General features: G+C 43.6%; 4 protein-coding genes across 9 annotated transcripts in view; 1 reads left to right on the top strand and 3 right to left on the bottom strand.

Annotated features, from left to right (window-relative positions):
* The window catches only part of HPSE (heparanase), a 25,208-nt gene extending 6,713 nt beyond the window's left edge, over positions 1 to 18,495 (bottom strand). Inside the window, exons 1-8 of the mRNA XM_033161067.1 lie at positions 18,226 to 18,495; positions 9,768 to 9,913; positions 8,000 to 8,134; positions 4,366 to 4,536; positions 2,819 to 2,990; positions 2,153 to 2,200; positions 1,311 to 1,404; positions 1,088 to 1,194 (exon numbers count right to left, since the gene is read on the bottom strand). Coding sequence (XP_033016958.1) covers positions 1,088 to 1,194; positions 1,311 to 1,404; positions 2,153 to 2,200; positions 2,819 to 2,990; positions 4,366 to 4,536; positions 8,000 to 8,134; positions 9,768 to 9,913; positions 18,226 to 18,431 — 1,079 coding nt within the window. The 5' untranslated portion in view covers positions 18,432 to 18,495. The remainder of the gene's footprint in view (positions 1 to 1,087; positions 1,195 to 1,310; positions 1,405 to 2,152; positions 2,201 to 2,818; positions 2,991 to 4,365; positions 4,537 to 7,999; positions 8,135 to 9,767; positions 9,914 to 18,225) is intronic.
* A 7,274-nt stretch (positions 18,496 to 25,769) lies between these two features.
* HELQ (helicase, POLQ like) lies at positions 25,770 to 44,242 on the bottom strand. 4 transcript variants are annotated; one of them, XM_033160735.1, is made up of 18 exons: positions 43,817 to 44,241; positions 41,684 to 42,434; positions 41,219 to 41,397; positions 39,896 to 40,096; positions 39,402 to 39,474; positions 38,410 to 38,507; positions 37,768 to 37,866; positions 36,352 to 36,497; positions 35,721 to 35,960; positions 34,527 to 34,668; positions 33,054 to 33,158; positions 32,685 to 32,895; positions 30,608 to 30,765; positions 29,851 to 29,949; positions 29,216 to 29,389; positions 28,235 to 28,348; positions 26,677 to 26,811; positions 25,770 to 25,974 (listed from the first exon to the last, which is right to left on the bottom strand). In XM_033160735.1, the coding sequence occupies exons 1-18, from the start codon at positions 43,988 to 43,990 to the stop codon at positions 25,897 to 25,899; spliced, it is 3,177 nt and encodes a 1,058-aa protein (XP_033016626.1). In that variant the 5' UTR covers positions 43,991 to 44,241; the 3' UTR covers positions 25,770 to 25,896. The 4 variants fall into 4 exon arrangements, with proteins under 4 accessions (XP_033016626.1, XP_033016627.1, XP_033016629.1 ...); XM_033160736.1 differs by lacking the exon at positions 33,054 to 33,158 and having other exon boundaries at positions 43,817 to 44,242; XM_033160738.1 differs by lacking the exon at positions 41,684 to 42,434 and having other exon boundaries at positions 43,817 to 43,905.
* A 423-nt stretch (positions 44,243 to 44,665) lies between these two features.
* On the top strand, positions 44,666 to 50,390 carry MRPS18C (mitochondrial ribosomal protein S18C). The gene is made up of 6 exons (XM_033160739.1): positions 44,666 to 44,793; positions 46,242 to 46,303; positions 48,824 to 48,907; positions 49,815 to 49,872; positions 50,131 to 50,190; positions 50,273 to 50,390. Exons 1-6 carry the CDS (start codon positions 44,703 to 44,705, stop codon positions 50,347 to 50,349), a joined length of 432 nt encoding a protein of 143 aa, XP_033016630.1. The 5' UTR covers positions 44,666 to 44,702; the 3' UTR covers positions 50,350 to 50,390.
* Positions 50,391 to 50,788: 398 nt separating this feature from the next.
* Positions 50,789 to 63,739, bottom strand: ABRAXAS1 (abraxas 1, BRCA1 A complex subunit). 3 transcript variants are annotated; one of them, XM_033160732.1, is made up of 9 exons: positions 63,565 to 63,739; positions 62,168 to 62,258; positions 60,675 to 60,711; positions 58,099 to 58,165; positions 57,331 to 57,524; positions 55,271 to 55,390; positions 53,636 to 53,720; positions 52,868 to 52,979; positions 50,789 to 51,886 (listed from the first exon to the last, which is right to left on the bottom strand). In XM_033160732.1, exons 1-9 carry the CDS (start codon positions 63,664 to 63,666, stop codon positions 51,456 to 51,458), a joined length of 1,239 nt encoding a protein of 412 aa, XP_033016623.1. In that variant the 5' UTR covers positions 63,667 to 63,739; the 3' UTR covers positions 50,789 to 51,455. The 3 variants fall into 3 exon arrangements, with proteins under 3 accessions (XP_033016623.1, XP_033016624.1, XP_033016625.1); XM_033160733.1 differs by having other exon boundaries at positions 63,577 to 63,739; XM_033160734.1 differs by having other exon boundaries at positions 62,168 to 62,254; positions 63,577 to 63,674.
* Positions 63,740 to 69,995: the final 6,256 nt, after the last annotated feature.

Raw genomic sequence — 69,995 nt, 5'->3', positions numbered from 1 at the left:
AAAGTGCCTGTCCTTCAATACAGAATTTCACAACAGTATGCAGACGCACAACTCCCAAATTCCCTTAGTGTGGTTTTTTCCCCCCATAAGAGAAACATAACATATGATGAGATATCTAAGCAGACCAGCTTCTGTTACTGTCACCTTTCAAAACTTGCTCAGTTGCACAGAGTTCTTCAACATGCTGCGATCAGAGGTCCCTGGTAACACGAAAGATTGATTCCTCATACAGGAGGATGAATGGTCTCCACAGTAGGGGGGATTTGGGTTTGGTCTTAAATAAAACGAGCCCTTGTATCTAATTCATCTCCTTTCTGATCTGCCATATGGCAGGCATGGTGAGTTTCTAGAAGCCACCGGATGTTGCCAGTCGATGCCAACGTTAGGGCACCTCCAGAATGTCAGTGTTTCGTGGGTGAGATTCAAGCAAATGCTAGGAAACTTGGGCGAAAAGAAACTGACTTTTTGTGGCTAGGGAAGTGATTGGGAAATGCACGGAAAAGGAGTGGGCAAGGGGAAGAACCATGTAAACAAATCTGGATGGATTCAGGGTGAACGCTCAGGGTTGTACAGTACAGGCAACAACCGATTGGCATGTAATTGTGAACATACGTGTAGCACTGGACCTGGAAAAGACCCTAAAACATCACTAAAGGGTGGAGCGGGGGAGGGGCAGAATATTTTATGTGGTTCCCACTGATGTGTTGGGGGGGGTTGTGCGAGCAGATCAGGACATAAGAGGAGCCGGCTGGCTTAGACCACTGGCTCATCTGGTCTAGCATCGTGTTCTCACAGTGGCCAACCGATGCCTCTGGGGAGCCTCAAAGCAGAACCTGAGCACAAGAGCCCTCTTCTCCCCCTGTGGTTTCCAGCAACTGATACTCGGAAACATTACTGCCTCTAGTTATGGAGGCAGAACATAGCCATCACAGCTACTAGACATGGATAGCTTTATGGGCATCAATGGTCACAATAGCTTCTCCTGTTTGCTCAAAGGAAGGGCTTCTAGGGCATTGGTAGAGAACAAGATCCTGGTATTCCACAGAAGGAAAGCAGAGCTCATAGGAAGGTATATTATTGTACTTACATAAAACCAGCAAGATACGCATTGGACAGCTGAGGAGCACCCCCTCCGTAGGCTGAACTCGTTTCTCCCAGCCAAACTTTCTTGCCTGGGACAGTGTCATCAACAAGCTAGAGAATGTTGTTAAATCGAAGTATAGAAAGGTGAGTCAATACAGGGACTTGAGCCTGGGAGATCGGCAACTTTAAATCAGGAGGAATAGATGAGCTGTCCGGCCCCCGATTACCTGGAGTTCTTCTTGTACAGCTGTGATGAAAGTGTCCAGCACATCTGGGCTCAGGAAATCCTCTCTGGTAGCAGTTCTGCCATTCAAATAATAGCTGCGAAATCAAGACATTTGAGGTAAGTCTACCCATAAATTACACTGGTGCTGGAAAAGACTCTTGCATTGATACAAAAAGTCCTGCACAACTTGGGTCTAGGATATCTTAAGGCCCACCTAAGCTCTTCTATTACGGTCCAGTTACTGAGATCATCCAGAAGAGAGCTGTTAGTTGTCCATTATGTTACAGAAGCCCAAATTACCTCAACAAGAAATTTAATGTCACTGTGGAACACTCTCCTAGCAGAGAGGTGACAGGCACCCTTGCTTTTTGACTTTCAGGCATTTGTCATGGATGCTTTAGCTGAGATTCCTGCCAATTCTATGAATCTATTCTGGGATACCTTCTTGAGTAGCCAGTCATTTCAATGATTGTTCTGTACTGCTTTTAATTTTTTTAATGTTTTTATACACTAGCATGATATTTTGTGAGGGCAGCATATAGAAACAAACAAAAAAGAACTGGTTTTCCTCATGGTTTTCTTCATATTTTCTCAGCAGTTATCATCGACTTAACATTACTCTGAACTAGGCATATGTTAAGAAAAGCCCTGCTGGATCAGGCAAAACATCCATTTTGTTCAGCATCTTGCTCTCAAAATGACCGGACAGATACCCCCATGGACAGTTCCCCCAAAAAAGACCTGAGCACAACAGCACTGTTCCCTCCCCCAGTTTCTGGTAAATGTTTTGACACATGCTGCTGTAACGCTTAATGAGTTGCTGAATATGAACTCGGTACTTACTGATGCCATGTGACAGAATCAATTACTTTTCCTCCTGATTTCAGGAAGCTGCAAAACAACAAGGGTTAAAATTACCACCTCCTCTGCTTTTTCCTCAAATTCTAAGGGAGCTACAAAATTGTGGGGACTGTAATGCAGCAAAACAGACGTTGGAACATATAAATTTAGGAAGCTGCCTTAGAATGATTAGGTAGAGCCAGTGTGGTGTAGTGGTTAAGAGTGGTAGACTCGTAATCTGGTGAACCGGGTTCGCGTCCCCGCTCCTCCACATGCAGCTGCTGGGTGACCTTGGGCCAGTCACACTTCTCTGAAGTCTCTCAGCCCCACGAGAATGTTAGCCGCTTTGAGACTCCTTCGGGTAGTGAAAAGCGGGATATCAAATCCAAACTCTTCTTCTTCTTCTTCTTCTAGGTATACTCCGTATTATACTTATTAGATATCCAGCCCAGTATTGGGTCTGTGGTTTTGCTGCTCTGCTCTACTTGTCCATTTTGTCTCATAAACAACATTTTATCTAAACTGCAAAGAAATTTGCACCCTGCCCCCAGCCGGCAACAAACCACGGCTAAAGCCAACAATGGTTATTTGTTATGTTATGCAGTGGGGCAGAATATCGCATTGCTGATCTATCAAGTCAAATGATGCCGGTGTTTTTTTTATTTTTACCTCCTTAGCAACTTCTGAGTTTGCTTCCGAGGTTGACCTACATCAGGCCCGTAGAGCTTGGCATTTCTGTAGCTGCTGTAGCTGTCCAACAGCTGACGTAGTTGTATGAAGTCCTGTCCTAGCTGGGAGCCATCGATATAAATGCCAGACTTCTTCCTGAAGCTGTTGGGCTCTGTAGAAAGCGTAAACATCCTTAGATGACTCTCAAAGCTTTGTGACTCATTCAGAATTTGCACAGTGGCAGTAATCAACCAGAAGTACAGAATGTTAAATATCAGACTTTACTATTCCGAAGGAATACTTGGAACTAAAGATACGTGAGACTCAGTTTTATCTAAGGGGGAAGGCGGTATCTCAAATTACCTGGTGGTGGCAGCATCTAAACTGTGATGGATTTCCCCCCCTTTCTTTCACTGAATTGCTTTCCATTAAACCAGAGCTTTCCAAACTGTGTGCCGTGACACATTAGTGTGTTGGCTGCAGTTTGTCGTGCTAACACTCCTCCCAGGGCTAGAAATGGGTTAGTTTAACCTCCAGTTTGCTAGTAAAACTGAATTACAGTGTCGCAAAATGATGCCGAGACCATATACAGTGGTACCTCGGGTTAAGAACTTAATTCGTTCTGGAGGTCCGTCCTTAACCTGAAACTGTTCTTAACCTGAGGTACCACTTTAGCTAATGGGCCTCCCACTACCACTGCCATGCGATTTTTGTTCTCATCCTGAAGCAAAGTTCTTAACCCGAGATACTATTTCTGAGTTAGCGGAGTCTGTAACCTGAAGCGTCTGTAATCCGAGGTACCATTGTAGGTCTGAAAGACCTACGTCGGCTCCCAGTAGGTACCGTGCGTTTCTGAGCACAATTAAAAGTGTTGGTGCTGACCTTTAAAGCCCTAAACGGCCTCGGCCCAGTATACCTGAAGGAGCGTCTCCACCCCCATTGTTCTGCCCGGACACTGAGGTCCAGCGCCGAGGGCCTTCTGGCAGTTCCTCACTGCGAGAAGTGAAGCTGCAGGGAACCAGGCAGAGGGCCTTCTTGGTAGTGGTGCCCACGCTGTGAAACACCCTCCCATCAGATGTCAAGGAAATAAACGACTATCTGACTTTTAGAAGACATCTGAAGGCAGCCCTGTTTAGAAAAGTTTTTAATGTTTGATCTTTTCTCGCTTTTTTATTAATATTCTGTTGGGAGCCGCACAGAGTGGCTGGGGAAACCCAGCCAGATGGGCGGGGTATAAATAAGTAGATGATGATGATGATGATTATGCATGTCTAAAATGTGTATCACCAACATGAAATGTTTGGAAAGCTCTGCATTAAACATTCCAAAGTGATGTAACAATTTATTTTGTTGTTGCTGCTGTCTTCTGCCCTGAAGGCATCACTTCACAAAGCTGTGAGGGGTTCATAAAAGCACTGTGTTTTTTTAAAAAAATCCTTGACATGGCATGTGATTTTGCAGGGCTGAATTTAGGGAAGGGGGGCTTATGGGGTTTCTTTTCCCTCCCATATTCATTTGCACAAGAGCACACTCAGCTCTGCACCTACCATTCCCAAGTTCCCAGTCCATGTTGTAATTCTGGGATTCAGTATAATTCAAAATCAGCTGGGCGTTTGAGCTGTCCCACTGGTTGCCTTTCCTCAGCAAAGCGTTGAGTCCAAAGATCAGGTGCAGATTGGCGCAGCGTGCGAAGTCGTACAGTATATCCACTGTACTTCCTGTGAGCGGGGTGGGGTGGTAGGGAATAAGGACAAAGGGTCATGTCACAAGGAGGAAATCCCAGGAAAAAACTCCTCCCCACCGGAATCCTAGGTCAGAAAAATCATCTCACTGGAGAAGGTCCTCCAGCGAAGATGAATCACAGAATCATAAAAGTGTAGAGTTGGAAGGGACCCACAGTGCCTGTTTTTTATTTATTTTTAACGCACGAACCACGGTCACACATTTTTCTTATTCTCTAGTGTGGCCCACGTTCACACAGTCTGAAACAGCATATAACAAATGTGTGGACATCGGGGGTGGAAGCAGCAACTGCGAAGTTTGTTATATATAGTTGTAAAAAGAACATTAATGCATAGCATTTACATGTTGTAAAGTTTAATTGCAGTACAGAGTCCAGGGAAAAAAACATTTGTAATTTTCTGCTTGTTGTTCTTTTTTCTCTTAAAAAGATTTATCTTTTGTTACAGATTGGGGGAGACCCCCATAAACCCTACAAATTAATAAACGGTAGGATTTCTGATTATTTGGAGTATTGAAGGGAAGATTGCAGGCCGATGGGAAAATATAGGCTAAGCTTCCTTTCCAAGCCAGGGCTTCTCCTGGGATTGAGGCGTCAACATGACAAAAGGTGTTGATTCCTCTAAGAGGTATTATTGGGCCTGCACAGACAGAGGTTGCCACAGTGATGGGGTGTGTGTTTGAGATGTCAGGAAAAGAGTGTCTTTAGTAAGGTTTGCTGGGAAGAAGAAAAGAGAGAAAAAGACTGGGATCCATTTTGGGCTGGCTGGCTGAAGGCCGACTGGAGATACGCCTTTGACTCCAGGGCTGCTCTGCTGTGGGGAACAAGCCCTGCTTGAGATGACCACGCTATAAAATCCAGACTCCTTCCATGCAGGCTGAAGGTGTAAATAGGTGAATTAACCATATTTCTTAAAGCTAGGTTTGTCATTGCTTTTCTTTTCATTGATTTCACTTTCTTGGGTTCCATGATCACTGCAGATGGTGACAGCAGTCACGAAATTAGAAGACGCCTGCTTCTTGGGAGAAAAGCAATGACAAACCTAGACAGCATCTTAAAAAGCAAAGACATCACCTTGCCGACAAAGGTCCGTATAGTTAAAGCTATGGTTTTCCCAGTAGTAATGTACGGAAGTGAGAGCTGGACCATCAAGAAGGCTGATCGCCGAAGAATTGATGCTTTTGAATTATGGTGCTGGAGGAGACTCTTGAGAGTCCCATGGACTGCAAGAAGATCAAACCTATCCATTCTCAAAGAAATCAGCCCTGAGTGCTCACTAGAAGGACAGATCCTGAAGTTGAGGCTCCAGTACTTTGGCCACCTCATGAGAAGAGAAGACTCCCTGGAAAAGACCCTGATGTTGGGAAAGATGGAGGGCACAAGGAGAAGGGGACGACAGAGGATGAGATGGTTGGACAGTGTTCTCGAAGCTACTAACATGAGTTTGGCCAAACTGCGAGAGGCAGTGGAGGATAGGGCTGCCTGGCGTGCTCTGGTCCATGGGGTCACGAAGAGTCGGACACGACTGAACGACTGAACAACAACAACAACAACAACTTAAAGCTAAGGCAATCTCGACCATGTCTCAATTCTCCAAAGGAACACAGGCCCTGGGTGAGTGCCTGGAACCCCCTGGGTTCTTGCTACCACTTGGCAGAGAGTGGAGGTGGCACCCAACCCCTCTAACGATATTATATTGGTGGCAAAAGTGCTTTCTACACATCTTGTTCCTGGAGAGGCAAAGAGGACAGACTTGCCAGAGTGTCTGCCCACCTCTGGATTTTAATTGGTGGGCCTGGGAGAGATTCAGGACATTTTGTCCTCCATTAATTCCCACTGCAACAAATGACTCCCCCGTGGCTGGCAATCCAAGGTGTCACTTCCATTAGATTCAGAAGACACCTCTGGACCTTAAATTGAGGCTCATACAACAAAAAATAATATTTGGAATATACTGGACCCCATTATGGTTGTTTAAAAAAGGGCTATCTAAGGTATCTAACTGTTGGAGATGCAATAGGGATAATGGTTCTCTAAAACATATGTTTTTTCATGGTCCCATGTTGAAAGATTTTTGGCTGAAGGTAACTGAAACTATCAACAGAACTGTATGGAACAACCTTACATTTACAGAGCAAAATATCCTCTTGAAATGTATACCCAGCACATGGAACCTTACAAATGGACAATACGAGTGGACTCTCCATGCCCTTAGCACAGCAAAAAGACTGATACTGAGGAATTGGAAAAATAAAAATGCTGTTCCCTTCTACGATTGGATTGAAGACTTATACAAACTCACAACATATGAACAACTTGCGTACAAACGCAGACTTGCCATGGACAAATTCAATGATATTTGGAATCCATTCTTACAAATAGGCTAAGATCTATAGCCGAAGCACAATAACAACTTTGTAAAATATAGAGTTTTGGGTCGCCCCCCCCCTTTATTTTCCCTTCTACACGGGTTCTGTTTCTCGTTTTCTTTTTCTCTTTTATTTACGTCTCATCGTGTTTAGTGCACATATATTTATGTACTTTTTGAATTGCCAATAAAGATGTTAAAAAATAATTAAAAAGAAAAGATTCGGGAGTCACCTACCACAAATTAGCTGGTGCTGTACACAAAGCACCACAAGAAGGTGCCAAAGAGCAGCTATTTTGTGCTCAAGAAACAGGTTCTCCAGAAGCCTCCAGATCCAGCCTTTTCCTTACACTCAACAGCTACTCATTGTCTTAGCCCTGTTCTTGCAGTTTTTGTACCATCGTCGACTTGCATACATAGATGATGCCTCTTTTCGTCTCCATTAGGAGAGGGGCAAGAGGCAGAGGACCCGCCATAGCTGCAGGAGGGTATTCAGCAAGGGGGAACATGACAAGGAGGCCCTTTGGAGCTGCAGTTATGCCAGGAGTCACATGTAGCGGTACTCCCCTTGTCTATTAGTTTGCTTATCCCTAGGTAAAGGTAAAGGGACCCCTGACCATCAGGTCCAGTCGTGTCCGGCTCTGGGGTTGCAGCGCTCATCTCGCGTTACTGGCCGAGGGAGCCGGCGTACAGCTTCCGGGTCATGTGGCCAGCATGACTAAGCCGCTTCTGGCGAACCAGAGCAGCGCATGGAAACGCCGTTTACCTTCCCGCCGGAATGGTACCTATTTATCTACTTGCACTTTGACGTGCTTTCGAACTGCTAGGTGGGCAGGAGCTGGGACCGAGCAACGGGAGCTCACCCCGTCACGGGGATTCGAACCGCCGACCTTCTGATCAGCAAGCCCTAGGCTCTGTGGTTTAACCCACAGCGCCACCCGCGTCCCTCTTTGCTTGTCCCTACTGCAGGGTAATTAGCAGAGCTCATTAAGTTTCCAGACCCCCGTCATTTTCAGCCCACAGCGAAGAGAGAGACCTTCCAATTAGCGCGTGGTGATTGCAAGCGTCTTACGCGTAATGGTTGTGTTTTGGAGCCTCTTCCTGGATTCCTCCCAGAGGATGACCATTTCCTGGAAAGGCCACTGAGACTGCAGTTGGTCTATGACGTCCATAGGCGTGGATCTGAATCCACAGACATCTGCAGCATCTGTGGCAGCAGAGAGAGAAGGGAAGAGAGAGAAAGAGAACACACAACAGCCGTGAACGTTTCGTGGCGATGATCTCACCAGCAGGAGCAGGGAACCTTTCGAAGTCCAAGGGGCGTATTCCCTTATGAGGAACCTCCCAGACACCCCAGAGCTTGGTGTTGAAAACAGCAAGGTCACGGGCTCCATCCCTGTATGTCCCTCTTGCATATTCCTGCATTGCAGGGGGCTGGAATAATGACCCTCAGGGTCCCTTCCAACTTTACAGTTCTGCAATTGTATGAAATGCGATCTGCTTTCATTCATTATCCCGATCAAGTATTGTAACGCTGCAATAATATATAAAAAATTTAAAAAACCGATAGATCCATCAACTAAAATCTGACTCTAAACTCATCAAAACTTCTTTCAGTCTGCAGTCCTATCCAATATGGATTTTTCCAAATTCTTCGGGGCAAGACCATCCACTAGCAAAGAGTGTCGGTTGCCTGATAGTCTTGGAAAGAACCAGCAGCGCTATCAAGGATCGTGTTAATTTTGCTTTATCTCGTGTGCAGAGTGCCTGGGGGAGGCCCTTGCAAAAGACACCAAGAGGCCCCATGTAAGAATACAGCATTGTCAGCAACTCCCAGTGCCTGAAACTGGATGAAATTGACATTTACAGTTAGTATAATAGGACTGCTGACACCCGTCTATGAAAAGCCTGAGCAGAAGTTCTAGAACAGATGATATTTTCCCCCCACTTGGCCTCACAGATTGCTAGCACAGAGACAGAGGGAGCCTGGCATTTGTTGTTCCAGCTAACTCAGGGCAAGTTTTCCTGTGCTTAGCTTTCCTTGTGGAAAAGCTGCCTCCCTAATTTCCTAAAGCGAAAGGTGCCGGGAGTCAGGGTGACCTGAAAGCCAAGGCTGGCCTGAGGAGCTGAGGAAGTTGCCTTATACCTGGGTCAGACAAATGGTCCCTCTAGTTCATGGGTAGGCAAACTAAGACCCAGGGGCCAGATCCGGCCAATCGCCTTCTAAATCCAGCCTGCGGCCGGTCCAGGAATCAGCATGTTTTTTCATGAGTAGAATGTGTCCTTTTATTTAAAATGCATCTCTGGGTTATTTGTGGGGCCTGCCTGGTGTTTTTATATGAGCAGAATGTGTGCTTTTATTTAAAATGCATCTCTGGGTTATTTGTGGGACATAGGAATTTGTTCATTTCCCCCCTCCCCCCCCAAAAAATATAGTCCGGCCCCCCACAAGGTCTGAGGGACAGTGGACCGGCCCCCTGCTGAAAAAGTTTGCTGACCCCTGGTCTAGTTCAGTGTTGTCTACTCTGACTGGCAACAGCTCTCCAGGGTTTTAGGCACCTAGCTTTCCTAGATACCTCCCTCTTGTGTAGAGGCAATACCATTGAGACTGCATAATGATCCACACTTGGAAAAGGAATCTGCTTTTTGCATAGTGGATGGTGTCAACTAGTTTTTACGCTGAGTGTTCTTCATAATCCATCACTCTTTCCTCTCTGAAAATCAAAGGCATGCATAATTGCTTTTGCCACCCAATGCCAGTCTGCTCCGACTCTGTGCTTGGTTGACACTTGCTCATGTGTAAGTGTGCTTCAGCTTGCAACCTTTCGGCTCCAACCTACCTTGTTTAGCCAGCAAATTCTGGCAAATCTCTTCCTCTGCTGTTGGTTTCTCTTCGGGATCAAAGATCAAGAAGTCTGTCTTGGTGCCGCCAAATCTCAGGAAGCCAGGAGATAAACCTCTCGCCAACGTGCGCAGTTTCGTAGAGCTGGGAAAGTTAGAACGCAGAGAAATTGAAAGGAAACACCTTTTCATCCTGTTGGCTTTGATTCATCATCATCCATTCAGCTCATTCAGTTCATATGAGGCGCTTCTAGACTGTGGCAATTTTGGGGTGGGGTTCAATCACAACTTGGTAAATTAAGGCAGTGCAATTAAAGCTGATTTGGACCTTTCGTGAAACGAACCTGCTTCCCCAAACAATAAGAGTTTTTGTGGTAAGGAAAGAGATGGAAAAGCAAACTGGAAAGTGTAGGATAACACCTAGTTTGACGCAACATCATCTAACCTTCCCCCAAACAAATCAGAATAAATGCTCAGTACACAGGCTATCCAGAGGCGCCCTTATTCTCTGCTCAGTACTAGCTCCAGAAACTATGTGTGGTATCCAAGTATCAGCCTACCCTTCCACGGTCTTGGTGCTGCATGTGTAGAATTCAGCTGGGAGTAAGATGGGGTCAAAACTGGAATGAGCTGGCTCTGCTTGTCATTGGCTCTGGCGCCACCTGCTGTTGGCCTCCCCACCTTCTACCCTATCAATCGCCTATGGGACCAGTTTCCACTGTGTTTTAGAGAGGTGGGAGGGGGGATACACCTGGAGATCCCGTCTTAGATCTCCCCACGTTGTGTGTGGTTTGGTGCTGAGCAATCTCCTCCGGTCTGAAGAGTTTAATTGAACACGGCTGTTGGAGCAGAAAGCGAAGAGGAGGATTTCCTTTGCCAAGCCTGACACAGCAGCGGCCTGTGACTCATCATGTGTTCAACTTTCTTTCTCTTTTGCCTACATGCAATATTTATAACTCTCAATATAAAGACGGCATACAGAAATCTTAAAGAGTTTCAAAGCTTGCGCCAGCAGCACATAAAAGGCTCTCTTCAAAGCAAACTTGTTGTGTCTGTTTTAGAAAGGAAGAGCAGCAGAACGCAGACTAATTTCAAGCTCTCCTGCCTGCAGTATTTACTGACAATATATTTACTGACAATAAGCACCACTGCTAAAGATATTTCCTCTCCCCAGGGCTTAATCTGGATCAGGACTCAGCAGAATTCAGCTCCAGAATCTGTTTCCATCACCAGCGTCCAGAGTATCTGAAAGAATAACAACAAGCAATGCCTCTGGGCATGTGTAGAGTGCATTTCCCCTCACTGCCAGGTAACTGCAGCCTGGTCTACTCACTCGGGATTAAGAACCATGGTTTGCAGGACCTAGGCCTTTTATTTGAACTATATTAGAGATTCTCTAATACTTTGTCATATGGTAAAACTGTTACTGGACTGGACTAGATTAGCAGTGGTGGTGCATTGCCTCAGGTGAGACATCTCTTGATCCCTACACACAGGGAAAAAAATAGCATATCAAGGACAAAGTTATACAAGAACCCTTTTCCTAGTTTTCCCTATTCGGATGCTTGAATATTATGCTGAAAATGAATGAAATGCAGCTAAAATATTATGTTCGCTTTTCACATGGTCTAATCCTTCCCCTGCCCACCCCCCTAATATTATTAAGAGGGGCTCTTCAGAGAGCAGCTGGAAGTAGGGAGGCAGAAAAACGGTCCTCTTTTCCTTCCACTCTGCAGTTTTGTTTTGAAATCTTTGGCGCAGTACTGCGCCCAGAGCTCAGAAACTGCTTGCGCTAATGAAATTCCCTGCCGCAAAATGCGCCCAGAACAGCGGGAGTTTCGAACGCTGCTTGTAACATTATAAATGGGGGGGGGGGGGATTCTTTCTTTTGCCATCAGATTTGCGCCTCTCATCAGCTAAATGACAAATATGCAGCAGATCAGCAGCCACCAACAACTTCCTGGTTGGAGCTGATAAAATACCAGAGTTAAATAAAGGACTTGCTTGATACAAGCGATAACAAGTTTTTCTCTTACTCCACTTTTCTTCCGCTTTTGAGAGCCAAGGCTCAAAGGGCACCCGGCGAAAGAACATGGAAATTGTACAGGAAGAAATGCTAAGAGGCTGTGTAAAATTGAGGAACAAAGATATAAGGAGTGTGCAGATTCATTACATAATATGAAATACAGTTTGACATCTTTGGCATGTTTCTAGTCCTCAGGATGGTAAACGGGAGCATAATAATCTGTAGCCAGAAAAGGGGTGATCCCCATAGTCAATACTCAGAGTAGACCCATTAAAATCAAGGAGTTCAAGTTAGCCAAGTCCATTGATTGCAATGGGTATACTCTGAGTATTGACTCAGTTGGGTAGAACACAATACACGGATATTAGTGATTCTGCCAAAGTGGAAATAACAGACTTGGCATATGAATTCTCACAGTACTGTATTGAGCTGTATTGTGAGCTGAGATCCTGCAATTTGTACTCTGTTCCATGATCACTGCAGATGGTGACAGCAGTAACGAAATTAGAAGACACTTGCTTCTTGGGAGAAAAGCAATGACAAACCTAGACAGCATCTTAAAAAGCAAAGACATCACCTTGCCGACAAAGGTCCGTATAGTTAAAGCTATGGTTTTCCCAGTAGTAATATACGGAAGTGAGAGCTGGACCATAAAGAAGGCTGATCGCCGAAGAATTGATGCTTTTGAATTATGGTGCTGGAGGAGACTCTTGAGAGTCCCATGGACTGCAAGAAGATCAAACTTATCCATTCTGAAGGAAATCAGCCCTGGGTGCTCACTGGAAGGACTGATCCTGAAGCTGAGGCTCCAATACTTTGGCCACCTCATGAGAAGAGAAGACTCCCAAGAAAAGACCCTGATGTTGGGAAAGATGGAGGGCACAAGAAGAAGGGGACGACATAGGATGAGATGGTTGGACAGTGTTCTCGAAGCTACTAACATGAGTTTGGCCAAACTGCGAGAGGCAGTGAAGGATAGGCGTGCCTGGCGTGCTCTGGTCCATGGGGTCACAAAGAGTCAGACACGACTGAACGACTGAACAACAACAATTAAACTGCAGACATGTTAGCATATATTCTAGTTTTGTTTCTGTGTGGTTGGCTTTCATCAGGCTATGCATCCAAACCAGTAGCCACTGTTAGCACATGCTCAGAAGCTAATCGCTTTAACTCCTTCCTTTTGAATGAAAAAAACCCCTTTATTTACTTTCCAGAAGGGGAGCTGTGTTAAATCTCTTGCAGCAAAAACTAATAATAATAATAATAATAATAATAATAATAATAATAATAATAATAATTTATACCCCGCCCATCTGGCTGGGTTTCCCCAGCCACTCTGGGCATCTCCCAATAGAACATTAAAAACATGATAAAAGATCAAATATTAAAAACTTCCCTGAACAGGGCTGCCTTCAGATAGTTGTTTATTTCCTTGACATCTGATGGGAGGGCATTCCACAGGGCGGGCGCCAGTGCCATTTCCCCATCACATCTTTGACTGCAAGAATCCAATTATCATTTTTTTGAAGTGCATTTTTTTTTTGGTGCTACAGTGACAGAGTGCTTGAATCTACTTCAGTTGTGCAAACCTAAATTCTCAGCATGTGTTCTTGAATCCCTCCTGCAAAAGAGTAAGTGTCTGGAGGCACCCAGGCAGGTGCCACAACCCTCTTCTTCAATGTACATGAAATGTTAAAATGGGAATGTATTTGGAGAACAATACCTGGGTTCCCGTTGGAGGATCAATTGGCTTGGAAACGCCACGTCTTATCTGTGTTCAGCTAGCACAGCGGTGATCTATCCAGTGTGGCACAGTGGTTAAAATGTCTGACATTTGAGATATAGGATGAAACGCCCATTCAGCAACGAAGCTGAGTGGGTGACCTTGGGCCAGCTGTTATCTCTCAGTCTAGCCTACCCCACAGGGTTGTTGAGAGGAAAACCATGTATGCTGCACTCTTGAGTTCCATGAAGAAAAGCCAGGATAAAAAAAATAAAACAGAGTAAATAAATATCTGTGCTACCTCTGGCTCTTGTGAATCCTGCAGCCAGGAGATTTCTCTGGTGGTCACTGTGGCAATCCCACAGGGTCCCCGGATGTTTCACGACGCCTACTGATCCCTGTACCACCACTTTATTTCTTGCTGCCACCAACCAGGCCCTACCTGGTAAAATACTGAGTCCAGTCAAGGTTAAATTGTAACATAAAACTTCTGTTTATTTTGTTTTGTAGTTTAACAAGCATGTGGTTTCATAAACGTTCTCAGTTAATTACAATCATGGGGTGCCTATCCAGACCTATAACTTCCTCTCCCTGCTCTCACTCCCTAAACCACCTCTCTGCGTTTTACTTGTCTTCCTAGCTCCTAAGTGTTCCTGACTCTGCTTATTCTCCTACACTAACTCAACCTGCCCACAGACTCTTTCCCAACTCACTCCCACTCCAACCAACCACCCAAACCGCCAACAAACTCAAACTCAAACTCCCAACTGGACTCTTTCGCTCCTCCCAGAGCTGGTTTTATAGTCCCCTCTGACTCCACCCCCTCTGGGTTCTGATTGGGTAACCTGTTTTAACTATTTCTTCTCCAGCACTCATATGTTAACGTCACAGTCACCAGGAATGTTTTTTTAAAATAAAAATAAAAATCATGGCTTATTTGGTTTTGCATGTATGAAAACCTCCTATCGTATACTGCTCGTGGCTTGAAACTCTGATCTGGGAAATACAGTAGGGTTGCCATACCTCCAAAATTTCCCGGACATGGCCAGGATTTGGCCATCGGAAACAGTGTCCAGGCAGAAATCGCTTTAGTGTCTGGGGAAATCTGGACGTAGGGCAGTCCATGTCGGAAGTGTAAAATTTGGTGATGATGATGATGATGATGATTATTATTATTAAACTTGGTCTTTTCACTTTTTGAAATATGTCAACCCTAGAAAACAGTGCCTCTGCTCCAACCACCCCTTTACAATACCCAAATTGCACTGTATGAATTAACGTGCAAAATATATTGCACGTCAACTGAGGACTCTTCCTTTCGAGAGAAAAAAGGAGCGTGTGATCTTCCTTCTGAGTCTCCAACAATGACACTGGCACTCTGCAAGCCAATGGTGACATCGCCAACCCAAATCAGAGTCGGTTGAGCAAGTGGCCAGGCAGCCCCAAAATCCACACAGTGCTTTTAGCTGCTCCAAGGCTAACTACAGGAAGGTATATATGCTGCACTTAACAAAAACCAAAAGCACATGTCTAGAGGCATTTTAAAACTGCTGGAATCCGGCTATGTGCAGCAGAAAGAGATGTCGGCTATCTCAGCAGCACGGGAAACAGGATTCTCGCGGCATATCTCGCCAGCCAAAGCACCCGGAGCGAACCACAGGAAATGTCAAAGCGAAAATGGTCAGATAATTAAGAGTGCATTTGCACTCCTTAATCCCAAGGATGCCAACTCATTCATCCTTGCCATCCTACAGCCAGAGGGTAAAGTGGCAACCAGGAAAGGGAAAAAGTATCACAGGGTGAGTCTTATAAAGAAAAACAATGTGCCTATAAAAAGGCCATGGAAGGCAGCGGTCACATGTGCATGATAGAATCCTAGAGTTGGAAGGGACCCTGAGGATCATCTAGTCCAACCCCCTGCAATGCAGGAACATGCAGCTCTCCCATTCGGGGATCGAACCTGCAACCTTGGCGTTATCAGCACCCTGCTCTAACTGAGCTAGTTTAATCTGGGTTGTCCATTGCGTGTTTATTGTGTGTGTCCCCCAGGTAGCTCTGGGCAAAGCATACGGGTTCTTTCCCCTCCTCCCTATTTTATCCTCACAACAGCCCTTTGAGGTAGGTTAGGCTGAAAGACCGTGTGACTGGCTCAAGGTAACCAAGCGAGCTTCATGGTCGCCTAGTGTTCTTCCACGGTGCAAGCATATAACGTATTGGCCCAAATATAAGCCACACACGAATTTAAGCCGCATCTTTAAAATTGGAGGGGGGGGGAATACCCGAATATAAGCCGTTCCATTCCTCACTGCTCCAGGCTGCATACTGGGGGGGGGGGGGGGAGGTCGCGCTGCATTGCTGGCAGCCTTTCCCCTTCCTCGCTCTCTCCCGGCCTTGGGGGAGATGACAGGGGACTATGTGTGGGATGGGCGCTGCTTTGCCACGCTCCTGGCGCTGTTTGCCCCACACTCCTAGCTGCATACCATAGGGTTGTGAATATAAGGAATTTGGGGGGAAAGTGCGGTTTATATTCGGGCCAATACTGTAGTTCCCCTTCTGTTGTTTCGATAGATATTCATGTATGAAACGGCGATTATTTCTAAGCGGTTTTAGCAACTGTTGTGATGGCGATGATCACTGCAGATGGTGACAGCAGTCACGAAATTAGAAGACGCCTGCTTCTTGGGAGAAAAGCAATGACAAACCTAGACAGCATCTTAAAAAGCAAAGACATCACCTTGCCGACAAAGGTCCGTATAGTTAAAGCTATGGTTTTCCCAGTAGTAATGTACGGAAGTGAGAGCTGGACCATAAAGAAGGCTGATCGCCAAAGAATTGATGCTTTTGAATTATGGTGCTGGAGGAGACTCTTGAGAGTCCCATGGACTGCAAGAAGATCAAACCTATCCATTCTGAAGGAAATCGGCCCTGAGTGCTCACTAGAAGGACAGATCCTGAAGCTGAGGCTCCAGTACTTTGGCCACCTCATGAGAAGAGAAGACTCCCTGGAAAAGACCCTGATGTTGGGAAAAATGGAGGGCACAAGGAGAAGGGGACGACAGAGGATGAGATGGTTGGACAGTGTTCTCGAAGCTACTAACATGAGTTTGGCCAAACTGCGGGAGGCAGTGAAGGATAGGCGTGCCTGGCGTGCTCTGTTCCATGGGGTCACGAAGAGTCGGACACGACTGAACGACTGAACAACAACAAATTTATCTAGAGTGAGATCTTGCAAATGCACTCTGAGGTTACAATTTGCAATCCTAAACGCCATACATTTAGGATCAAGGTCCCAAGGCTACAGATTAAATATACAGCCCTGCCAACTCGAGGTGGCGAGGCAACTTCAGAGGCCCCTGTCACAGTTGGGTCAGGACAATGAGGGGCCCTTCTGAATCCATGGGGTCACATCCAGTACCCAACCTGGCTGACTGCTGGCACAAGGCCCGGAGATAGACCTCCAGGTTTTCACAGTCATTACTGGGACCTTTCTAAGAAATCCTTTGCTGCCACAGCGAGAAACTGGCAAGCATATACCCCATTGGAGGCAATGTTTGTAGGCAGGAGGAGAACCTGGAAAAACTCCCACTTCAACAGCACTTGAAATCTTGGCAATGTCTACATCTCTGTGCTTCAGTTGAAGGACCAGAGAGGAGGTGGACCGTCGTATTTAAGATGATGTATTGTTTAGACACTGCCATCAGTTTATATGGGATTTTACAGAGTTTCCTAAGTGGAAAGGCAAGTTTAGGTCCCTGCCTGCAAGGAGCTTATGTTCTGAATTTGACAGTGGGGTTAGACGACAGGGAGGGGAAAGATTGACAAAGACAGTGAAGGATGAAGGAGAACAAAGCAGCTGCACATATAGGTGAGATTCAGCCAATAATAATAATAATAATAATAATAATAATAATAATAATAATAATTTATTATTTGTACCCCGCCCATCTGGCTGGGTCTCCTCAGCCACTCTGGGCGGCTTCCACCAAACATTAAAATACATTTAAAATATCACAGTTTAAAAACTTCCCTAAACAGCCAAAGGTCTTACAGAAAAAAAATAAAGGGGGCATTCGGGAGATGGCATTGCATAGTCTATCATTGCCCATGGAGTACCCAGCACACCCATTTATTTATTTTACTTCTACTGTTGTCAGGGCTGTCTTTTCCCAGAATTGCTTACATTTTTACAGCGCTGCTGGCAGCTTTGCCACCAAGAAGGACCTTCTGTACCTCTGATTATATGCAGAGTGCCTTTTAACTCTGAGAAAAACAGCCCCCCTCTTCCTAACTAGGAATTACGGGCAAAACCTAGGGCAGAAAGTATGAGCTCCTGGCTAGCATGTTCAAACTTCTATAGCCCTTTAGTTAGAAGAAATTTGGACAAAGCATTGCGAAAAGGGAAGTTTCAGCTGCAGGCAGAAACCAAGCAAGAGATTTTCCAGCTTTGAGACAAGTTTTCACACACTCTCTCACACGCAAAACTTCAGGGGAAACCCAGCTTGGGACTTCCATTTTCACTCACGGACCCTGCACCGAGCTCCTGCATCTTCATCTGCTGCAAAGCAGGCAGCTGCTCGTCAGGTGCAGCTCCCCCCCTTTCCCCCCGTTGGTAAACAGCCTTCTCGTAAGGCGCAGCGGGCAAGATCCCGCACACCCCCCAAAAGGGGTGGGGGCGAAACCAGAAAACGGCGAGCCTGGCGTGACCTACCCCAGGAAGGTGATGAATCTGGGATCCGTGGCTAGGTTGGCATCGATGGTGAGAGACAGGAAAAACGGGCTGACCTCCCTGGCCGGCTGCTCGGGCAGCTGAAAGCTCAGCACGGCCGCCTCGCCTTGGCCGGGATCCGCCCAGGAGCCCCCGGTCAGCAGAGCCCGGCAGAGAAGCGCCAGGATAAGTCCCAGCAGCGGCAGCATCCTGCGTCCCAGCGCGCGCTTGGAGAGATCGGGAGAAAGGAGATCCTCGCCGGCGATTGCTCCTCCTCCTGCTATTTCTACTGCCACTGCCTGCCTGCCTCCCTCTGGGAGGTGGAAGAGGAGAAGGAGGAGGAAGGAGCGCGCATTTCTGCGTCCCAAGCGCTGTCCTGCCTCCTGTTGCGGCGTTTTGGGAAAGGCAAGAAACGATCCGCCCTCCGATTCGGTCACCCGGCGCGCAAAGACGCGCAGAGAGGACAGCCCAGATCAGGCGGGAGAGGCCGTCTTGGAGGTGGTTGGGAAAGAGTTCCCACGTTCAGGGGGATCTGGCATCAGCGCGCTCGCACACTCCAGCGAGGCCTTAAATGGCACGCCATCCCAGGGGACTGAGCTTGAGGATATAGGTGCTTGAGGATATAGGTGCCATGGCCATCCAGAGCAGAGTGCTTCTGGGCCTGTGCAAAGTGCAGCCCCCAGTAACAGACTGGCGGAGGTCTAGCTTCACGTGGTGGTGGTGGACACCTGCATACACACACACACACAGAGCCAGATTTACCACTCCCTTATAAAAAGTTGTTGGGCATTGCATGTTTGTTGAGGCATACTCTCAGGAAAACAGGTTTAGGATTGCTGCCTTTGGGAAGGATCAGATTTGGGGCCTGAGGGCAGCCTCAGGGTTGTGAAGATAAAAGAAGACCACCATGAATAATACCCTGAGCAATTTGGCAGGCTGGTGAGATTAGACACACACACACACACACACACAAAGATTTGCTGCCTCTGCTCATGTTGCTTGCCAGTCCTCCCAACCTCCTCCATCAATGCCCCACCCCAAGATTGTGATGAGGCACTGCAAACCTCCCAATGGGGGCTGTGTGATGACAGCCTTACGTTTTTATGAATATAGGAAGATAAACATACAGCGTAACAAAAACTGTCTTGGTGGACCATGATATGAACGCCAGATTTGCTGGCTCATGAGTTGTGCAGCTCCTTTCTTCATGGATAGGGTTCAAATGATGTTGGAGATAGAATTAATAGCCTTTGAAACAATCCTATTTATGTTTGCAATTGAATTTTCCCCATGTCTGTTCTCTTCTTCTTTCTCTCCTCCCCCATGTTTTGTCATTTGCTGCTTCGCACAAGCCACCTAGTTATTAGCAGCAGAGCGAGCATCAGATTTGAATGATAAGTCTACAAAGAAAAAGCCTGGGAGAGTGACAACCACAAAGAATGTGTGCATCATATTTTCCCTACACACTTCCTCCAAGGAGATGGTATATACCGTATACATGGCTTTCCCTCCTTCCCACTTCATCATCACAACAACCCTGCAAGGTAGGTCTGGCCGAATGGACACTGTCTGAACTCTCTGGCTGAAGAGGGGCTGGGGGTCACCCTATCCTAGTCCATGCTACTAACAACAACAGTGAGCGAGGAGGAAACATATTACAATCCAAACGGTTCCCCTTTTTTGCTGCAGATTATTCTAGTGACCTTTTCAAGAAAACAGGAACCCATACTTTTGCTCGCATGCATTCAAGTAAAACTTTTGTATGTATCTCCAGGAAATCCACACCCTGTTGACTGGAATACACCTTGCAAATCAGAGCAATTTACATATTTGAGAGCATGAAACAGACTCCTGCTTCTAGTTTAGCATCCTAATCTCAGTGTTTGACCCTATGCCGGAGGCAGAATACCTCTGAGTGCCAATTACTGACAGGCACAGGTTGGGGAGAGTGCTGTTGTGCTCAGGCGCTCTTTGCAGGCTTCCAATGGGCATCTCTTTGGCCACTGAGAGAACAGAGTACTGAACTAAGCGGTCCTTTGGCCTCTTATGTGCTTGTGCCTACGAGAAGCCTGAAAGCAGGACCTAAAAACAACAGCACCCTCCCCTATTGCTGTCCCCAGCAGCTGGCACTCAGAGGCATATCTTACCTGTGATAATTGAGGCAGAACATTGCCATTGCAGTTAGTAGCCATCAATAGTCGCCTCCACTCATAAATTTGCCCTATCATTTTTTAAAGCAACCCTGGTTGTCGGCCATCACGACATCTATCTGGGTAGCAAATTCCATAGTTTTAACCATGCACCGTGTTAAGAAGTAGTTCCTGAATAATGTCCAGATCAAGCCTAATGAGGAATGGTTGAGGGAGCTGATTATGTTTAGCCTGGAAAAGAGGAGCCCGGGAGGAGATAGGATAGCCATCTTCAAATACCTCAAGTGCTGTCACACTTGTTTTCTCCTGCTCTGGAGGCTAGGACAATTGAAACAGAATGATAAACCCATTCATCATACATATAAAAGGCAAAGTCCTATCACATCCCGGCCACAGAAAGAGGCAGGTCACACATGCCTAAAACCTTCTAAATTAAGGACCGGGGTCTGGATGCTCTGGTGGGCTGGATGAGGGTTAGTAAACAGAGTCTGAATTCTGAGCGAGTGGTTCCTAGGTCTGTGGAGTTGCTTGCACTCTCTCTAAACAAGTGCATAATTTGGAAGTGCCCCTGGATCCCGCTCTGCCACTGGAGGCAGGAGTGTCTTTGATGGCTAGCAGTGCCTTTTACTGCCTACAGCTGTTCCTGGATCAGGAGAGCTTGACCACAGTTGTCCATGTACTGTTAAGCTAAGGCTGGATTACTGCAATGTGTGCTACGTGGGGCTACCCTTGAGGTTGGTTTGCCTGGAGGATGCAGGTAGTTCGGCACATGACAGCTAGTTTTATTAAGGGTAGGAAGAGTAAACTAACCACCAGCATCTAACACCCGGCTGCCCCCCTGCTACCAGGCCACGCTTCAGCTTTTGGTACTGAATGCCTATAGAGTTTTGGACCAGGTGATTTAAGAGACCACCACACCCCTTACATAACCAGTAGGTCACTGTGTTCTGCAGGAGAGTTTGTCCTTCAAGTCCCCAAAATATCAGAAGCTGGCTGCCACAGCAAATCAGAACAGGGCTGTCAGTGTGGCCGTCTTGTTTTGTGGAATAGCATTCCTGTTGAGATAACAACAGGTGCCTACCCCCTATGTTTCCCAAAAACAACACTTTTTGTTTTGACAAGTTTTCCCTACTGGATGAAAGGTCTCTCGGCCTTGGATTTCCATTTGGCATTGTTTTAAAACTTATTCTCAGTTTCTTTTTGTACAGTCTTTTAGCTCTTCATGTCAGCAAATCACCTTGAGAGACCTATTTAAGTAAAGGGTGTTTTGCAAGTTGTCCCTCTCCGCAGAGGGGCATCTAACACCTTAATTATACATGATACCTTTTTACACTGGCTTTTGATGCTTGAGATGTATGTTTTTAGGACACGACTTATTTTTGTGAGCCTAAGCCCAAGTTGTTGTTTTTTTAAATAAATTTTTATTAAACAAATTTAGCAAAACAATTTATCAATCAATACAGTCAATTACATTTCCCCTGTTTCCCCCTCCTTCCCTCCCCCACCCCCAAGACTTCCCTCAGCTCCCCTCTCCGATTTGTTTATACATATTATCTTCTGCATGTTATAAATTTGTATATATTATTGCTTTTTCTATTATATGTTCTACTAAAATATTTGGCTGGCTTCATGGTTTTTCCCATAAGGCGAGTTTTGCGCACGCACACATCGTGATTTGCGATATATTGTCAAGTCTAAATCTAAATCAAACAAGTGTTGGAAATGTAAAGAGAAAAAAGGTTACTTTTTATCATATGTGGTGGTCTTGTAGTAAGGTTAAAACTTACCGGGAAATGATACACAATGAATTGAAAAGGATGTTTAAAATAAGCTATGTAAAAACAAACAAACAAACCAGAAGCTTTTCTTTTGGGAATTATAGGGACAGAACTACCTAAATTGTGTAGAAATTTATTTATGTAAGGGACTACAGCAGCAAGAATGCTACTCGCCCCAAAATGGAAAGAAGCAGAAGTCCCAGCAAAGGAAGAATGGATACAAAAACTTATGGAATATGCAGAAATGGCAAAATTTACTGGAAGAATAAGAAATCAAGATAACAAACTTTTTTAAAATAAAAGAATGGAAATGGTTTATTGAATATTTACAGATAAATTACAAACAGATAAAAACACTGGCAGGATTATTGTAACAACCTGCAGTCTCATAAGGATATATGTTTAAAGTAGATAATTAAATCAGCAAATTAAATGAATTTGGATATGCCAATGATATTTAAAAAAAATAAAAAATTAAGGAACCGCAAAAAGAGGGGGAAAGAAGTCAAACTTTGAAATGTTAAAATGATAGTAAAACTAATGAAATGTGTATATTTTAAAAGTATAAATGAAAACTTTTTAAAAAGAGTGTTTGGCACCTTCGCTACCTTTCAGCGAGTGCTGAGGATGCTGCTCTTTAACCTGGCCTGTGATATCACAGGTGTGTGTTTTCAGAATCCACCCTATTCCTGTGACAGCAATCTGTTTCAACTGTTTTACTACTGGATTTTAAAATTGTTGTAACCTGCCCTGGATCCTGCTGGTGAAGGGCGGATAATAAATTGAACGCTCACCATCCCTGACCATTAACTGTCCTGGCTGGGGCCAGCAGAAGTAGAGTTCAACAACATCTGGAGTTTGGCTTTCTTTGATCTAAGGCAGTGGTTCTCAACCTTGGGTCCCCAGATGTTGTTGGACTACAACTCCCATCATCCTTGACCACTAGTCTTGCTAGCTAGGGTTGATGGGAGTTGTAGGCCAAAAACATCTGGGGACCCAAGCTTGAGAACCACTGATCTAAGGCATCTATTGCTATTTTTGCTGCCAGGTCCAATTTGGCTCCTCAGAATATACTTTGGAGTTCTGGAAGTAGTGCAATAGGAATTTGAAAAAGCCCCCCGTTTTTGCATGTGTTTTCAGTGCAAAAAATTGCAATTTCTGCTCCAGGCACGTTGATAACACCAGCACATCTGTTCCGAAGAAAAGTCTATTTTCTAATTAGCTTTCGTGCCTCCCAAGACTTGTCATCAGGAATACAGGAAATCACAGTTTAAAGGCGGTGGTGGTTTCTGTTGTCTCCAGCACTGCTTACAGGAGTTTGACACACACAATCTGCATAAACAAGGAGTAACCTGCCAATGATTCAGCTGCTCCCAGGCAATCTCCACCCAGCAACAGGTTTTTCTACTTTAATCAACCACAGAGCCAAGTGGGGACAAAGTGACCAAGTAAATTGAAATGACACAGGCTATTGAAACATACATTCCAATAAATACTCTTCAATCTTTGCACACATCTCAAACCAATAATACTACTCTTCCAAGCTCACAGGAAGACCTCCTCCCTTTGCTATTATGATGCATGAAAATAACCCAAAGGCAAACATTTCAACAGAGTTCAATCTTCAAACCGAGGCTTGCTCAACAATTCGTGACCCTATGGACCAGAGCATGCCAAACACTCCTGTCTTCCACTGCCCCCGCAGTACGGTCACTCATGTTGGTAGCTTCGAGAACACTGTCCATCCATCTCGTCTTCTGTCATCCCCTTCTCCTTGTGCCCTCCATCTTTCCCAACATCAGGGTCTTTCCCAAGGAGTCTTCTCTTTTCATGAGGTGGCCGAAGTATTGGAGCCTCAGCTTCAGGACCAGTCCTTCCAGTGAGCACTCAGGGCTGATTTCCTTCAGAATGGATGTTTGATCTTCTTGCAGTCCATGGGACTCTCAAGAGTCTCCTCCAGCACCATAATTCAAATGCATCAATTCTTCGGCGATCAGCCTTCTTTATGGTCCAGCTCTCAGTTCCATACATCACTACTGGGAAAACCATAGCCTTAACTATACGGACCTTTGTCAGCAAAGTGATCTCTGCTTTTTAAGATGCTGTCTAGGTTTGTCATCGCTTTTCTCCCAAGAAGCAGGCGTCTTAATTTCGTCACTGCTGTCACCATCTGCTGTGATCATGGAGCCGAAGAAAGTAAAATCTCTCACTGCAAAGGTGGCAGGTTTTCCAGGTCTAGGGAAAACAGATTGCTGGACTAGATAGGTCTTTCAGTCTGATGCAGCTGGCTCCTCTTCGGTTTATATGTAAAGGACAGAGACAATCACCTAGATTTTTTAGGGTGGCATTGCCCCCAAAATGGCAGATTACAATTTGCAGCTCTCTACCGTGGAGCTTGTTACTTATGTTGACATTTGACCATCCAACTCGCTTTGGTCTCTGAACCTGCTATGTGCCTTAAGTGTCTGTACACAACTGGTTAGAGCTTGCAGTACTGCCATCAGTACATGGTAACTGGGCTTGGTTGTTTATAACACTAACTACTCTCACTCAGCTGCTTCCACTATGGCCTCCTCCTGTTGTAGAATATCCCACCCCAGCTGGTTCCCTCATGGACTCTGCAATGGGATCAGAGAAAGGAAGAGGCAATGAAAGTGGCAGATAAGCAACATCTCTGCACCCCAAGAAATGATGGAACACTTGAAGAAGCTTTCCTGTCCCCTCCTCTCTGGTCCCTTACCCCAAAGCAGTTTGCCTTGTGGAAATGGTTACAAAGGGTCCATAGGGTTTGTTCCCCAGTAAGTGGAAGCAGCAGTATGAAGGCTGTAGTATAGACACCAGAGTTCCATTTGTTACTACACTACAGCCAACACTGAAAGAGAGTGAAATATACATTCACCAACCTGTGAGATTTTTTGATGCCTGTTTTGGCATCTTGTCAATGTGCTATGGTGGGACACAGAGTCAGAGAATTACAGAACTGTAGAGCTGGAATAGGGTGAATTCTGAAAACACACATCTGAGATATCACAGGCCAGGTTAAAGAGGTGCATCCTCAGCACTCACTGAAAGATAGTGAAGATGTCAAGGGTCATCTAGTCCAACCTCCTGCAATGCAGAAATCCCTAGAACATGCCACAGGGACAGGTAGGTACAGCTCTATACATGTTTACGCAGAAGAACTCTCACTATATGCATAAGATTGCAACCCAATATACCAAAGTATAATATTTTAAAATAATAACTTTTATTATTCCAAAACCAATAAATCATCATTCATAATGATTTTGTAACCCAGGCATTAAAGAGGCATGTTTATTTGATAGTTTCTTCAGTGCTGGCAAATCATGATTAGGTCTATACATTTTTTATGTTTGGAGTAGCCCAAGAAATTGATCTTTGCTTCAGAACCACAACCCCTTTCTAATTTCCTAACGTGGCCTTACAGAGACAAAGCAAAAATGATTTTCAAAAAGAAAAGAAGCACTTTATAACAGAAATATGCAGATATCCATAATGATGATGCCACTAATGATAAATAAGAGGTCTGAAAGATGATAAATCAATTTCAGCTTTGCAGAAGAACATCAGTTTCATAATGCACTGAACAAGAAGTATAGAGAATTTTTTGGAGCTTTTATTAATAGTGAAATAAGCTCATGTACATGTATAGCAAACTACAAATAAATAGGGTAGAAAAATAATTGTTTGATTCTTGATTCACATGCTAGAGTGATTAAAAAACCTCAAGTAATGTCTGCTGGTATTCTCAGTAACTCTTCCACTTCTTCTTGTAATGCCTCGGCCTTTTCAGTCAGGAGCATCTGCATCCAAAAACAAACATGTAAAGTGAAATTAACCTGATATAAGAAACATTTCTGAATGCATTGGTGGGGGGTGGGGAGTTGACAGTTCTCGGGATGATGTGTATTTCATTCTCCTGTAGCAGAAAGAGACTCACAAAGACAAGACTAGTCTGATCCCTACAAAGGCTGTATCACACACTCACACATGCCAGTTTCCAACATGCTGGCACCTATTGGTAAAAAAAAAGAACCAAGGAAGGGGTTATGCAGATGAAAGGGCAGGCCTTGATTCTCAGTGGCTATGGTCTGCAGGAGCAAGGGCTAGACTTGGCCCTCATTCTTATGGCATCTCCAACTATATCTCTTTACTTTCTCCCATTTTAGTGAAAGCTTATTGTTCATAATGACTTAAGAAGAGCCTACTGGATCAGGCCAGTGACCCATCTAGTCCAGCATCCTGTTCTCACAGTGGCCAAAGAGATGCCTGTGGGGAAACCAGCAAGTAGGATCCAAGCACAAGAGCTTTCAGTCCTATGCAAAATGCCCCCCAATTTCTGGATAGAGAACTGCGTCACAAAATTCAGAGAAGTGCAAATTTAGAAGGATAATTGTGTCTCAGTTGGCATATTGGTTTGAAAATTTGCAGATTAGACCGTTCCCCATTCAGATTCACAATTTCCATCCCCATTCCTATCAATGCTTTTTACAAACTTTACTTGCCTTTGCAGATGAAACTATTTGCCTAGCTTGGCTTCTGGACAAGTGCTCAATAGTCTTCACCAGCACGTCTGGATTTGCATTAGCCAAGTGTGCTAAGGTTTTATACCCTGAGTTGTAGAGTTGCTTGGCTCGAGGCTGAGAAAGTGGACAAAAGGCTAATTAAAAAGAGAGGGGGCAACAAATCTATTCATCACCACCACCACACCTCTAGTCTCTACCAACCTGTCATATTTCTAGCTACCGTTTCTGACCACTAAATCTTTCATTAAAACAGCCCTTTTTGTATATTAGCTCTGTATATTGGTCGAGATCTTTCACCACCTCAACGCACACTAGCCTCAGTAAGATTTATTGGGCACTAGTATAAACACGGAAACAAACGTGTTTGTTTAAAATTTGAAAAATATTTATCCTGTTATTCCCATGTACAAATGCTTTATGGTTTGTATTTTCAGCACACATACATGTACTAAGAAGATATTTAAAATATTGCACCAGCCGCTAAGCTTTTAGCTTTTCAATCCAGCATTTTATGTGGGGTTGCATTATCACTCCTGTATAGAGATGATGCAGTAGGTCTATTTAACAGCAAAACTTACCGAGGAAAACTTTCAATTTTAGAAAGCTCAGTTCAGGGCCATCTTCAATCTGTCTAGTCAATTTCCATGAAAATACTTTCATAAAAAATGACACCAGAGAACTTTGGCCCCATTGGCCAAGTTCATTTTGTCCTGTGTCTTGTGCTGAATATGTGTTTGCTGTTCAGGGTGCTTTGTAACACACTCCACAATCATACTGCAATAGTACACAATTTACAATTCCAAGACACCCCTTTTACTTAATGCATTTATATACACCCTTTTAAATATTTGTCCCAGGGTGGTGTTGACAGCTGTGGGGCTACAATTAATGGTGCATAAAATAACTGAAAGAACACAGAGTTCGAATAACTTCCTCAGTGCAGCCTACAGCAAAAACCACAATCATTCACTGTGACATATCAAACAGCAGCAAAGATCTGTTCCTGTACTGACCCCTCCTAAAGGCACATCATCTCAAAAGCTAACATGGCAAAATGAGACTTGCTGGAGCAATGGGTCAGAAGCATAGGAATGCAAAGCAGGAAACTTCTGCTGCAGGAATTAATTTTTGCAGAGCTTGCAAATGTGCTGCTCTTTTGCTGGGTAGTAAAACCATGCTTCCCTGGAAAAGAGAAAGCTGTACCAATCTCAGATAGTAACAGTTACTTTGAAGGATTTTTTTTACAAACCATCTTTAAATTCTGCTTGGATTTGTTTGGTGAAAGAATACAGTTGTACCTTGATTTGCAACCGGAATCCATTCCGGAGCCCCAGCCACTAGCAGGTAAAGGACACAGGGTAAAGCATGAAGTGCGATTTAGGGGTTCTGCGCATGCATGAGCGGCAAACCCCGAAGTAACCCGTTCCAGTACTTCAAGGTTTGCCGCAGAACATTCGCCGGAATGGATGCTAGACAAGGCGGATGTTCGCGGAGGTATTAACGTACAGTTCTTCTGGTTTGTTAGGCATATACTAACCTCTAAAACTCCTGCCACCTCCATAAGAGGGATAAGCTCTGCCTTAACACAGTACATTAGTCTCTTGGTAAGTTCTGTCAGGAGAGCTTTATAAACCCAAAATTCATTCAGCTCCTGTAAAAATAAATTAAAACATAATTTAAAATGTTAGGAAATCCTCATCGTTCAGTCTGGACACTGAGGTCCAGCACCGAGGGCGTTCTGGCGGCTCCCTCGCTGTGAGAAGTGAGGTTACAGGGAACCAGGCAGAGGGCTTTCTCAGTAGTGGCGCCTGCCCTGTGGAATGCCCTCCCCTCAGATGTCAAGGAAATAAACAACTATCTGACTTTTAAAAGACATCTGAAGGTGACCCTGTTTAGGGAAGTTTTTAATGTTTGATGCTGTATTGTGTTTTTAATATTCGGTTGGAAGCCGCCCAGAGTGGCTGGGGAAACCCAGCCAGATGGGCGGGTTATAAATAAATTATTATTATTATAACTTTTGTCCGTCCATTTTGGTCAAAAAATTGTCTACCAAAATCCTGCCAAAATTCTGGAAGAGGAACCAATATGCCTAAGTTATTGTGATCTTTTAGCTGTGGATAATATAAAACAGTGGAAGGTCACTGGAACAGATTCCTTGGGTACCATCTTAAAATGCAATTAATCAACAGCAATAGAAGCAGCTAACAGCATGAAATCCTTTGCTTCTGGTTGACTAATTTCAATGTGGTTCTTTCTAAATGAATTTTTTAATTGAAACATGTATGAAAATACTGTCATAAAAGCACAATAAACTGGTTATTTATTCTTGGCTTGAGGATTCTCCACATGCAAGTTAAGTAAAACAGAATGTGGACTATTTTTAAGAAATGCAGCTTTGATCAGTTCTGGAATTTGAAAGGGAAGCTGCGTGGAACAATTTGGAAAATCTGAAGTAAAAGAAGTTTCTGAGCGACATTTCTGTGTTCCATCAATGAAGTATTCAGCTACTACACATTACCTCACAGAAATGTAGAACTGAGGAGGAGAACGAAGCAGCTGAATTAAGAAGGGTTTGAATGAATCCTCGTGATATGTTGAATTTCTCTGCCACCTCCCATACGTTGTTCACTTTTAACAAAGCATGAAGTACCAAGGACAAGTAGAGTCTACTGGCTGTGCCAATGTCCACATCCTAAAGGAATATGGAGTATAATTAGAAATTGAAGACACAACCCAATGGAAAAATTCTTCTTTCAATTTTTCTGAATCTTTCAATTTTTCTGAAATAGTGGAACAGTTACAGTTTTAAATTCATCCATTTCTGAGGCTATCTAAACCATGAAATGCAACGTAAAAGGCCACACAAGACAATTTCCAGCTAGGAATTTCAGAAATAAGTAGTCCCAAATAGGACAACAAATAAGCTTTAGTATGGCTCTAATATGCTGCTTTTCTGTCATTCATGTGCAACTAATTTCTGATCTACTGAATGTTAAGGTAATCAAAATTTTAATCCAATCATTTATGACCAACTACACAAATGACCAAAATCACAGAAGTTCCCCTGAATTCACAATTTTGATGGATACCACAATAATCCATTCCCACAGTTATCTTTAGACAGCTGAAATAACAAATATATCTTCCTCTTACCATTCTGACAGCTTGTCCAGAAGCCTTTTTGGTAATAAAGCTCTCCGGCACACCAACAAGGACTGCTACTTGTTGTTCTGCTGGACTTAGCTGACTGTACTAAAAAGCAGAATTAATCTCAGCTATAAAGGAAAGTTACATTCTGCAGAAAACACAGGGCATGCTCTGACCCTGGTGAGAGACATAGGAGAGTGGCACTGGACTCAACAGTACAGTGTTCTCCTCCCACCACCCAAACTTGGCATGAGTGCAGAGATTTGTGCACACTGAAACACCACAGGGAATCTCTGGGAATGAGAGGTCCCTCCATGAACCCTCCGAGTTCTCTTGTCTTGCCTGGGTGTAAGTTACTCAAATAATGCATGTGCTGGGCTATGAGAAGAAGAGTCCCGTGACGTTAATTTCTAAATGCAGTTACTGCACGTGAAATGAAAAACTTCAGACATGTAAGATAAAACACTCTTGAGGTATACTGCAAAAAATTCACTAGCTGCACCTGCCTTGTAACAAATGCAAAAAGAAAAAGAAAAACCCAGGAATTTAATTTTAAAAGGTCTGGATCCTGCATGTATCTGAGCATAATTTATTCCCTAGGCTATTTAAGACCCCTTGTGCACAAGGAACAACTTTAGCTTTTCCACAGAAGCTGACAAGAGAGCCTTGTGCTTGCTAAGCTCAGAAAAAGAGAGGAAAGAACCCAGGGACGCTATGTAAAGATATAACATTATTTTTCTTCTTGTTTTTTTTAAAAGGTTACCTGTCTAAAGTAGATCATCCAGTTTGGGCTACACTGCAAAACCATACTGTACGGTGTTGTCAGGTAGATTAAATGTAGGCAACTTTCAAGGATTAGTCCCTCAAGGCCTTTCTTCAAGTCTGCATAGAGCGTGTCACAGTACGCCAAATCGATAGAACCTAAGATATAATAAAAAGGTAGACATCATACAATGCCCCACATTCTAGAGATCTGATCTTCAGAATTTGGTGGGACATTTAGCATGCCAACATGTTGGAAGACTGAAATGCTTACTACCCTTTCCGGGTGGCAAACCACTTGCTCTTCTTAGCAGGAAGCGCTGTCACAACAAATTCCATATTTGATCCCCACAAACCAGGCCCAGCAAAGCTCTCCTTGATTCAAGGGGGCATCAGTTCTGTGGGGAAGTAGCCTTTCCTTATGTCTAGGACATTCCACACTCACCACTATCATGGTCACACTTGCAAGCATTGTAGTGGTTAAGAGCGGTAGACTCGTAATCTGGGGAACTGGGTTCGCGTCTCCGTTCTTCCACATGCAGGTGCTGGGTGACCTTGGGCTAGTCATGCTTCTTTGAAGTCTCTCAGCCTCACCCACTCACCTCACAGAGTGTTTGTTGTGGGGGAGGAAGGGAAAGGAGAATGTGAGCCGCTTTGAGACTCCTTCGGGTAGTGATAAAGCAGGATATCAAATCCAAACTCTTCTTCTTCTTCTTCCCATACGTATCTACAGTGGTACCCCGGGTTACGTCCTTAATTTGTTCTGGGTTACAGTACGTAACCCGAAAAGGACGTAACCCTAATTGGTTCTGTGCATGCGCAGACCGGGAAAAAATCGCTTCTGCGCAGACCGCAAAAACACTTCTGCGCATGCGCGAATCTCACGCGTTTTGGGTTGCGCTCCCGGGTTAGCGGAGTTCGTAACCCGAAAAATACGCAACCCAAAGCGTACGTAACCCGAGGTACGACTGTAATTGGCTGCTCTGTTTGAAAAGATTGCTGTGACAAAGGAAATCCCCTGTGTTACCACACGAAACAATCTGATCAAGAAAAGGCAACACGTGGGCTAATAATGTTCTGTTTGCTGTTTGTTGTTGTTTGTTGCTGCTGTGCTTACAGCACCACCTGGCTCCAGTTCATTCTCAAGCAAACTTTGATATAGATATTGAACTGTGGAAAGGCTTTCTGCCTCAACTTCAGTCTTTCTTTGTGATTACACACCATTCTAAGCATTCCTGTTGATGGAATATATTTGACTTCTATTAGTTCGTGACTTCTTGCACATATTATATGGCTTTTGTTTATGAATTAAGAAACAATTGATAGTGTTTCATAAATATTGCCAATGCATTATTAGCCCACGTGTTGCCTTTTGTTGATCCGACTGAAAAGATTGCTGAACAGAATGCTGGATGTGATAGGCTTTTAGTCTGATCCAGCAGGTTTTTATGTAGCTTACAAGCAGATTGATTTTATGGAGTACTGGGAAATTGCTGTTCCCTTGCAATACGCACTAGGAACATGTTTTACCTATTAACGTTTCCTTCCACCCCAATCTGACAGTCGGACAAGGTCTGAATGTGATTAATCTTCAAAAGGAGGACAATATTTGGGGGGCGCAGAAATGATGAGCTAAAGAGACACTGGATTAATTTTTATATGTCCATAGAAAAACAGTAGTTGAGCTGGGAACTGAGATCTATCTTGGCCAGCCCAAGCCATTTTGATGAGTGAGGTGAAAAATCAAATCAAATCAAATCAAATCCCTTTTCACTTCAGAAAAAGATACAGACAACCATTTTGCATGGGTGTGTGTGTGTCCATTTTTGGTCCCTGCATGCATCGGTGGAGTGCGCATAAGCCCACCCCACCCCATTCTGCCTTCTTCTGGGTCTCGTGCATCAGCAGATGCACACAAAATGGTTGCTACCTGTAGCTATAAATTAAAATTATGGAGGTTTCCTGCCCCTAATTGCAGTCAGAATCTGCTTCATGGGGGTAGCCACTTCATTCTGGCTGCTGGTAAGACTGGCCTTGCGTGACTGTATTTTAATAGATCCCAGAGAGAGGTTTTATACCTTTGTAAGTGGCTTGACCCAGCTTTGTGATCACTAGAATTTGTTCACCATCACAGCTTGTACTATCTTTTAGGAGTCCATTTTGTTTCAGCCATTGCAATACTTCTGTAGTTACATCCTGTAGGCTCTTTCCTTCAGGCAGAAGCTGTGGCTGGACACTAAACAAGGTTACATGCATGAACTGGAAAACCTCTTCAGGACTGTTTGCTATCTGTAGTGGAACACAACAGGACAAACGAGAGTATACTAAGACAAGCTAAACACCACTTAAAAAAAAAAGAGTTTGATGTTTCGTTATTCTACCTGTAACTTTACCTCCCCCATCACTCTTCTTAATACAATCAACTAGTTTTAAGGTTTCAGAATTACCTTTAATCCAACCAATGATAAGATTAAACTCCGGATACCCTTGTTGAATTCAAGCAGGAGATTGCTGTAACAGCTTTCCAGAGGGCTGTATACTAACTTTTGAACCTTAAAAAAAGAGCAACAGCTATGTGAATGCAAGTTATAAAATATGGCATATTTGTACCTAATCTTCCTAAAAGATTATCTTCTCCATTATGTCCCAACAAGATCTCCTCAAGATCTGCACTGCTTTAACCATTGCATTTGTGAATCAACTGCCCTGTTCTGTACTGCCTTACAAAACAAGTCACTTGCAGCTAGGAGTAGCATCTTCTCAGAAACTTCAGGTTTATGGAATGACCTCTTTCTCAGGGAGTGGCTGTGTACCAGTGACTACAGAATGTTCATCTATTAATGAAACCTTTGGGCAGTAACAGCTCTTGGCTCTTTACAACTCCTTTTGAGTTTTTATGATGTATGATAGCTTGCCCTGTCTTCTGCTGTCGCATTTGTATTTTTAAAAACGTTGTTTTACTCTGCTTGACTACAGCTTTAAAAGCAGGTTGTAATCTGTCTCGAGCTATTTTAGAAAGTTATAAAAGTTTTAAATAAAAACAAACAAAAAGGACAAAAAGCTGTTGTCAGGGGATGTTTCCTAGAACTACAGATCTATTCCTCTTCAAATTTACTGGGAGTACCAGTAGTTTTCAATGCTAGTCCTACTCAGAGTAGACACGTCAAAGTTAATGGACATGGTTAACTTGGGTTCAGTAATTTCAGTGAGCTTACTCAATGTAGGACTTAGCTGAATACAACGCTGAGCCTTTTTCAGTGGTGACTTAAGACTGCAATTTGGCATTTGTTTAACAGATAAGAAAGCAATTATTTCAGCTGTATATACCTTAACAATGCATATGTTTCATATTTTAAATATGTAGATTTTTCATATATCACCTTTTTGTTACAGAATGCTACCTACCCAAAGCTCATGCAGGCAGGCAGTTTATCTTATAAAACATTTTCTAAAATCAGTATGTTATGTTACTGGGTGGTCATGCTCTTTTATGATGGTATATCACTGGTTTTCAAGATGAGGTACTGGCCTTGATTAACATATAATACAGTGGTACCTCGGGTTACAGACACTTCAGGTTACAGACTCCGCTAACCCAGAAATAGTACCTCAGGTTAAGAACTTTGCTTCAGGATGAGAACAGAAACAGGCTGGCGGCGGCGGCAGCGGGAGACCCCATTAGCTAAAGTGGTACCTCAGGTTAAGAACAGTTTCAGGTTAAGAACGGACCTCTGGAACGAATTAAGTTCTTAACCCGAGGTACCACTGTAAAAGAAAAAGGCCCTTTAAATATACTTCCTAAAAGGATGATCAAATTATTTCAGAGCACGCTTACATTTAAAAATTTGACCATCACCCCATATTACACAATTGATTTATACTGCAAAGTGTGAAAATCAAATTTGTTTTGCTTAAGTTACCAGATTCCTGTCTTTCTCTTGCACGATAAGAATGCTTTCACCAGCTTTGTCAATACCGGCACGGCCAGCTCTGCCTATCATCTGTTTATACTGGTTTTTCTTCATGAATTCTGTTGCAACATATGGAGCTCTTAAAATGACCCTATGGAAACAATGAGAATGTGTTTTAATTATAGTATATAATGTTCAAAGCATTTGATTTTTTAAAAAGTAATTACTGAAATGAAGAAAACAAAATGCATCAGATTGTTGGAACCCCAACATTCCTCGGAATTGTTACAGTGCGTACAGTTAGACAAACTTTTATACCATAGCAACTTTTGACTTTGGAGCACCTTTTATTCCTGAAATATGCTCAAAAGACAAGTAGGAATCTGCCAACCACTGCATGCAACAGGGGACACAGTAACAGTTTCATTTATAGCCAAACACTAGACTTCTGCTATGTTCTCTGCCTGGTGCTACTGAATAATTAGACCAAAAGACAAGTATGCTACATCCAAGTAACTTGATTTAGATTTAATCATAGAATTTTGTAGTTGGAAGGGACCAAGAGGGTCACCTCGTCCAACCCCTTGCAATGCAGGATTTGCCCAACGTAGGGCTCAAATCCACAATTCGGAGATTAAGTCTGAGCTATCCTCAGAATTAATAAGTAGGCAGCAGCTGAGGAGCAAAGGAAACACCTGAACAGTTCCTTAAGGGACACTAAAATCCTCAAGACTAATCCTGCAAATTCCGTTCCTTCTTCATGGTTGCCAGAAGTGCTTCAAGAGTGAAATGAGACTGGAAAGGGAAGTTACTTGCTATCTCTAGTACTGGTCATATGTGAGCCCATGCAACAGGAACTAGAGAGCATCTTCACACCAGACCCTGAACTCAGGCCTAGTATGTACCAACAACAGATAAGGTGGTAAATCTGTTTCTGCTAATTACCACTTCAGACTTTTGTGTATGGGAGGAGGGAAGGGGGCTCAGAGGACAAAATATTATTCTATGTAAAAACATTTCCCTGCACGCAGGATGCTAGCATGCCAGGAAAAGGTGCCCGAGCTCTTGTTTTCTGGTCAGCTTCTGATGCCCTTACTGGACCCCTGCCTCTGGCTTCATGCTCCTGAGTGAAGGAAATGTTAAAATCTGTTCTACGCTCCACATGATAAAAACAGAAAGACGCGACATCGCTTAAAAATTAACCTTCGAGCTGGCAAGTTAACCCCAGCAGCAAGGGTGGAGGTGCAGGTAAGGAGACAGAGGATTCCTGAAGAGTAAGCCTCTTCTATTCGCTTCCTTTCTTCACTGGTAAGGCCACTATGGTGATAGGAGATTCCATACGGAATTGTTTGCTTCAGTACTGGGCAAAGTCTTCCACTGCAGATGTTTCTCAAATCTGTAAGAAGATTGCGTTTTTCTTTCTCCTTCAACTTTTTATAGTCTCTAGGAAAGAAAAGTACACTTAGATTATGCTTGCATACCAACCATCTTGGGAACTGTGTACATAAACTGCATGTGTCACACAGCGCTAAATTATTCCTAGTCTCTCCCTTTTTCAATCAACATCGCTGCCACAACACAGAATTATATGGTGCTTCAAAGGTTGTTATTCTGGACACAATAGTACCATCACACCCTGCAGTACTCAACAGTTTGCTCAAGCTGCAGATATAAATACTACAGTGTTATACATGATCCTGTTTGATCAGTGCATACCATTCTGATCACTCTGTTTGCAAAGTGAAGGAACAGGCCTCTGCATCAACATTAGTAAATTCCGAGGTTAATTGTAAACATGCCAATCAAGTAGGTATACTGCATGCAGGAAGCATACCTGTTCAAGTGCTTGCAAATCATTTCTGCTACATTTTCACAGTTCTTTTTAGTGGGACAGAAGACAAGGCAGGAGTACTGTGGAATAACTTCCGTCACCAGTGCAATAAGGTGATCAGGGTCAGTCTTCTGCAGATCAGTAGAATACTAAAAGGTAACACAAATTTGTTTCCGTTCTGGGTAACTTTGTTGTGCCTAAGTTAATCAAAATATTCATACAAAACTTCAATGTATTTGACGTTACAAACTTATTCATGACTGAAGCTTCCATTTTAAATTGTTGCTTTAAATGAAAAAAAATAAATACAAAAACAGCACCCATTTCTTTGTCATTTTAGTATCCCTCACCTAAGGATACTAGAATCAGGACCATACATTATCTGCTGGTAAAATACACACTTATATCAAACATTCTCTGTAAACAAAGTAAGCAATTCTATTATTATTATTATTATTAGTAGTAGTAGTAGTAGTAGTTGTATCTAGACTGAATTGCATTTTTAGAGCCAATTGTTTGCATCAGACACAAGGAAGAACATATATATATAAAAACATTATTTTTTTTGTCCAGTAGCACCTGAGAGTCACTTTTGTCCAGTAGCACAGCAGTCACGAAATTAGAAGACGCCTGCTTCTTGGGAGAAAAGCAATGACAAACCTAGACAGCATCTTAAAAAGCAAAGACATCACCTTGCCGACAAAGGTCCGTATAGTTAAAGCTATGGTTTTCCCAGTAGTAATGTACGGAAGTGAGAGCTGGACCATAAAGAAGGCTGATCGCCGAAGAATTGATGCTTTTGAATTATGGTGCTGGAGGAGACTCTTGAGAGTCCCATGAACTGCAAGAAGATCAAACCTATCCATTCTCAAAGAAATCAGCCCTGAGTGCTCACTAGAAGGACAGATCCTGAAGTTGAGGCTCCAGTACTTTGGCCACCTCATGAGAAGAGAAGACTCCCTGGAAAAGACCCTGATGTTGGGAAAGATGGAGGGCACAAGGAGAAGGGGACGACAGAGGATGAGATGGTTGGACAGTGTTCTCGAAGCTACTAACATGAGTTTGGCCAAACTGCGAGAGGCAGTGAAGGATAGGCGTGCCTGGCGTGCTCTGGTCCATGGGGTCACGAAGAGTCGGACACGACTGAACGACTGAACAACAACAAGCACCTGAGAGACCAACTACGGTAAGAAAAGCTTTCGTGTGCATGCACACTTCAGATACCTGGCACACGGAAGCTTATACCCAGCACAAACTTAGTTGGTCTCCAAGGTGCTACTGGACAATTTTTAATTTTTTAATATATATTCCGACTGTGTCAGACCAACACGACTACCTACCTGAAGGAAGAACATGTTGAAGCATATTACTTTAATCGGCTATTGGTTAAGAAAAACTTTGCATGCTTATTGACATTACCTTGAAATTAAGAAGACGTGAAAATCTAAAGCCATTTTCCTCTTTGTTGTCAACTTCATAGATAGTGTCTCGTATTTTTACATATTCTTTCAGTTCTACCTATATTTTTAAAAATGTACATAGAATAATCAGATTATTACTTCTATTGAGAAAAAGCGATCCTGTGGATGTAATGTGGAAGGCATTTGAAAAGAGAGACTTCCACACATTAAGAGGTTTTTTTTTAAAAAAAAATATATGCATTATTCTTTTTGCCTTTCCTAAAAATCACAAACAAATTTAAACACTTTCTTGAATTATGGTGTCTGTGGCTTTTACGTTTTGTAAGTTGTTTTCCTTATGACTTGTTTTACAAAGAGGAATCCGTAATCTCATCTTTGCCACAATAGTGATTAGAAGGTAACATATTTTGAAGAAATTTGACCATGTAAAACTAAACATTTTAAAGGCTAATAATGAATGCTATCTTCATTGTCAAATTAAATGCCTGGAAACAACAACAAATACCATTGTGCACCAAATTAATTGCCTAAAAAGCTCAGAAAGGAAAAATGCCTTCTCGTCCATACAGTTAGTTCAAAGTGGTCAATATGCAACATTTACCTCTAAGAAAGTCAACAAGTTCTCTAGTCAAATACATACTGGTCTGAAATTACTGGTGTAATATTCCGCTTTCAGGAATTGCTGCAGATCTCCAACGTTATTTAAAGTTGCACTCATTCCAATGATCTGAGTGGTTTCTATACAAAATATAGCAACATACTTTGAAATATTACCCTCAATGTATCATAGAATAGTAAATGAAAGTCATATAGTATCTCATACTGGAAATAGAACAAGACAACCACTTTCTTCTTTAGATAAATAGCAAGAGCAACATTAAGCTCATAATCACCCTTTTTGACCAACTGCACCAGATATTATTAAGACTGACACACGAAATGCAGCCCTGGACAACTCTACGCTGAGGTGGCAAAACTTCCCAAGTCTAAAAGTTACATAATAAAGTATTTGCATATCTGAGGCTGCAATGGTATTCACATTAACTGGGGAGTAATTTCAGTAGAAATCAGTGGGACTTGCTGCCAAAATAAGCAGACAAAACAGAGCTATCCCTATCATGAGGCAGAGTGAGGCAGCTGCCTCAGGTAGCAGTGGCTGTTCTTCCTAAGACCCATGGCTGTACCTTTCTGTTGAAGGACAGAGCTGTGCTTGCTACATAGTCTGTTGCCTCCCTTGCTCCCTCCATCCTAGGGCGTAGCTTGAAAAGGTGAACAAAACAAATCTCATTTAATTTGCATTTCTCTTCACCATCTTGAAATAATTTTAAACTTCATGTTGCCAGTGTTGTTTGATGTTTTATTTTGTATAGCTAACAGCTGCCAACTAACATGCTCTCTGAGTGGCTCACAAAAATTAAGAATAAAATACAAATAAAAAATACAAAACAATATAAGTGGAATATATTTTATGCTTCCTGGGGTCTGGGGGCTTGAGATGAAAAATAAGCATTTAAAACACTTTACATGTTGAAATATACTATTATACAGACAAATTATCTAAGTTTTTAGAAATGGCACAATTGATGTACCGGTAGCTTTTATTTGAGTTCAAGACGTGCAGAAATTACTTACTGCTTTTATAAATAATCTTTGCAAGAGTCATTTCTAGAACAGCCCCACGACTTCCTTCTCCAAGCATGTGCAACTTGAATTAAAAGAAAGGTGTAAGGAGATTATGAGAGTAGGAAAGCATCAGAACCCAATAACTTTATGAACGTTAAAATGGAGGTCATATTTCTTTGGCATATGTGCTGCATTTTGACCCACCTCCCTCTTTAAAGCTGTAGGCTTGGTTCTCCGGCATAGTGTAGGGACACCGATTAATGCCAGTCTTAAACACATTATTATATTTTGTGTTGGTTACAACTGGGACTCAATGCAAGTATGTGTAATATTACTAGTTACCAATAAAGAGTCTTGATATATTTCAACCGATTAGGGATTATTTAAAAAGCCAAGTGCCCATCAATATAAATAAGTAGCACAGTGCAACTTCTGCAAACAAGTTTGAATTTATATATAAATTAAAAGCATTTTAAAATAGTTTCAGGAGTTTTATAACAAACCTCATCAACCACAACTAGACCCAGGTCACCAATTCGCCCAGTTTCAATCAAGGAATTCACTAGGGTGTGCCCTCTTTCAATAGTGGCAATATACAGAGATTTCTTAAGCCTTCTTTTGATTGGAGGAATCCTTCCTCTACTTCCTGCATATTCTTCAACCAGAAAACCTAGTTCCATTCCAAAACCCGACAAACCAGCAACCTACCATATGCAAAAAATAAACAATAAAAACACAACTGAGAATTCTTTTTTTTTTAAATTATCAAAATTTTATACCAGTAACATGTTTGCAAGTAGCTTATAATAGAGACCAGCTGCTGCATGCAAGCTTTATTTCACAGCTATTTTTATAAGTGTTCAGTGGCACTGCATCTCAAAATAAATAAGTAAAATAAAAAGGTAAAGGGAACCCTGACCATTAGGTCCAGTCGCAGACGACTCTGGGGTTGCGGTGCTCATCTCGCTTTACTGGCCAAGGGAGCTGGTGTACAGCTTCCGGGTCATGTTGCCAGCATGACTAAGCCACTTCTGGCAAACCAGAGCAGCGCACGCGCACTCTGGGGTTGCGTGCTCATCTCGCTCTATAGGCAGAGGGAGCCGGTGTTTGTCCGCAGACAGCTTCCGGGTCATGTGGCCAGCATGACTAAGCCGCTTCTGGTGAACCAGAGCAGCGCACGGAAATGCCGTTTACCTTCCCGCCGGAGCAGTACCTATTTATCTACTTGCATTTTGATGTGCTTTTGAACTGCTAGGTGGGCAGGAGCTGGGGCCGAGCAACGGGAACTCACCCCGTCACGGGGATTCAAACCGCCAACCTTCTGATTGGCAAGCCCTAGGATCTGTGGTTCAGACCACGGCACCACCTGCGTCCCAATAAGTAAAATATCAACTGTCAAATAAATGCCTGCCCAGTGCTGTGCTAGTTTCCTCAGAAGCGAGTCCCACAGAATTCAGTAATTCCAGTTAAGGAGCACCTACCTGCATAAAAGAGCTTTAAAAGAGCTTCCTTTGATTATCTGCTCCCTAGGGCTCCCACACTTCATCTTTAGACTGATCAGATGCAGACCCCCGTCGTTTAACCACCAGCCAGTTACTTCCCCCTCTCCCACTCGTTTTGTTTATCACTAGCCTGATTAAGAGTACTGGAGAAAGCTTGCACACTATTTGGGGGCGTTTTTATTGGCCTGATCATCCTAATATGGATTTTGGAACTGCCAATTAAGTGTACACAGGGTTGCAGCCCATCACTTTCAGCAATCTATGCAAAAAAGTTGAAGTATACTACAAGGATGCATAAGGATAAAAAGCCTATTATTGCCACACCTTCTCCTGGACTATAGCCACGTATGGTAGGATCATTAAAACATCCATTTGTTTGCAGAGTAATTGTTGAAGAATTAAAATTTCCGCTACAAGTGTTTTTCCACCGCTGGTTGGCAAGGAGTATATTAAATTCTTTCTCTGCTGCAGGGATTCTAATGTTAAACAAGCATGCTGCCAGTCTGTAAAAATAAGAAGACAGGTGTTACCCTTCTATTTTATTCAGTGATTAAAGATCAAAATAAGAGTCTTTTGGAATTCTGCAAATTGTTCACTAAACAGGATCATTACTGATCAATTTGTTAGAGCATGGTGCAGATAATTTCAAGGTTACAGGTTCAATCCCCATATGGGACAACTGCATATTCCTGCATTGCAGGGGGTTGGACAAGATTATCCTCAGGGTCCCTTCCAACTCTATGATTAGCACAGAATTTAATACTACAACAAGCAGTACAGTGGTATTACCATAAAGTTTGTCAATTCCTCTGAACTCTGTTAGCAGCTCCTTGACCTTGGTTGGCAATCCATAAAAGGGACCAATGTCAACAAAGGAAGCACTGTGAGTTCTCTCAGCAACCCCAATCTCTTCAGATACAACAGCCTCTTTGAGTTGTTTGCTTTTAGACACCAGTGAAGCAGGAGCTCTAGCATTTTCAGTCATTGCACTTTTGAGATGATCTTTGAGACTCCTCCTCCTTGGTTCAGACAAAGAACTTGCAGATGGTTCACTATCTTTTTTAACATTTTCTGTATCATGACAATGAGGTACGTCTGAGATCTTATCAGGGCTTTGATTCCAGTGATAGGCTCGCTCTTTTACTTCTGCCACTTTGTGAGGATGAATCAAGCATTCCTCTGATTGTTTAAGAAATAAAAGCTGTGATGATGGCAGGTTTTCTAGACTATCACCATGAGGATCTAGACTGCTATCCTTCTGCTCTTTCATAGTGCTTAAAAAATCGAATTTTCTTCTGCTTCTGGAGTTGGTAGTTGATTCTGGAATTGGCAATATCTGTTCTATATTCTTAGCATTTTGTAGCTGAACATCTCCACATACAGGCTCCACAGCAGTATTGCAATCTAGGTTTTTAATATCCAGGACACCATCAGTGGACTTCATGCATCTTTCCTCTAGATCATGTACTTCAGCTAACAAAGAGTTGTTGCCAGAAAAGCTGTCATAGTCCCCAAACAATTCAACTTCACTGTCAACATACTGCAAGAAATAAAAATCTGAATGAGTTTTTATAATATTTAGCATTCACATAAGCACCTTAGAAAGTTTAATGCACTTCAGACACATTATTTCAAACCTTATGGCAATCTATTAGGGTAGAAGAGTAATATTATTCCTACTGTTCAGAAAGGGAGCTAAGACATAGTTTATCAAGGGCCATCTAATGAGGTTTTGGATGAGACAAGTTACCTGTATTCTTATTGTTAACAGAATTCTAAAGTGGGAAATTAAATGGTAAAGCTTTCCTTGTCTCATGCTTTAAAAGCCTCCTCTGATTAGCTTGCTTCAGGCTGTTGCTAGAAGAACATAAAAAATGATGACAGTTCTAAAGATTTACAGGACAATGAAATGAGAATCTGGTTCAAACACTGAAAAAAACCACCTAATATACACTAGTTTCTTCAAAAATAATGTTTAAATTAGATGGATTCCAATGGTAAAATCCACAGTACATGTTTGTTTCATCTGCCAAAAAGCCAATTAGCCTCCACAATCACTTGTCAAAATTTCTTTACAAGTCTCACAGACAGAGCTGGAAGGGCTTGGAAAACATTACTCTGGATTCCTATCTACATTGGAAGCTGCTCATATTGAATTGCAGTCCCTTGGCTTCACCTAACTCAGTATTACAACCGACAGGCAGTGGCCATCCAAGATTTCAGAAAGAAGCCCCTCCCAGCCCCACCTGGAGATGTCAAAAGATTGAAGTCTGCATGCAAAGCAGATGCTTTACCACTGAGCAATGACCCTTGCCCTTTGGGAAAACGTCGCAGAAAAGCAAACAGGAATACAACACAGCAGATCCACCTTCTCGGCTCTACTTCCCCTTGCCAAATCCCACCTGTGTCTCCCAGAGCCAAGGCGAGGGCCACCCCTTCCTGCTGCACTTCTGTGAAGGGCCACATGCACTGACAGAACATGAATTCATACTTGCAACCACAGTGCCGCTGAACCTAACAGGTGCATTGTGCTGGGTGGGAATTTTATCCCTGATGTCTTGAGTATACACCGGCGGAAGGTAGCAGGGAACATCTCCTTTTGCATGCAGGTGGTCCCAGGTTCAAATCCCAGGTAGGGCTTGGAAATACTGGAAAGCCACTGCTGGTGGGTGAAGGTAATACCGAGCGTGACAGGCAGGCAGATCCCTCTGCTCCTAAACCCACAGGGGAAGGGCTGCAGCTCAGTGCTGGGCAGCACCCGTTCTGCATGCACAAGGTCCCAGGTTCAAATCCCCCGCGGCAGCTCCAGGAAGGGCAAAGGCTTGCAACCCTGGAGATAAGCTGCCAGCCAGTGTAGGCAATACGGAGCCTGATGGATCTGTGGTCTGAGAGTGGGATGGGGCCCAGAGTCAGTGTGGGTACCTCATCCTCCGGTTCTCCCTCCGGTTCCCCGGTGCTCAGCTTCTTGGGAGCCGGCGGGGAGCGGGAGGAAGTCCGACCGCAGCTCCCCTTGCCGTCACCGGGCTCGGCTCCCGGCCGCTGCCTTTTCTGCCGCCGCTCCCGCGCCCTCCTCACAGCGACCCCGTCGCCCTCCATCGTGCAGCGGCATAGCCTAGCACCGGGCTCCCCCGCCAAGCCGACACCGGGCGGGCGGAGGAGGAAGAGAGCCGCTTCCCGTGAGGGGAAGCCGCGGCTCCATCGCCTCCCGTTTGCCTTCACCCCTCTGGACACAAATGGAACCGCCCAGCTCTCCTCACAGCCGCGTTCTAGCCCCTAGAAGGGCGATACCAACTGCTATAGAAAGACGGGGGAAAGGAAGAGAAATAGTTGACTCGAGGAGCTCCGCTTTCCCCCTCAACGGCTATTGTTCTTATACGACATGGCATTACGGCGGCCTTCCGCAGCACCGGTGCCCTCTTGGACTACAACTCCCATCACCCCCAGCGGAGGGCAGTTGCAATTTGAATCAGGGCAGTTGCAGTTTAAAATCCCCGATAGGCAAAGTATATGTATGTGTGATTAAATATGCATGTGCGGGGTGTTACGTCACTTCCCGTTCGAAAAAACTTAGGAAACGGAAATGTGGGTATAAGAAAACGACCCAATGACCGTTAAGGAGGCAACGCCGTGCGGCGATTGGACACCGTGTTTTGTTGACAGTTCGAACTGGGCGCCCTTGCGGCTTCTTCCTGGCACGGTGCATGCGCGGGGCCTAAAACGTGTCACGGGACAGGAAATGTACCGAGAGGGAAGGATTTAGGTGTTGCTCTCTGCGTTTTCCTCAGCGGAAGCTTGAAAGGCGGAAAAGATGGCGGTCTTAGCGATGGCAGCCAAGGGCTCAGGGCGGGTTTTCTGCCTCTTCGCTGGCGTAAGGAAGGGCGCTGTTTCCTCTAGTGCAGGTAAGAGACGGAAGGTCCTGCCCTAACCAGGGAGGGAGTTTGCTTCTTTCGCTAAGGCGTGGCCTGCCTTAGGGCCGGATTTATGTTTGATAAGGCCCTAAGCTACTGAAGGTAATGGGGCCCTTTATATGTCTAGCTGTCCTTTGTCAACAACAAATTGTCGCTGTTTTTTGTGTTGAATATAAGCTATATGGTAATTTATGGACCTAATAGGTATCTAAAGCCATTTGCATGTGTTACTAGGCAACCAGTCCATGCAGAATGTAGGCACCCTATATATAGAAATGAGCAAGCCATATTTTATGGAGCAGGCTAGCAGGCAGGGCCCATTACTTACATCATTTGAGCCTACACAATTCAAAACACTGTTGCTGTATGTAGGTTTTATTTTATTTGTTTTTTATCTTATATTTTGGAAATGTACATCCATTTTTTCCTTTAATTATTTTGGGGAGCCCCAAGAGAGTGGGGCCCCCGCTATAGCTTGTTTAGCTCATACATGAATCCGGCACTGGTCTGCCTTGTGCGGGCTGTGGGACGGATAATAGGAACACCTCAGAGCTTTAAGCTTGAATAAACAAATAAATGGGCGCAGTGTTTCTATGCATTGCGACGTAGTAATCTATGTACATTTATTGCTGCTTGTCATCAATAAGTGGGCACGGTTTTGAAGTGTTAAAATAACTGCTTCATCTGTCTCCAGAATAGCATGGGTGTATGTAGCTCGAGCTAGGCTTAAATCCCTTATCATTTACAGATGTATTTAGGAAGAGCAGCTCCTCAAGCAAACCCTGAACCACATTATATATTAACTCTGTAATTCTGTTCATTACTGCATTTGTAGATGTCCAAGGGTTTACATAATCCCATTGTGAGACCAGATGTCCAGATTTACATATGCATGCATTGGCTCAAGGGCTGAAGCGGCCCAGCTTTTTATGTTTATCAGTGTTGTATTTCAGAGTTCTGAACCTAGTGTAACTGAGGCTGATTTCACTAGAATCTGCACTTGGATTTGGCTTGGCCTGAAATATTTCCCTTGTGCGTGTTGGACCTTACAAAAGCCTTTAGAGAGCCCGTGTCACAATAATGGGTTGATGACATTGACTTTTGCTGATCCCTAGTAGATACCATCTGCAAAGACTATGGCCGATGCACTGTAGGAACACTACATTGCACCTCCTCCAGTCCACTTGGCTTCTGTGCTTGCTTTGGAGGAGAATTTGCTTCCTCTGAGGCTAGCATGAAACTAAGGGGGCTGAAAGTGAAAAGACAGTGATCTGCCCTTCCTCTGCCAGCCTGCTTAATCCTCTGCATAGATTTCCAAACAGCTGCCTGCATGGGACTTTGAGTGCTTTAACATTAATTCTTTGCTGCCGCTAGCTTTAAATTTCTTGTGAATACTTAAAAACATCTTGTGAGTGTGCTGTGTTACATGTCTTTTTCAGTTGCATCATGGAGACGGGAGTGTAGTTCATATAGTGAACCGTTGTCCAGTAATGCAGATATGGTAAGAAATGTGTGTTACAATTAACATTCTAATCAGCCTACATATTTGTGAAAGTTTTCAAACTCAAAACATAGGATTATAGTGGTTAAAAGAAAATAATTGTGTTCCAACTGTATTTTTTTCTGCTGTAAAACTGCACAGGAGCCAGTATTAAATATATAAGAACATACCGTATTTTTCGCTCCATAGAACGCACCAGACTATAGGGCGCACCTCATTTTTAGAGGAGGAAACAAGGGGAAAAAATATTTTTCTGGTTTTCCTCCTCTAAAAGCCCTTTGTGTGTGTGTGTGTGTTTTTTTTTTTGAGGCTCAGCTAAAAGTTTTGCAGCTTTTTTGCAAAGGGAAAAGCCCTGGCTTTTTTTAGGATCAGCTAAAAGTTTTGCAGCTGTTTTTGCAAAGGCAAAAGGCTTTTTTTTTAGGATCAGCTAAAAGTTTTGCAGCTTTTTTTGAAAAGGGAAAAGCCCTGGGTTTTTTTCCCCGAGGATCAGCTAAAGGTTTTGCAGCTTTTTTTGCAAAGGGGGAAAAGCAAAGAGAAAAAGCCCCATTTTTATGAGGTTTAACTCACATTTCTGAAAAATCTTAAGGAAAGGGAGCCATTTCTACAGTTTCCAGACAGATAATCTAATCAGGCAGTCACATGTCCTGGGGAAACAAACAACCTCCCTCTGCAGCACATTCAACAAAGGAGGGCGGGGCTGAAAGGGAGCCGGGACTCTTATCTCTCTCCCGATCTCTTGCTGATCAGCTGCTGAGCGGGGTACTTTCAACACCCCCTTTTCTCTTTGTAAAATAAAAAGCACGATCCTCTTTTGGCCCCTGGGCAATTCAGCTCCAGGGACCACCATTCGCTCCATAAGACGCAGAGATATTTCCCCTTACTTTTTAGAAGGAAAAAAGTGCGTCTTATGGAGCAAAAAATACGGTACATCAGGTATTTCCACTTTATTTAAGGCTCATTATCAACTAGACTGTAAACATAGAAGACACTTTGTAGGAAGGTAGCTGAAGTAAAAATGAGTGTTTCAAAATTACAGTGTTTACTATTAACAATCTCAATTTATTTACTCTGAAAACTGTGAGGCATCAAATACAGAACTTGTTTGGCAAACAATTAAAAGAAACTTTGTGTCAAGTTGGAAAATGGTGCCAAAATTACCAAGGAAGAATGGCTAAGGCTGTCAGTGGCGGCTAGCCACAACGGCTATGTTCTGGCTCCCCTGTTGGAGGCAGTATGCCTCTGAATGCTTATCTCTGGGATCACTGCTGTCTTGCTCAGGTTCTGCAAATGGCTTAGGCATCAGGTTGACAGCAGGCTGCTGACCTAGAAAATTTCTTGGTCTGATCCAGCAAGGTCCTCCTTATGAATCTCCCTAGGTGATCTTAGGCCAATCACTGCCTCTCAGCCTATAATTAATTAATTAATTTAAAAATTAAATGCTGCTTGATTGTAGAAAAAAAAACCTCAGTGTTTTACAAAAAGGAAAATAAAAATAAAAACTACAACCATAATTAAAAACATACAGGAGGAACCACAATAATAGACTAAGGCAAATCAAAACTCACGCAAATTTTCTAAACATCTGGGTAGGCTTGTCCAAATATGAATGTCTTCAGTAGGTGCCAAAAAAGAATACTGTGAAGATGCCTGCCTGATATTAAATGTTTGACCACAGCCTGGTATAAATTACACTAGCCAATGCTTGTAAACCAAAGTGCCAGAAATAGGGTTAAAATTTCTACCCCACCTTTCCTGTACTAGGATGATACACAAGGGATTGAGATGTTGTAGCAACCTTTTATAGGCTTACATATATATGAGGGGAGACAATCAAGAAGATTGATCAATGATGGATTCTGTTCTTACATTTAAAGTTTAATATAAGAACTATATGGCAATTTTAGGATAAGTTAAAAATGCCCTCAAGAGGAGACTCTTGAGAGTCCCATGGACTGCAAGAAGATCAAACCTATCCATTCTGAAGGAAATCAGCCCTGAGTGCTCACTGGAGGACTGATCCTGAAGCTGAGGCTCAAATACTTTGGCCACCTCACGAGAAGAGAAGACTCCCTGGAAAAGACCCTGAAGCTGGGAAAGATGGAGGGCACAAGGAGAAGGGGACGACAGAGGATGAGATGGTTGGATGGTGTTCTTGAAGTTACCAACATGAGACTGACCAAACTGCGGAAGGCAGTGAAAGACAGGCGTGCTCTGGTCCATGGGGTCACGAAGAGTCAGACACGACTGAACAACAACAAAAATGCCCAGAAGCAGCCTTTTGCTTTTTTTAGTGTATTCTATAAAGCAGTTCTAACTAGAAGCCCCATTTGGTGGGTCAACCAAATAGACATGTACCATATATGACCTTGTGCTAGAGTCTGACCTAGGGCTGATTTTTGTGATAACATGTTGGAAGACACCTGTCCTGTATGTTAGTATCATGTCTGCTTCAGCACTTAAGCAGTCAGTACTAAAAGAAAGAGTAGAAAGACGCTTCTGCTAAAACTATTTCTGTTTCAGCCAGTGCCAATGGACAATCCCTATAAGGAACCTCCTAAAAAGTGTGTCTTGTGTGGGGTAGCTGTTGACTACAAAAATGTACAGGTAAATTCCTCTGTATTTGTGTTTGTTTTCAAGGTGTATTAAAGGAGGCTGAGCAAAATCAGGCTTATGCTTATCAGAGGAGATCATGCTAGTATACTTGTCTACACTCCTACGTGTTACAAGAGTACTGCTTCAGGGCAGTATTTTTGCAACATTTCTGTTCCTCTCATGTGGCTCTGTTCACATAGGAGTGAATGCCATTGGCACTAAATATGTAAAATTAAAATTCACTCTTTTAGATTACACTCAGGAATATGTGCAAGGAAAAATAGAACGATCAGTTGCATGTTGGAAATCAAAAGTATGCCTTGGACATATGCCAAATCCCCATGGCATTTGACTTAAAGGTGCGGAGGCAGAATAATTGCAGGAATGCAGAATACTGTGCTTGCCCAGCACATGTGGTTGATAGGGTGTCACTTTGTAAGTACAATAATTCTACACCTAATAACCAAGAGCAGGAGATGTAAAGCCAGGTAAAGCAAGCATCGAAACAGGATTGCATTTGGAATAAAGTATATAACATTGTTGGATCTCTTAACCGCGGCTTTATCAGGATTATTTTGTGGGCTCATGTGCTGCTTCTCTTGCATACAAAATCTTGTTTCTATACCTGTGTACAGTGTTAAGCCTCACCCTGTCTTAAGTGCACTGGGCCTCTACTTTGTTTTATCCTACCAATCCTCTGGTTTTCCTTTGGATTTCCGCTTTGCAGACTGACCGGCCATACAAACCAGAAACTAATTACATTTTAAAATATTTTCTGCTTGTGACATTTCAGTACTTAATTTTCTTTAAATATTGCATGATTGGTATGTTTAAGTAAACTGGAAATTTGCTACAAATGTGTAAAAAAAAAAAGTCAAAATGTTGCTTAATAATTGCTATTTCCCCCCTCCTTCAACAGCTTTTATCACAATTTATTTCGCCATACTCTGGTCACATCTTTGGAAGTCATATAACAGGTATGTGAAAGATTTAGCAGTATTATATTTAAGATAAATGCTTTTCACTACTTACTAATTTTAAGGCTTTTTAAATAGCCAACCACCTATGACCTGTGCATCTTTCTGAATTATATTGAATTTGGTTTCTAAAACTTAAATTGAGACCAGTCTTGAGTGCTCATATTTTTAAAAGCCCCTTATAGGTTTAATCTGCGTTGATATAGGAATTGATGTTTTCAAATGAAGTGGCTTTTTTAGGATTTTTTGATTTTACAGGCTTATGTATGAAGAAACAGCGAGAGGTTGCAAAAAATATTAAAAGAGCCCGACAATTGGGTGAGCATCTTTTTAAAATATGGGGCTGCATGTTTTGTGAATTGCTTTGTTTCTAAAGCTTCTGTATTTTATTATGTTGCAGGATTTATGTCGGTTACATTTAAGGACCCAACATTCCTCAGCGACCCTAAAGTATGTAGTATCAAATATCCAGATTGAATTATGTTAACTGTACTTAATAAAACTGATTTTGTAACTGATTTGTAGTCACTCCTGGTATATCTTTAATAAGCAAACTGCTAACATGTCAGATACGATCCTGTTAATTCTGCTGTATAGAGAGTACAAAGGATTGCCATGTGAATGGCAGAACGCTTCTCCTCTGTGCTAATAATCATGATGTCATTCTTCAAATGGCTGTCACTTTGTATGCAAGATGGAAAACATGCCGTCATATAACCAAATAAAAGCTTTATAAAGAAGACGACACATGCTGTCATCCCTAACGATATACATACCTACTCAGAAGCAAGTATCTGTGTCTAATAGGGCTTACTCCTTGGTAGGTGTAGGCTTGGCGCATCTGTGTGCTATATTACTATGTACTATATTGCTCCATGTGGAAAATGGGAGTAGTGGAACATAATCAAAGGCAGTATCATGAATGAAATATTTGTAATAAGGTCTTGCCCGTTTCTCTGTAGGCTGACATGAAACCATGTTTAGCCTTCAATTCAGCTGCTTCGCTTTCAAGCACAGCATGTTACTTAATGGGTTATAACCATTTTGTATCCTACTGCTGACGGAAGGCTCTGATCCAGTGGAGGAGGATATCTCCCCTTCCTTTCCTCTGCAGACCTGTGCACCACCCCTTTCTGCTCCAGAGGGCTGGTGGACCCTTTGGAATTACATGGGAGGCAGCATGAGAACCTGAAGAGGGAGGAACTAGTGAAAATCACCTCTCCTTTCCCTCAAGAGAAGCCTCCACTGGATCAAAGAGAGACAACTGGATAAAAAGCCAAGAAATATTGTTGCATTCTTAGTCCAGCCTTGGAGAAAACAAACATGGCACTATCAGTACAGTACATTTTATGCTGAAGTCTTCCACCAGGGATAATCCCTGTGGAAAATAAGGAATACAAAATCTACTGAGGAAGAAATTGGGCGATTTTGTTTCCCCCCCAATTGTGGGGATAATGCTGGTTTAATTTTGGATGCGTGAATTTTCATAAACAAGACTTCCCCCAGAGACTGTGAACAAATGGAGGGTTATATAGGCAACAATTTATGGGGGGAAAGAAATCCTTTATCTGTACCGAAAGGGATTAAAAACTTGGAGACACACTGCGTTCTTCAGGCTCTTTTGTAACATCCTCATCAGGTTCAGTGTCACTGGTTGCAATGTTTGTTTCTTGGTCACTGTTCTTTTGGTCCTCCCGAAATAGATTTCGACGAAGTTTGAAAGATCGTAGCCTTTTGAATGGCTTTGGTCCACTTGTAGTTACAGTAGCCTTTCGCTTAATTACCTGCCTTGTCTCAGATTCAGGGAAACTATTTTCTTTGAACATTAAGGTGAGCCAATCCATTATTTTTGTGTTGTGGTCAATGTTGCAGCAATGCTTAGAAATCTGTCTTCCTTTTAAAGTAACACTGCTTGACTGCAGTCCAGAATTTGGGAAAAAGTTTTGCAAAGCTTGACAAAGGAAAGTATTTTCTTTCGATTCATCTGGGTGACTTTTCTTCGTTTGGGTAACTTCTGAAACAGACAGAGGGTATTTTCTTTTGATATAACAGCTACAGCAGCCTACAAGACTTCCAACTGCGTAGAACAGCAGCTGCTTGTCTGGTAACTATTTAATGAGCACTCCTAAGACTTTGGCAAGCCTCAAGTTCCTTAATGGATGAAGTGACAAACTATGGTTAAGGAAAGGCAAAAGCATGGGGCCTGAGACTTGCTGAAGCCTTTTCATATTGTGCAAAACTACAGCTTAATAAAACATACAACCTTAGCATATGTGAAATAGCAGCTCATACATTCTAAATATCTGAACTATTTGCTGAATGTTGCTTTTGCATCATCAGGGTCATTTCTAGACAAGTAAGTACTGTATATTCTGGCGTATAAGACTACTTTTTAATCCAGGAAAATCTTCTCAAAAGTCAGGGGTCGTCTTATACACCGGGTGGAGAATCTGCAGTCGAGTATATCTCAAACTCTATATTTTAACTGGGAAAGTTGGGGGTTGTCTTATACGCCCAGTAGTCTTATACGCCGGAAAATACGGTATCTATATCAGAGGTAGCCAGCCTGGTGTCATCCAATTGGGTCAGGGTGGTGAAAGTTGCAGTCAAATAACAGCCGTAGTTAGCCTATTCCTGATCTGTGCTCTTGGTTCCCATTGTAAAATTCTGAGCAGTGCCTGGTTTACCACTTGATTAAATGTGTAAGCTCTTTTTACAGGAGCAAAGGCTGACAAGTAAACTGAAGATGCCAAAAGTAAAGGGAAGCCAGTGACAATTCATAAGCGCACCCCTGCTTTAGAATCAGAACCAAGAGACTGAATTTAAGATCCTAGGACAGGTATTGTAGTAGGAACCTGTAGCTCTTCTCTCCTGTCACCTACATTTCTGAGGAGCTTTCACTAAAGGGGAATGAGGATTCCTATTTCAGCTGTAGAAGATTACGTACCCTGTCAGTTTAATGACATGGAACAGAAAGTTAGGTGTTTTACGTTACCTGCAGTTTGCATCTGTTCTTTTTTTCTTTGTACTTCTTGTCTCAGTTGATCTACTTCTGCTAGCAGATTCTCTACTGATCTTTCACTATCCGCTACTTTGCTGCCTATATTCTAGGAGAGAGAAAAAATGGACACCTTGTGGAATTTACTGGCATCTCATCAGTAGACAATAAACATTTTGATTAAGCTTTTTATGAATTAACTGCTAACAGATGATGGCTATTCTCTACCTCCACAGTTGCTGGAAATCACAGAAAGGGAGTGTTGCTCTTGCAGTCATGTTCTGCCTACTGGTTTCCCACAGGCGTCTGGTTGGCCACTGTGAGAACAGGACACTGGACTAAATGGGTCAGTGGCCTGATCCAGCAGAGCTATTCTTATGAAACTGAGGCACTCTCTATGTGTGCTGTTGGACACCAGATAATGCTGTCACAGAACACTTAATTTCCTGAATAAAAGTTGTGTGATTAAGCTTTCAGGTGGCCCCAGAACAACAGGTTTTTTTCTGGAATACAGCCTAAATAAGTGTGATTCTGCACATGGCACTCATTTCCCTACCTATGGTTAATTCTAGGATACACAATAATATTGTATCTGACTGGTGCACAAGTTAATGCAGTTTACTTTTCCCTAATTTCCAACATCCAGCTTTAGGACATTTTGCTTCAACATTTATTTATATATATTGTGTTGCCAAACACTTATGTCAAACTTTGTGTTACTGGTTAAAAGCTGCATGAGAAGTTTTCCAAAAGCATGTAACTTACCTCCATTTCCTCCTGCAAGGTGGCAGACATTTCAGCAGTCTTAAGAACCTCTTTTAGAGACCCATCGTCGTTAAAAAATTCTGACCTTTTGATACAAAAAAAAAGAGGAAATCTAGAATGTACTATTTCCATCTGCCATTTTATGCAAAGTGGATTTTGAAATATTTAAATTTTGGCATTGACAAGTGAACACAACCTTAGCTGACATGAAAACCTATAGGAATAAGCAGTAAATCTCAAGCACTATTGGCATTTAGGAGACAATACTCGCTGGTGGCATTGCTGGTTAAAATAAGGCAAGTTTGTTTATAGCAAGTTGAAAGTCAAACTCCAATGTAGTGACTGGAGTTCTTAAAATAATGCAAGTACATGTTTTTCCTTAGTAAACATCAGCTAGTCCAGCTTTCTAGGCTGAAGCCTACCCTCCACCCCTCAGTTATTTAATTACTTCTTCCAACAGCGAAATTGAGCCACTGAGAAACAAGAGGGGAGAATCCTGAGGTTTGCAGAATTAAAAAATAAATAAAGAAACTTTTTAACACCGCCAAAAAAGAGCAGTACTACAAAACGAAACAAAACCAGTCCAATGAGGACTGAGTATGCTCATAAGATACAAGCAGGCACAGAATGTGGAGTGTCAGATGAAAGAGAAAAAATGGAAAGCTGAAGGAGGAAGGTAAAGTGGCTTGATTGGCCCTCATTGTGGTCTGGTTCACAAATGGCACTAAGCACAAATGCACAAGCTCACAAGTACTTACAGCAGAAATTGCAAGCACTTTGCTCCTGCCTGAACCTAGGTTTGTGGTTTGTCTCACTTGACAAACTGCAAGCGATAGCCAAGGTTTGTTCTTGGCTTACTGTCCAGTGTTTGTCTGAGGGAGACAAACCACAAGGCTGAGGTTTAAATACAACACTATGCCAAACGGGTGGCGCTGTGGTCTAAACCACAGAGCCTAGGGCTTGCCGATCAGAAGGTTGGTGGTTCAAATCCCTGCGATTGGGTGAGTGCCTGTTGTTTTGGGCCTAGCTCCTGCCCACCTAGCAGTTCAAAAGTACGTCAAGTGCAAGTAGATAAATAGTTACCGCTCCGGCAGGAAGGTAAACGGCGTTTCCGTGCGCTGCTCTGGTTTGCCAGAAGCGGCTTAGTCATGCTGGCCACATGATCCGGAAGCTGTCTGCGGACAAACGCCGGCTCCCTTGGCCTATAGAGTGAATTGAGTGCTGCAACCCCAGAGTTGTTCGCGACTGGACCTAATGGTCAGGCGTACCTTTACCTTTATGCAAAACAATGGCTTTGCTGCTGGTAGCACAGCAGCATGAGGACTGAAGGAGCAAAGCAGCCACTATTTCTGCTTTGTTTACCTGTGCACTCATACTTAACTATGGTTTAGCTTGATTTTACATGCATACTTTAGCCAATTTGTAATATCCAGGAAGAGGCCATAGTTGGAACAGGAGCACTCCTATTAGGGGAGATAAAGATACACTCTAACATTTTCCCACTTGTATTTGTGTGTGTATATATGTGCACACACACACCACACACACACACACACACACCCTATGCTGCTAGTTGGCAATCATTTGGAGTCACCAAAAATGCAATGCAAAAAAATTAAAACATCCTTTTCATACCTGTGTTTTGCAACTGCTCTACAATAGCCGGAAGAAATACAAGAACCAGACGCAGTATGGTATCCGTGCTCTTCTGCCATTCTCAAATTGGCAATAACAAGAGGAACTTTCTGAAAAGGACTTTAGAAAAGGATAAACAGAAGAATTTAATATACCTACAATGGGAAGGTTTACTGAGTGCATGAAATAGTGCCATTCCATTATTAATGATTAATACAACTTTTTGAGAAGAGTTGTATAGGATTGCTTTGTGCGTCCCACTAAGTTCAATGGGATTTACTCCCAGGTTTGCAGCCTTACAAAAAAAATCTTACACATTCTTAACTGGGAGTTATGTCTACTGAGCTCAGAGGAACTTACTTCTGAGTAAACTTGCTCAGAAATATGCTTTTAATATTTTAAGATTGAGCACTGCTCAGACACAAACTAATCCTGTGGTTGTCTTGGAACTTACAAAGATGGTGTGCAATGCCTAGTGCAGTGATGGCGAACCTATGGCACGCGTGCCAGATCTGGCACGCAGAGCCCTCACTGCTGGCACGCGCACCATCGGCCCATCCGTGCTGTTGTTATTGTTTTTTCCCCAGGCTTGCGTCTGCTGTTGAAACCTTGAACATTTTTTTTTTTTTTGCTAGTCGCTGGAGATTGTGTTCAGCGATTGATCACCCCCCGCGCCGCCGGCAGTCAATTGGCCGCCGAGCGGCCCAATCCCAGGGGCTCCCGCTGGGCCCCCACAGCAGCAGCAGCGGCGGCAGGGCCCAGCGCATTGCGCCCCGCCGCCATCCCTTCGGCCGTCACGCGGCCCAATCCTGGGGCTCCCGCAGCCTGCCATGGTAAAGAAAAGGCCGCGGCGCAGCCAATGCAGAGCCTCCCGCTGCCCTCCCAGGCCCAGCGGGAGGCCTGACGACGAGCGGCGGCGGCGGCGGCGGCAGGGCCCAGCGCCCTCAAACGCCGCCGCCGAAACACACGAGAAAGGCCGCGGCGCGGCCGATGCTGGGCTCCTTCCCCCGCACTCCCGGGCCTAGGGGAGGTCCGCGGCAAAAGAAAAGGCCGTCGCACGGCCGATGCAGAGCCTCCCGCTGCCCTCCTGGGCCCAGCGGGAGACCCGACGACACCTGGAAAAAGGCCGCGGTGCGGCCGATGCTGGGCTCCCTCCCCTGCCCTCCCGGGCCTAGGGGAGGCCCGCAGCAAAAAGAAAAGGCTGCAGCGCGGCCGATGCAGAGCCTCCGGCCGCCCGACGGGCCCAGCGGGAGGCCCCCAGCGGGAAGCCCCACAACGAGCAGGGCGGTGGCAGGGCCCTGCGCCCTCACACACCGCTGCCGACCGTGGGAGCTCACGACGCCCTCCCGCCTAACGAAACCACCACTTACTTGGATTCCTGGAGACCTCCTGGATCCTGGATACTAACCCTAATGCTAGCGAAGGTATTATTTGTCATTTATTTCTGTTCTCCCCCCCAAAAAAAGCTCAGCAGCTTCGGGGCGCCCCCCCCCCCAAAGCAAAGCAACTTTTGTGCGACCCCCCCCCCAAAAAAGCTCCAAAACTTTGGTCGGCAGCTCCCCAAAAAAAGCTCAACAAGTTTGGGCACTTTGTGATAAATAAGTGGGTTTTGGTTTACAGTTTGGGCACTCGGTCTCTAAAAGGTTCGCCACCACTGGCCTAGTGCAACTGTTATTACCATATTAACTAGACTCTAATGCGCACCTTAATTTTCACAACGTGATTTGGCCCAAAAAGGTGTGCATTAGATTCGAGTAAATATGGTATTATGCTTCGTGACAGTTTGCTATCACTTGCACCACATCAGCTCTCAAGCTTTTTGTGCTAATGTGATGTTGGGTCTCTCCCACACATTTCTGTAGAGCTATCACAAAGTCTAATTATGTGTAAGATTGCAGCCAATGATATCAAGAGTAAAAAGCGAAATTTCAACAGAAAGAAATCATTTCCATCGCAAGATTTCCTCCAAATTTCAAAGGAAAAGGGATTAACCCAAGGAAGTGATTAGCTATATTTCACCGAGTTACAGAAGTGCACTAAAGGAGACCAAATATACTTACCCTTCTTGCGGTTTATGTAAGGCATATTCAAATTTGTAAGTGGATAAATTTGAAGACGTTGGGCTGAAAGTTAGTAACAGAAAAACAAGGCCCTGATTTGACAAGTGTGACTGTAAATGCCTATGAAGGAGTCGCTCTCTGAACGTCATTGTCTGGTCAGTATTACGCCTGAGTTTGTACCAGCCCACCACAGTCTGGAAAAGAAATGGCAATCTGAAAATTAGATATAGCTTCTTTAAAAATTCAGGGTTCTCATACCTCTTGCATAATGACTTGACAGTCACCCTGTTGCTGGTGCTAAAAGGTGATCTTACCTGGGTTCCCTAAGACTCAGCTTAGCTTGTCTTCCGAGAGGCAATGGAGTATCTTACCAGTCAAGGTATTAGGCCATACTTAAAATGTCTCTTTGGTAACAACCTTGTGCCCATAATGTGAAAAGGTGACGCACACTGAGAAAATCAGTGGCAGAGCAACTGTTTGCATGTTCACTCTGAAGTATGGTATTCAATTGAGCTTCTTTGCCAATAAGCATGTGGAGATAGCAGTCAAAAGCTGCAATCCTAGACACACTTATACTTACTTGGAGTAAGCCCACTGAACTCACTGGGACTTACCTAAAAGTAAAACATGCCTGTACATGTCTAATAAGATCCAGTCTGTAGTCCATGCATGCATTTAAACAAGAATATAGTAGTAATCTAAAGTATCCATACATTTCTAGGAACACATTTTAGTTCTGTGAAGAGGTTAGTTATAAATGCAAAATACCTTTTTGCAACTCGACAATATATTATTCAGCAGTGGCTCGTTCAGTTCTCCTGCCAAGTTGTAAAAGCTGGAAAAGATAAGAGGAATCCCAAGGGCAACAGAGGTGCTGAATCAAAAGACATTTCTAGGGTGGCATTTGTTTTGTTACTAAGCTTCACACATTTGTTCATACAGCAAATAAACACAAGGTATAATGATAAAAATACAGAAATCAAATCCTTTGGAAGAGAAGGAAGTCATGGAGAAAATCGTGTAACATCTTCTGCCCAGAAATAATAATCACTTTATTTACTGACTTTCCATATGTATTGTTCAACATCAATTGAAGGCATATTTACCAGGCTTTTGCCGTGTGACAACACTAGCACCAATCTGTATTCAATGACTGGTTGCTAAAATTGGAGTTTGCATATTCTTTTTAATCCTTGTTTTAAAATTTATGTTGCATGTACATTGCCCTGAACTCCTATGGAGGACGTGCAACTAATAAATGCCCCGAATAAATAAATAAAAACATGCATTTCTGCAAGAGGCTAAGCAGCAACCATGTTTTCAGAATGGTGTCCATATTTTTAGAAGGCACAAAGCAAATCATTTGCACATGACATGCGTTTCTAATTGGTTGAGTACAGGTTGCTAGCACAAAAAGGGGTCAAGCAAACAGTGGTTTGTATTCTTTAGTAAGACAGGTGTTAAAATTTATTTGGAAACATTTTCTGTACATTTCTACAGTGCACATTAGATTGCCGACGCATCTCTTCACTAGCTCCAAAAATAAATGCAGGCCTAGTTTTCATCTGTGTCTGAGCTGCACCACCACAGGCGAGGACTCCAAAAACTGAATGCTTCTTTGTACAACAACACAGAAAACTAGGTTATCAGGTAAAACTCAGCCTTCTGCCTAACATGCTAAGTGCAGGGAATATTCTTACATGGAGGAGCATTCAGTAACAGGACACAAATTCTCACATGTAGTCTGAAGCAGTACAGCTCAGATACACTTACTGTTCTGTTATGAGAATTATAAGGTCTAAGGTATAAAATAAACGTTGATAAATGGACCAGGAAAACACATACATAACTACATGTTTGAAACAGTACAGGAAAACAGCCCTAAAGCCATTTTGACTAATTTCAGTGACCTCAAATATTCCTCTGCAGTTTGGATGGAAATGGGAAACGCCTCCCCATTTTGTCTTTGCGCTCACAAATCCTGCCTTAAGGGCACATTTCTGTATGAATAGGGTGAGCCTGTGACCTGGACTCAGGAATTAAGTATTTATTATCACAAAAGAATGGCCAGGCTGTCTAGGTAAACCATGGGTAGGCAAACTAAGGCCTGGGGTCCGGATCTGGCCCAATCGCCTTCTAAATCCAGCCCGCGGACAGTACGGGAATCAGCGTGTTTTTACATGAGTAGAATGTGTGCTTTTATTTAAATTGCATCTCTGGGTTATTTGTGGGGCATAGGAATTCATTCATTCTCCCCCCCCAAATAGTCTGCCCCCCCCCAAGGTCTGAGGGACAGTGGACCGGCCCCCTGCTGAAAAAGTTTGCTGACCCCTGATAAACCCTTTTAACAGGTTTCCTGCCAGACAGGATTCTGCTGTAGACCGCCCCCTGTGATGTATTTCTGCTGTAGACCTGCCCCCTTCTGTGATAAAACAAAATAATAAAAAAACTCCTTCCAGTAGCACCTTAGAGACCAACTGAGTTTGTTCTTGGTATGAGCTTTCGTGTGCATGCACACTTCTTCAGATACACTGAAACGGAAGTCACCAGATCCTTAAATATAGTGAGGTAGTGGGGAGGGGTATTACTCAGAAGGGTGGTGGGAATGGGTGATCAGCTGATAGGTGTGGAAAACCGGTTGAGGACTGCAATTTTTACAGGGTCTTACAGGGAAAGGCAAGGGGTGAGATGGCTAAAGATAGATTTGTCATGTATAATGATGTATGTATGATATATCTGTGATGTATGCATGATGTACTGGGGGGTGGTCTTGAGCTACAGGGTGGCAATTTCAAAAGCCTTAGGGCTTGCACACCATTGTTCTGGGTTCCTCCTCCCTCCTGCATGTGGTGAGTGAGGACCCTGCAACAGTTTAATAGAGATCAGGCTTACTAGCTGCTTTGCTTCTCAATATTCTCTGGTTGGCCTCTGTTATTTTCTCCTACCACAGAGAACCTACATAAGGACTCTATACGGACTCTTGGGTACACCATAAGGGAAAAGGAGCAGGTTGTTTTTTTTCTTATAACAGTTCCAAGACCACATTACCAGAGAAACAATGTTCTGATTCAGATCACACAACTGTGTATAACCTCTGTCGTATCAAAGTATTGGGGAAAGAACTCTCTAAACATGCTTCCCTTTGCTTACATAGGCTGCAAACATTTATCTGTGAGCAAACCCCACTGAAATAAGTTTCCTTAGGCATGCATATTCTGTTGCCATGATCCACGGCTCTGATTGAATCCATCACATGAAGTGCTCCGTGCAAGGGGGAGCATTTTATCATCCCCTTGTGTAAAACAGAATTCAAATTTCTTTCTGAAACAGGGTACAGAACTTACCTGAAGGGTTGGTAGCATGGAATGTGACTTTGTATATCTGAAAATGAAACAACATCTTACTTTCCCCTGAATGATTGTGTATAACTGTGATAACTGTTCATTTTAGCTGTTCTTCATCTTAAGACGCTTTAAGACTTTTTTTTTGTACAAAGCGACTAGCAGATGTAATAAATATTAAAATTATTTGAGTATCTTGTAAGGTTGTGACTGAACACAATTCAGTTATCACTGTTTGTTGTTTAGTCGTGTGACCCAGACACACAACCTTACAAGATACTAAAATAATTTTAATATTTATTACATCTGCTAGTCGCTTTGTACAAAAAAAGTCTTAAAGCGTCTTAAGATGAAGTACAGCTAAAATCAACTAAAAGTCAGAAAAATTAAGAACAATGTACAATATAAAATTCCTAAAATGCTCACCCACGTTCCATTTATTTACAGTGGATAAGCAAAAGTCCATATGACTAAAGAGCCTTGAAAAAGGAATATATAGCTGGGCATATCCACAGGGACAGAGGCTTGCCAATCAGAAGGTTGGCGGTTCAAATCCCCACAACGGGGTGAGCTCCCGTTGCTCGGTCCCTGCTCCTGCCAACCTAGCAGTTTGAAAGCACGTCGAAGTGCAAGTAGATAAATAGGTACTGCTCCGGTGGGAAGGTAAACGGCATTTCCGTGTGCTGCTCTGGTTCGCCAGAAGCGGCTTAGTCATGCTGGCCACATGACCTGGAAGCTGTACGCCGGCTCCCTCGGCCATTAAAGCGAGATGAGCGCCACAACCCCAGAGTCGTCCGCAACTGGACCTAATGGTCAGGGGTCCCTTTACCCTTTCCACAAAATCACACATCATAGGAATTTTCTCTCATGCGTATACTCACCAACAACCTACTACAGTGGACCCTCTAGTTACGCACCACTCTGGATACATAACTTCCAGGTTACTAATGTGGCGACCCCGGAAGTGTATACTTCCGGGTTTCGCCATGCGTGCACAGAAGCCGTTCCTCTGCCTACAGACTTTTCAGGTTGCAGATGGACTCCCGAAACAAATTTTATTCATATCCGGAGGGTCCACTGTACAGTAAATTTGAAGGTCTATATAATTTTTCTTCCGCAAAAACAAATGCACAGCCAAGTAGGCAAGCCTTTGGTCACGTTTGTTCTCTTTCTGCCGCTCTGAAGAGATAGGAGTGTCAAGGGACCATTATGAAAAGTTGTATAGAAATAGAAGAACTACACAGCCACGGGACAAACCTGGAGATAACACTATTCCTCGTGGGGGAGGGAAAGGACCAGTTGCGGTATAAAATAGATCCTGTTGCTAGACACCATGGAATCCCACAGAATGACTTCACAGCAACTCAGAAGCAACGCAGCACCATCACCGCATTCAAATATAGTGGTACGCTCAAGCACTAATAATAATATTTTACAAGCGCCATATAATGTTCATTCTGCCCCAAAGGAAATGCATCAGTTGGTAGCTGACTTACCAATTGTATACACAACTTCAGCACCATCCATCTGAGAGTCAGTGATGATGTCCTTGGCTTCAGCTTTCACCTCCCCAAGGAGGAATCCTTCCTTTGCAATTGAAGAAACACCATAGTTACACATCACTCCACTAGCAGGAGCTGTATAGTCAGTATTTTTTATTATTATTATTATTATTATTATTATTATTATTATTATTATTATTATTTCTAAACCACTTTATATTTTGAAGAAAAAACCCTCAAAGTGGTTTGCAGCCTACATTAAAACATCAAGTAAAACAATCCCGAATAAAACATTACTGAAGAAAGTAAAATATAATGTATACATCCAAAGTAACAAAATGAACAGGAATCTAAAATATTAGATTTCAAAACAAAACATTACAAAGGAGGTCACATACAGAATGCATATTTAATGCAGCAAAGTTAGCAAAGCAAAGCAAAACAAAACAAAACCAGACAAAACAAAATACCAAAAGAAAACTACTAAAGGAAGTCAAATATAAAATGCTCATTTAAAACAGCATAATTTAAGGGCTGGGCCTGGGCAGGAGTATTTGCGTCTCCCCTTTCAAAAAACAGATCAAATCGCACCCTCTGCCACTGACTAGTCGCAAACTGTAGCAAATTTGGGAGCATATTCTAACATTAAACTAACTATGGATGCTTCCAGGTGACCTCTCCATGAAGCATCCATTATAGCTGTTTTGCAAGGTTAGGCGTCGTTGTGTCAAGCGAGTAGTGGCTATGGAGTGTCAGACTAGGACTAGGACTCGGGAGATCTGCGAGGAGGGAAATTTGAAATACATATATCTCAAGCAGGCCCAAGACAGTGGAGCACACAGCTGCATTTTATGGAGACTTGAAATCTTCCTGGGGAGGAACGGGGAAGCTCAATTTAAGCTGTGCATTTTAAGAGGGGTCGCAGAGAGGGTTACGGTCACTCTGTTACAGACTCACGCAGGGCACCGGGCTGGCTGCGCGCACAAAGCACTCGAGTTTGGGAGTCACACGAGACGCGAGGCAACTCTTCCCAAAGCAAGTGGTGGAGGGGGGGGGGGTGTCTGCGCGCGTTGCAGCTCCGTCGCTGTCTAAAAGTGGGAAATGCACACGTGCTTATACATAAGCATGCATACAAACAAACATATCACCAGGAGTGAAACTTGGTGCGGGAAGGGGCAGCCACGGCAGGAGATGCGCCCTCACTTGGCCTCTGCACAAACACACACACACACGCACAAACAACCACGCGCGCTGGCTCCTTTTTACGCATAAAGCACCCAAGCTCCCATTAAACAAGGACAAGAGGTGCCGGGGCGAAAGCACTTCCTCGGGGTAACCCACTCCATGCGTAACGGCGATGGCGATGTTCGCCAACACGGGGCGAAGGGCACCTTTTTACGCACAGTGTCGGAGCCGCTGTTGACGTGGTGGAAAGCGAGCGCGCCCACGAAGGCGCCCGAGAGGAGGGCCGTCGTGCTCTCAGCGTCTGCCATGGCCGGATCCGCGCCCAACGGGCCTGCTCAGCCGCGCGGCGGAAGGCGGGCGAGGCCGGCTGCGAGCGTAGCAATGGCCGCGCCCGGCCCTGGAGACCCGACGAGGAAGGAGGCGGAGACATCAGGCGCCCAGAGGGAGAGAGGCCGCCCACTGGCACACAGAGAAAGGGATCAAAAGGGATCTATAGTCTGTCTCCGTAAATAAAAAAACCAAATAAAGACACGTGTGTGTGTTTACATAAGGAATCACTATACACAAGCACATTCTTTAATTTGGTTTTATTAAGATAAAACGCAAGAAATAAGAAATTACAGGTGTCTTTAGTTGGTTTTTATTAACAGATGAACAATACACATAAGGAATCACACACAGAGATATGCACGTATTTATTTGGTTTTTTATTAAAAAACATAAGGAGTGTACGTCTTTATTTTGTTATTTATTTATTTATTTAGGTCCCTCCCCCATCGTGGTCAGCACAGTGATGATAGGAGCTGTAGTCTGAAAACAAATAAAGGTATCTAGGAACTATTTAAATTTATATAGCAGAAATCCTGCCCAGTATGGATAAGGTTTTCCTTTCCAGCTTTTAAGCATCCTTTTTGCCTGCCTCAAAAGTAGTAGATAATTCAGCGCATACAGATGTGGCAGAGGTATGCGCACTCCCAAATAGTTAAAAGCCGAAAAGCAACAGCAACAACAACAACAACAACTTTGGGTTTGAGGTTACCGAGCATCATTCAAGAGTTACTAATTATTTTTGACTACTATGTTGTGCAACTATAGCAGGTTGACAAACCTGCATTTCAATCATCATCATTATTATTATTATTATACATCATCTGACAATAACACACCTCAGGTTTCTGGCACTTATAGTGGATGGATAAGTGCCAAATGAGGGGAGGGGACAACAACTCATGGCACAAATACGGTATATATACCCTCAAGCACGGCCTACTAGTGTAGATGGGATTTCAGAAGCATAAAATTTTAAAGTGAAAACTGCTAGTATGTTTATTATAGCCATGTGCATGGGACTTCATGTCAGTGCTAATCTGCTATATATTCTGGAAACCCATTTGTTCTCTGTGCATCTGGGAACCTCTTAAAACACCGCAACCAAATATTGCATGGTTGTTCTGGAGATGAGGAGCAGGTTTTCGTCTACATTTGGGGTGCCATTTTGAATCAAGATGGCGGAATGAACCTTTCAAAACGGCATTGATTTTACCCACTGATCTTAAAACTGCATTTATTTATTTATTTTACTTCTTAGAATTCCTAAACAGTGCTGGGTGCAAGGGTGCTGCTTGACTTACCGTATTCCAGTTTTACTCTGCAGTGGGTTCATTGGACAGGTGGTGGATTCTGAGGCACTGTAAGAAAACCTGTAGGAACTTAAAAAAACAACAACAACACACAGTCCAGGGTTCAGAAATAGCAGTTCTTGGCAGTCAGCATTCCCCTCTCACCTAATTTAACCACCAGTTATATGATGAAAATGCAGACAGTGTGCGTGGACAATGACCTTTAGCTTCTTTTATGGCAGAGTTTGCCAATAGTTGTGTCATTAAAAGAAGATCACGATTAGGCACATTTTTTTTTTATAGCTGAATGATAATTACAAACAAGGTTAGAACAGATTTTTTTTATTTTTTTATTCCATGCTGCCTTTACGCCTTATACAATTTCCTGAAGCAGTTTAGCATGCAAACCTCTGCATGTTACTTGGATGTAAATTGAACTGTGTTCAATGCACGTTACTCCCAAGTAGCGCGTGTTTGCAACCTGAGCATAAAAATCCAATCGAAATCAGTAATAATTGTAATCACCTTGAGCTCAGCCCAGAAATAAAAAAAAGCACTGGACCTATCTGTGATCTTGAGGATCATAAAACTTCATATCGCGATGCAGAAATAAAACCTGCTTTCAACTGGGGTCATTTCCTTTCGTTTCCTGCTATTATTTCATGTCCCTCAAAATAACTTTCCTTTCCCTTCCCTACCTTTGATTGATAGAAAACTCCCGGAGCAGCTCTGCCTTTGATAAACAGCAGCTGTTTAAATAAGTGAAACCTGAGCCATCATGGATAAATATCTGCAAGGCAAGGTGGTTTCCCCTGACAAAGATGCGGGGCCTTGAAATGTGTCAGTGCACACAAGCACAGTGAGAAGGAACACATAGGAATACTGATGGCTCACACTGCAGATCAGAGCATGTTTCTGTGACCTTGAAAAAGGAGCTGGTATAAAATTACATTTTCTCCTCTCTCCCACCCTGAGCAGTGCGAATGGGCACTCCATTGTCCAGGGGAGTCTGCCCATACTACAGATATTGGATACATAAACATAAAGGTAAAGGGACCCCTGACCATTAGGTCCAGTCGTGTCCGACTCTGGGGTTGCGGCACTCATCTCGCTTATTGGCTGAGGGAGCCGGCGTACAGCTTCCAGGTCATGTGGCCAGCATGACTAAGCCACTTCTGGTGAACCAAAGCAGCGCACGGAAACACCGTTTACCTTCCCGCCAGAGCGGTACCTATTTATCTACTTGCACTCTGACGTGCTTTCAAACTGCTAGGTGGGCAGGAGCTGGGACCGAGCAACGGGAGCTCACCCCGCCGCGGGGATTCGAACCGCCGACCTTCTGATCAGCAAGCCCTAGGCTCAGTGGTTTAACCCACAGCGCCACCCGTGGGTTTAAATATACCATATATTTAAAGCACAAGACTTTCCCAAAGAAGAACTATAGTTTACCCCTCACAGGGCTACAGTTCCCTTAACAAACTACAGTTTCAGGATTATTTGGTGTGCACGCATTCGTCATATGGTTTATTAACTGCTTTGCCTATCATGTTTGCAGAGAATTCTCGCCACTCAATATTCCACGACTACTGAGCATGCTTAAGCCACACCAGGATTTTATTTTATTTTTGAGCTGCATTTGTCTGCTTAGTTGTTGGGGGGTAGATTTGCAAATCTTCGAATTCCCCTGAAAATGCTACCTCTCACATGTTTCTCATTGGGGCAGTTTGGGTTGCAATCCTGTCGGCTGGGACTTACTATAGAAGGACTTACTATAACGTAGTGGGTAAAATGATTGTAAAACAAGGCAGGACCCATATCCTGGGGATGTAACTTGCACTATCCACACCCTCAATACTAAGAACCGCTTCTTTAGTCTGACTGATGCAATAATTACCCGCGTTCATCTGTCATATAATTATGTAATGCATTAATGCGACATGTGAAACCCGCCTATTGGTATCGTTCTTATTTAGATTGAACTTTGCAACAAGTAGGCACCCAGCCTAGTTCTCCAAAGGAGATGGTGACCTTCTGAACTCTCTTACATATTTATCCGTAGAGGTAGCTGGCCGGTTTAGCTGCTTATTTTGATTTCCCAGCCTCAAAGCCTCTTGGTAGGAATAGGGTTTTCTAGAGGAATGAGGAAAGCCACATTCGCACAGTTGAGTCTAGCAGTCGCTGGACTGAAGCTTCGAAAACCCCTGTCTTTTGGCCATATCTGTGATATAATTTTCCGGTTCCGAACAGAAGAACGAAAGAAAAGCCTGCTGGATCAGGCCAGTGGCCCATCTAGTCCAGCACCCTGCTTTTTGCAGCCGTGACCCAGATGCCTGTAGGAAACCCTCAAACAGGACCCCAGCATAAGAGCGCACTGTGATGGGACCCTTCGTTTCCCACCAAGAGCCCTCACACTGTAAAACGTTTCCCCTGACTGTGTCTCTCCCTAGGTTTCACCGACGACTAAAATGAACCTTACAATGATGTTATGAGAGATGTCCTCGGGGTACCTCAGTGCTCCACGTTCTTAAAATGAAACTCCTGCCACCTTGGGATCGCCCGCCCTGGGTTCCCAAACTGCTGCAGCTTGCCTTTCCTTCTGACAACTGCGTGGCACCTTTGGCTTCACTGCCCAGTCCTCTGTGTGTTAGGAAAATAAGCCACCCGTCCCCTCTTCCACAGGAAACCTTTAGTGCTTTTCCCCTCAACCACACCTCTAGAGGTACTGACGCACTGCCAGAGTCCACGAACGTTGAAAAACAAAATATGTTTATTGAGGTAACTTAAATATCATGGATGTTAAGGTAGAATGCGGTTACAATGTTCTTCAATTAGGTACGTAAGCTTGGTTACAACATTAAACAGGATAAAAGTTTTCCTTCCCTAACCTAAGCCTAACCTCCAACCCACTCACCCTCTCACCCTCAATCCCTGACCCACAACAACCGCCCAACTGCCATTCTCTCCCTTTTAAAAGGTAGAAAAGACCCGCCTCTGCGATTGAGCTGCCAGTCATCTAGAGTGGGTGTTAACTCTTCGAGTGCTGGGCACCTGCTCACACCCAGGCACAGGGTTGGTCTGTTACACGCACTCCCTCCTATGGTTTTCCAGCAAACCAGCATTTGGAACCGTACAGCGTTTGGAGAGAGAGCATAGCCATCATGGCTAGTAAGCCATTGATACTATCCTCCATGAATTTGTCCAGTCCTCTTTTCAACCCATCTACGTCAGTGGTTACTACTGCCTCCTGCAGCACGGAGTTCCATAGTTTAACTATGTCAGGGGTCGGCAAGGTTTACCTCACCTGGGCCGGTTCACTCCAGCAGAGCTACCTTTGTGGGCCGGATCGCGCGCGTCTGCGCAGACGAAATTTCCGGCGCCACTGAAGTGAGTCCCCTTGCCGCGCTGCGCTGCTTTAGTTCAGTGCGTGGGGACTTGCTGAGTGGGGAGCTTGGTTCGTGGGCAGCTCGTGGGCCGGTTAAACGACCCTGTGGGCCGCTTGTGGCCCATGGGCTTTAGGTTGCCGACCCCTGAACTATGTGCTGTGTGAAGTAGCATAGCCTTTTGCTCGTCCTGAATCTTCTAACATTCAGCTTCATCGAATTGTCCCCAGGTTCTAGCGTTATGAGAGAGGGCCTGACTATCTTCTCTCCCCCCCCCATGTGTAAAATTTTATACCCTTGGAAGGGGGCTCAGCAAAGTGATGGATTAAAACCCGCTGCTTATCACTGATAAAGATACAAATGGCTTCCTCCTTCAGTGCTCTAGGATGACCAAATTAAGAAGAATCCAGGATCACCTAACTAGCTTAGAGGTCAGGCAGTACAGAAAGGCATTTAAATGTTCTAGCTGTTCTCATACCAGCAAGAGTACTTTACTGATCCTTTTAAGTCAGCTGTCCTGTGTTGCCTAATCATGTTCTTTCAACCATTTCCTCAGGTGACACCTGGAATCAGAGAGGCAAGATGCATCTGAATACCAGGTGTAGGGTGGAAACCAACAGGAGAGTGTGCTGCTGTGCTCATTAAGCATCTGGCAGGTGACAACAGGAATAGGATGCTGTACCAGATGGGCCTTTGGTGTGATCCAGTAACGGTTATTATTGTTACAGGTAGGTAGCCCTGTCTAAGGTGCTACTGGAAGGAATTTTTAAATTTTTAATTTTGTTTTGGCTATTCTTGTGTTTTTATGACAGAGGCATATCTAAAATCACAATGAGGTCAAGTTCTTTGAGGACAAAACATTTTCTTAAAATTCATGGATGATAAGGCCATCCATAGCTACAACCCACAATGTCTAAGTTGTAATTAGTATCATTATTTAATTTATATACTGCCCTATACCTGGAGGTCTCAGGGCGGTTCACAGAATAAAACCAAAATATAAAAACCACAAAATATATAATCACAGCAATATATGTGAAGAACAGTTGCTGGGAATCCCAGGTGGGCAGAGTAGCTGCTCTGGCACCTGGAGCGGTGCACACGCTGTGCACCCGGGGGTGGGGTGAGCGGCCTGGGGGGCAGCCCAGCGATGTCATCCCCCCTCAGGGATGACACCCAGGGCAGACCGCACCCTCAGCACCCCCTTCCTCAGCCAGTGCAGGTGGGGAGACTTGCTACTGCACTTTGGTCCTGTTTGTGGGCATCCTATGGGTGTCTGGTTGGCCACTGTGAGAACAGGATGTCAGATTAGGTGGCATGAGAGCCAGTGTGGTGTAGTGGTTAAGAGCAGTACACTAGTAAAGTGGTGAACCGGGTTCACGTCTCCGCTCCTCCACATGCAGCTGCTGGGTGACCTTGGGCTAGTCACACTTCTTTGAAGTCTCTCAGCCCCACTCACCTCACAGAGTGTTTTTTATGGGAGAGGAAGGGAAAGGAGATTGTGAGCTGCTTTGAGACTCCTTCGGGTAGTGATAAAGCGGGGTATCAAATCCAAACTCTTTTCACCTGCAGCTAGTGGAGGGGGAGCCCTGACAGTAGTTCCGCCCGTCTTACTTGCGGCCCCCATGGGTGCCAACT

This window comes from Lacerta agilis, chromosome 9, assembly GCF_009819535.1.
Source record: "Lacerta agilis isolate rLacAgi1 chromosome 9, rLacAgi1.pri, whole genome shotgun sequence".
Taxonomy (NCBI): domain Eukaryota; kingdom Metazoa; phylum Chordata; class Lepidosauria; order Squamata; family Lacertidae; genus Lacerta; species Lacerta agilis.
The sequence above is the reverse complement of the archived record's forward strand: the minus strand, read 5'-3'. Positions and strand labels throughout refer to the sequence as shown.

What these genes read in the sequence shown, in the direction of transcription:
- HELQ (XM_033160735.1), bottom strand. Translation starts at nt 43,990, where the DNA reads ATGGAGGGCGACGGGGTCGCTGTGAGGAGGGCGCGGGAGCGGCGGCAG. An exon ending in GTCTAGTTGTGGTTGATGAG is followed by an intron (nt 39,475 to 39,895) that starts GTTTGTTATAAA and finishes TTTTAATTCAAG; the next exon opens with TTGCACATGCTTGGAGAAGG. An exon ending in AAAGATTATTTATAAAAGCA is followed by an intron (nt 38,508 to 39,401) that starts GTAAGTAATTTC and finishes TATTTTGTATAG; the next exon opens with AAACCACTCAGATCATTGGA.
- ABRAXAS1 (XM_033160732.1), bottom strand. Translation starts at nt 63,666, where the DNA reads ATGGCAGACGCTGAGAGCACGACGGCCCTCCTCTCGGGCGCCTTCGTG. An exon ending in CCATGCTACCAACCCTTCAG is followed by an intron (nt 58,166 to 60,674) that starts GTAAGTTCTGTA and finishes TATCTTTTCCAG; the next exon opens with CTTTTACAACTTGGCAGGAG. An exon ending in AGAACAGATGCAAACTGCAG is followed by an intron (nt 51,887 to 52,867) that starts GTAACGTAAAAC and finishes TGTCTGTTTCAG; the next exon opens with AAGTTACCCAAACGAAGAAA.
- MRPS18C (XM_033160739.1), top strand. Translation starts at nt 44,703, where the DNA reads ATGGCGGTCTTAGCGATGGCAGCCAAGGGCTCAGGGCGGGTTTTCTGC. An exon ending in CGCTGTTTCCTCTAGTGCAG is followed by an intron (nt 44,794 to 46,241) that starts GTAAGAGACGGA and finishes TGTCTTTTTCAG; the next exon opens with TTGCATCATGGAGACGGGAG. An exon ending in TAAAAGAGCCCGACAATTGG is followed by an intron (nt 50,191 to 50,272) that starts GTGAGCATCTTT and finishes ATTATGTTGCAG; the next exon opens with GATTTATGTCGGTTACATTT.